Source organism: Ricinus communis, chromosome 8, assembly GCF_019578655.1.
Source record: "Ricinus communis isolate WT05 ecotype wild-type chromosome 8, ASM1957865v1, whole genome shotgun sequence".
NCBI lineage: Eukaryota > Viridiplantae > Streptophyta > Magnoliopsida > Malpighiales > Euphorbiaceae > Ricinus > Ricinus communis.
In genome coordinates this window covers 7,216,972-7,289,060 of record NC_063263.1, presented here as the reverse complement: position 1 = coordinate 7,289,060, position 72,089 = coordinate 7,216,972, and the positions used below count along the sequence as shown (strand labels likewise).

At 31.6% G+C, this 72,089-nt stretch overlaps 5 protein-coding genes across 19 annotated transcripts in view; 2 read left to right on the top strand and 3 right to left on the bottom strand.

The window, feature by feature from the left end:
- The window catches only part of LOC8284676 (nuclear transcription factor Y subunit A-3), a 4,498-nt gene extending 4,285 nt beyond the window's left edge, over positions 1 to 213 (bottom strand). For all 7 annotated transcript variants that reach the window (XM_015720648.3, XM_048378196.1, XM_025157753.2 and 4 more), the window contains exon 1: positions 1 to 213. This exon is cut by the window's left edge. The gene's annotated coding sequence lies outside the window, so the exon portion shown is untranslated.
- A 5,935-nt stretch (positions 214 to 6,148) lies between these two features.
- On the bottom strand, positions 6,149 to 15,036 carry LOC8284675 (polyadenylate-binding protein-interacting protein 3). The gene is made up of 15 exons (XM_015720630.2): positions 14,773 to 15,036; positions 13,258 to 13,420; positions 13,030 to 13,185; positions 12,755 to 12,882; positions 12,309 to 12,499; positions 11,562 to 11,739; positions 11,238 to 11,474; positions 9,744 to 9,871; positions 9,558 to 9,627; positions 9,402 to 9,435; positions 8,862 to 9,190; positions 8,511 to 8,657; positions 6,998 to 7,093; positions 6,848 to 6,910; positions 6,149 to 6,536 (listed from the first exon to the last, which is right to left on the bottom strand). The coding sequence occupies exons 2-15, from the start codon at positions 13,394 to 13,396 to the stop codon at positions 6,507 to 6,509; spliced, it is 1,926 nt and encodes a 641-aa protein (XP_015576116.1). The 5' UTR covers positions 13,397 to 13,420; positions 14,773 to 15,036; the 3' UTR covers positions 6,149 to 6,506.
- Positions 15,037 to 22,538: 7,502 nt separating this feature from the next.
- LOC8284674 (phospholipid:diacylglycerol acyltransferase 1) lies at positions 22,539 to 28,617 on the bottom strand. 6 transcript variants are annotated; one of them, XR_001535369.3, is made up of 7 exons: positions 27,648 to 28,223; positions 25,845 to 26,067; positions 25,452 to 25,735; positions 24,875 to 25,202; positions 24,342 to 24,601; positions 22,960 to 23,540; positions 22,539 to 22,794 (listed from the first exon to the last, which is right to left on the bottom strand). XR_001535369.3 is itself a non-coding variant. In XM_015720627.3 (7 exons), exons 2-7 carry the CDS (start codon positions 28,124 to 28,126, stop codon positions 23,057 to 23,059), a joined length of 2,058 nt encoding a protein of 685 aa, XP_015576113.1. In that variant the 5' UTR covers positions 28,127 to 28,128; positions 28,230 to 28,617; the 3' UTR covers positions 22,539 to 23,056. The 6 variants fall into 6 exon arrangements, 5 of the variants coding, with proteins under 5 accessions (XP_015576113.1, XP_015576115.1, XP_015576114.1 ...); XM_015720627.3 differs by adding an exon at positions 28,230 to 28,617 and having other exon boundaries at positions 22,539 to 23,540; positions 27,648 to 28,128; XM_015720629.3 differs by adding an exon at positions 28,286 to 28,617 and having other exon boundaries at positions 22,539 to 23,540; positions 27,648 to 28,128.
- Positions 28,618 to 43,534: 14,917 nt separating this feature from the next.
- On the top strand, positions 43,535 to 49,145 carry LOC8284672 (protein Brevis radix-like 2). 3 transcript variants are annotated; one of them, XM_048378727.1, is made up of 6 exons: positions 43,535 to 44,101; positions 44,282 to 44,383; positions 45,071 to 45,450; positions 47,583 to 47,718; positions 48,027 to 48,418; positions 48,925 to 49,145. In XM_048378727.1, the coding sequence occupies exons 2-6, from the start codon at positions 44,336 to 44,338 to the stop codon at positions 49,001 to 49,003; spliced, it is 1,035 nt and encodes a 344-aa protein (XP_048234684.1). In that variant the 5' UTR covers positions 43,535 to 44,101; positions 44,282 to 44,335; the 3' UTR covers positions 49,004 to 49,145. The 3 variants fall into 3 exon arrangements, with proteins under 3 accessions (XP_048234684.1, XP_002521348.2, XP_015576104.1); XM_002521302.4 differs by having other exon boundaries at positions 44,242 to 44,383; XM_015720618.3 differs by having other exon boundaries at positions 43,536 to 44,101; positions 44,229 to 44,383.
- A 7,430-nt stretch (positions 49,146 to 56,575) lies between these two features.
- On the top strand, positions 56,576 to 67,854 carry LOC8284671. 2 transcript variants are annotated; one of them, XM_015720639.3, is made up of 9 exons: positions 56,576 to 57,003; positions 58,655 to 58,698; positions 59,086 to 59,354; positions 60,448 to 61,043; positions 61,557 to 61,896; positions 65,638 to 65,899; positions 66,059 to 66,151; positions 66,422 to 66,874; positions 67,213 to 67,854. In XM_015720639.3, exons 1-9 carry the CDS (start codon positions 56,808 to 56,810, stop codon positions 67,555 to 67,557), a joined length of 2,598 nt encoding a protein of 865 aa, XP_015576125.1. In that variant the 5' UTR covers positions 56,576 to 56,807; the 3' UTR covers positions 67,558 to 67,854. The 2 variants fall into 2 exon arrangements, with proteins under 2 accessions (XP_015576125.1, XP_002521347.1); XM_002521301.4 differs by having other exon boundaries at positions 56,578 to 57,003; positions 60,451 to 61,043.
- Positions 67,855 to 72,089: the final 4,235 nt, after the last annotated feature.

Below are 72,089 nucleotides of genomic sequence, written 5' to 3'. Positions count from 1 at the left end.
CTTCTCTATGCAAGTATCTAATTTCTTTCGGTTATTGTCCTTTGGAGCAACACAAAAAGACTCGAACTTTTTAGCTAGCACCCATCTCCCAAAATCAATTTCTTTCTATTTGACCATCACCATTCACCACCCATAACCATCACCATTCACCACCATCACCACCACCTCTGTCCTTCTACTCCAATTATAATATTAAAAACCATGGTAATTTTGACAACTTATTTTATTAGTTTCTGTTGGATATAATTGAGAATTAAATAATTTCTTTTCCTTTGTCGTTTAGTATAATGCTTTCTTTTGTATGGAATTTTTGGCACTGAGAGAGAGAGGGAGAGTTTCTGTAAATTTTTTTAGGTTTGTATTCTCTTTATTACCCTCAGCCGCCCCCTTATTTACATTTATACTCTTCTTTGACACCTTCACGCGCTTTTTACTTTTGTGAATTTTGCTTTTTCTTTTAATAATTAATAATTAATAGTTATTTACTAAAAAATTAATAATGCATTATCCATTCTTTTGTCTTTAATAAATCTCATTTTCTTTTAGGGTTTTTTTTTTTTAAGTGGTGGTTGATTTTAATAGGTGTCAAACACCATGATTAGTTTTATGTAACTTTTTAGATAATTTTTTCTGAGATTGTAAATTAATTATGTTATATGCTAATCATTGAGTTTACTACATTAATAATTCTGATTTTTTAAATAATTAATTATAAAAAAATCGAATGTGGATATATAATAGCCAGTGATTACTATAAATCACATTTTTAATAAGAGATTATCTAGTATGTTTTTTTTTTTTATAATAGAACTTTACCTAACAATTATGTTATATGCTAATCATTATAAAGAAAAATTATAAATATCAAAGGAGAAAATAATATTGCAGGATTAGAATTTATCAGCTTTATTTTACTAGGCAAATTGGGTTCTATTTGTGAATAATGTTTTTAATGAACAATCATTGAATTGAATAATTTTTTATGGGTAAGCATCACTATGGATACCTACTTGAACCAGTCTATTTATGTCACATTTCTTGGGGAAAAATATGATTTATGATATCTAAGTGTTTTTTGTGGGTTTGTATATAGTAAGAGGTTGACTTTGATGAAGATTATTTTTCTTTTAATTTTGGTAATAACATATCTGAGGTTTCTTCAATTGGTGAAAAAAAGAAAAAGAAATTGACTTATGTACAAAGATTTAGATAATGGATAGAATAAAAGGCAAAAATTGGTAATTTTGATTTTTGAGTCTGCCATAAGTCAAGCAATGACCTGCTTGAAAACAGAGCCAAGTTTGCTTCCCCTGAACCTACAAGAATAAAAGCACCACTCTCTTTTTTTTTTCTACTTTTACCCTTCCACATGCCACTTATTACATTCGTGCCCCTAGTAATACTGGTTTAGTTTTGCCCATCTTTTGGTTATCCTTCTTTTCTTATTCTCTTTTGCAATTTAGACTTGAATTCTAGAAGATTCCGAGTGCTATCTGAAAATGAAAAGAATTGGTATTTTATTTTTACTTTTCACCATTTCTGTCTTCTTCTTGCGTACAAATTTACACCGATTAGATAAGCCTTATCAAAAGACCGATGTGGTGTTATTATTTTTATAATAATTTTTAATTGAATTAAATTATGAAAATAATCATGCTTCATTAATGTCCGCAGTCGATTAATAATTTATATATTAATTTTTGAGATATAAATTTTTTAAAATATATATATATTTATATTTGATATAAAAATTTTATTTTTCACACATGAGAATCAAATTATATTTAATTTTATAAATTTTCTGATTAATTTATTGACTAATAAGTTATATTTTTAATTAATTATTTATTTATAATTTTAAAAATAATATATTAATTATATTTTAATATTATATTAATTAATAAATAAAATTTTATTTTCAATTTTCTCCGTTCATTTTTAACTAAAAAGACAATCAAAAGTTCTATAAAAAGAAAAGGTTATAAAAATAAAGCTCAACATCTCCCCCAATTCTTATTTTTAGTTTTATTTTTAAACTAGAGAGGAACTTTATCAAATAAAATAGGTAAAGAAAGGATAAGAAATGTCCATTAGAAAGCCATAACTTAGCATTAACAATTAAATAATTAAAAAACAAAATATGGAACTAAATAAACAATCACTATAAGAAAAGAACTTGGGAGAGAGAGAGAGGCTCATTTTGGCATGAAAAAGTTGTGGTAAATTCAGGAGTCATCGTATTGTGTAGGCTCATTAAGTCAAGAACTTTAGAGGGTTAGTAGGTGTAATTACTTGTCTATTTATGCTTCAAGGAGAAGGAGAAAGAAGATTGGTAGGTAGTCAAATTTCAATTTTTTTATATTGAAACACCAAAAATGCCCCTTTTAATACATTTGTTTTTTTCTTTTCTTTTGTTCCAAAGGGTATGTTTGCGTCTGATATGGGCAAAGCATGATAATAACGTCACATCCTCAATTGTTCACTTTCTAGTATTGCCGGCTTAAAAAGCAATTTGCCCCTCCACTTTGGCATCCACGGCCAATTTACTCATGAATTTGCTACTTTTGGCCGATCTACCCATTTTTTTCTAGCTGAAATAACAATCTCAACAAATAGTGTGAAATTAGCTCTTAGATTAATACCCTTCTCAAGCTTGTCATCTTCCTATGTAGCACACAAAAGACACTTCATTATTTTCTTTTATTAAAGAGAATGATCCACCTAAGGACATGAAGTACTTTTGTAAAGAAGCAGTGCTAAGGAGAACTTCATGAATGTTAGAAAATCTTTAGAAGCAGCTACATCCAAAATATATAACAAAAAGCTACATTCAAATATTACTATATGCATCGAAAAGATGTTGAGCTAAACTAGATTTCTTATGTCTATGTTAAAACTTATGAACTTATATTAAAAAGAAAACTTAAAATCCTTGTGATTTAGCAAAAATAACCAAAATGTATACCAAATACTCCAGTTATAGTAAGCTATATGTCATGTACCAAAAAATTCTCAAACAAAAACTATATCAATCAAGTTACCCATGGCGGATTTGAGATGCCTGAGTTGCATTACTGCATTGAAATGACTAAATAACAGTTTTCTTCTTCATTTTGTTGCTTCTACTTTAATCCCACCAATCATTCGCACTTATTCAACAAAATTATATATATAAAATCCATGTTTACAATACAACTCTACTACCATTTCACCATCTATTATAATGTACAAATCTACCTTTTCACATTATATATTATATAAATCTACTATTTGACCGTAATTTTAGTAATTTTTTCATAATCATCATAGAAGTACATTAATATTTTTTCTATATTATCCTCAAGTCTCGACCAAAAAATCTTGGATTATACCTCTAATCTAATATAAAAACCATATTGATTGTCCTCCTATAGTGTAACTTGTCAATATTATAGATAAGAAATAATTTCCAAATCTTCATTTATATATCTTAATTTAGGATCTCTCACAAGCAGTCATAATGCAAAAACATAATTACAACACATATTTCATTCATGCTAGTTAAGAGATTGTTTTGTATTTTAATAACATAGCAATGCATTATTATGCAAACACATTATAAGCAACAATAACACAAACCTATAACCATCTACTAAAGTAATTCGAACAACTCAACTAAATGACAATAAAAGATATTCAAGAAAACCAAACAATTTCATAATAATAAAAAAGTGAAAAAACAACCTTTTTTGTCAATCCAATCTTATGATGTTTCCTATTTTCAGAGAGCCAATTGTATGCAAGCTAAAACTTTTATTATCATTACCAAATTGAACTAAACCCCAAATTTTAGGATCAATCATTCTCCATTGGACGATATTTATCTAATTTTTCTTTAGATGGAGTTGGAAATAAATCCTATTTAGATAAAATTGTTTAATATTCTACCTCTCTCCTCCTCCCTTTTAGCTCATGTTTTATTTTTCATTTAACAAACATAAAAAAGAAGTAGGTTTTTTAATCAGTATTATACTCTTTTAAAATTTGGTTTGCGTATCACAAACTTATCTCAACTAGAAAAATAGATGAATTGGCAAGTTCATAACTAAATCGCCAATTATCGAAAATCTAAATAAATTTGCCACTAACGCCAAGTTCAGGGGGCAAGTTGCGCTTTAAATGTTTAAATGGCAATTTAGGAAAATTTCCCTTTAAAGGATAACCCTTTTCTTTTTTAGAATTTAAAACCTATTTATTAACATTATGAACATAATATCAAAAAAAATTTACGAAGAATATGTCTGTCTTTCTATCTTCAACTTTCATTACTAGTGAGTTAATAATAGGAAAGAAAAAAGTAAGGAAAATGGGCTTTTAAGTGATAGTACATCAGTAAACTGGTTAATTAGTCCAGTTTATTGGATTTGGTGCAGTAAAAGACATCACTTTGATTGATTTTAAGGTAAAAAGAAACAACACACTACTTTGGCAATTGACATGGGCAAAACATGATAACAAGCATTATCCTGAATTACTAAAAGAAAAAAAGATACCCTTTTCTTTTTTTCTTTTTAACTTCCATTTGAAGAAAGAGAGAAAAGCTATTCTTATTCTTATTATTACTGTTTTTGGAATGAAGGAAACCTTGTCGGTGCCAATATTAACAAGCATTACCCTCTTACTTGTTTAATGATATTTATTAATATTATCTGTCAAGAAAGCGCATTAATTTCCTTTTACAAAGAAATGTTAAATAGAATAAAACTATGAAAGATACTTTACAAGTCACAGGTGGAAAATGATAAGAAGAGCATTTAGTAACTTGAAACACATTTTTACCATATATATATATATATATACAATACTTACATAAATAATGTCTCAAATAATATACATATAATTTCTTAAATCAACAAATTTTGATAATAATTCATAAAATCATCCAATTTTAAGATAAAAGGAACACACTATATTTTTTTTCATTTCAATTAAATTTAAACTAAGAGATGGATTGCATGTAAAGTATAAGGAATAGATATGGAAGAAGCAAGAAAAATTTTAAAAAAAGAAAAGAAGAAGGAAATAAAATGTATTATATTTTGATGTGCGTAAATCAATTAAATGTATTATATTTTTTAAATTAAAACAATTGATTGAAAAATATGTATATATATTAAAAAATCAAGAAGTTAAAACAACATTTATATAATTATATATTTTCTTCTATCTATTTTCTAAGAAAGGGGTAAAGAGCAGAAAACAAAATTTAAAAAACGGAATTCGATTAATTTAAGATTGAGCGATAGGAATTTCACATGTTATAGTGGGAGAAAACAAATATTAAAAAATAGGAAGCAGGATTAGAAGAAATAGCGTTAAATAAAGAAAAGAGGGTTAGAGCAATAGGCCCCTGCAACAATTGGACAGATAATGAAATGTCACGTCACTCTTAATGTTAATTTATTATTGGCTTGGTAGTTATAATAAATACAAAAGCCAAATCAAGAAGCATCGCCAGTATTATCCTTTTCTTTTCCTATTTGTTTTATAAAGAAAAAGGTGGTGATTTTAAAAGATGTCATATGTTAAATACCTCGTACATTAAATATCTAATCCATAATAAATAGAATATGGATGATGATAAGGTGGGATTGTGCATTATTTAAATGATATATATGAAACTTGAAGCCAGTTGCCCCCATAAAACATCAATAGAATATTACTGAGAATTGTTTTGTGTTTTTCCAAAGATAAGAACAAAATTGTTAGGTATGATTCCTAGAACAAACTGAGCTAAGCCATTAACCACTTCTTCCTTCTGTACTCTCAAAGAAAAGTGCATATTCATATTTGCTTTTATATTATTTTATATGTAACTAGAAACTCTAAATCTTTCTCAATCAGAGAAAAACAGTTAAAAATGATTCATCATGTGTAATTATCCGAGTCTAAACAGGACGATTGATATTTTCAGTTATAGAAATTAGGAAAGAAATAAAGTCCAAAATGACCGAATTAATAGAAGTTAACACCACCTTTATAATGATAGAAATCAAAAACATCAGAATCCTGAAACTACCAAACCAAAAAGATAAGGCTGTGAACCCAACACACAACTTTACAACCAATCCAGCAGCTCAAAAAAAAAAAAAAAAAGAAATCCGGACAATGAAGAAAAAAGTTAAATCAATCATAATTCTTAAAGCAGCACACAAACTTTTGCACCTTTAAATTTATCCCAAAACTATTTTTTTTTTTTTTTTTACCAAAATAAAACAGTTACTGTAAAGTACTAATTAAAGGAGAGTTGACAAATCCAGTGATGGTATAAATGAAAACATACAGGATTGTAAGAATTACATATCCCATAACTAGTCAATTTCCCCGAGCACAAATGGGGGGGGTCAAAGAACTATAGATCTTCATGGACTGCCAAGCTTGGATCCCCTTAAAATTGTTCCAAGCCGCCTCTCAGAAGTTTATTCCTTGCAAGCAGGGTGGAACTGGCCAGAAATGTAATCGACTGTCTAAAACTCTCGTCCTTTATATGGCATTTCCTGCATCAAATAAATAAAGATCAGTCCTGATTTTCAAATCCAACACACAGGATACCCAATCATGTTGCCTGGACATATCATCTTTCATTAAACTGAGGTAGGTACTTTCAGGTATTTGATTAAATAAAACACAAAGAAACAACGGCAGGAACAATCAGGTATTTCTAAGATGCTCAGCCACAAGTATATCACATTATTATGTGTTGATGAATTACTTGTCTTTGAAAAATTTAAAAATTTTATAAATACAACATTTCCTTGTCCCTTCAACAAAATGAAAGCAGTGATTTGGCTAGAATATAATCACTTACAGGTTGGTAGCCTGGCATGTACAAGACTTGCCTAGGGTGGCCAAGGAGCATCTGCTGTCCGTACTGCAATCAGATGCAAATACAAAATCAGATGATATAGCAGGAGATCTCTCGCATGGCAGCTCACACAAGTTTCAAGTAAGATTTTACCTGAGGCCCAGGATGGAAATATGCTTGTGGTGATGGTAAAGATGCAACCTGTGGATTATATATAACAGGCTGGTGACCAGTAAATGAGGGTCCAACCTGAAAAATCCTTAAAAGTTAGTGAGAGTCGTAAGAACCAAATTGGACACAAAGACAAGCCTGCAGTACCATAACTGAAAAGACATTCCCATGTACATGCAAAACAACCAGCAGATGATATATTATTGAAAATTACTAAATGGCCTAGAAAGAAATTGATTAGTAAACTGTATGAAGGCAGAAAAAAAAATAAAAGGAATCTCAATTATAATTAGAAGAGACCATATTGCTCAAATTTGTAGGGAACAGTTTGGAAGGGCTCACACCAGCCCTAAACCTGAGGTTGAATTGCAACTAGCATTCTTTAAAGGAAGAATGATTCGTTATTGATGTAAAGAGCTGGCATATGCAGGTCACTGTTACCAACAAGGCATATATACACAGCAATAAGACTGAAATAACAGCTTAAATTTTAAAGTACACAACATCATTAATAGCCGTCCCATTAAAAATAGAAAAATCATTGTTTGCACAAACTGAAAAATATTTACAGGACCGGAATTTGGTCTTAGCAGTGAAGAAACCATGCATGCACGAGATCTAGTATGTAAATAAAATTACTAAATTAGATTGCAAAGAAACAAAAAAGAAAAATGTACAGGAAAAGGAGATACTGAAATCTATTTACGTGGAAGTGGATATGTTGAGAAAAGAGAAATTGAGATTGGTTTTGGACAACCGAATTCATCCTAGTCCAGCAAATGAACAGTAAAGGTTGCCCATATTGGAGGCAGTAGGTGAGGAAGAAAGAGAGGTAAACCTAAGATGGAGCGAGGAAATGTAATGGATAAGAATTTAAAATATAGCGCCCAACTAGTCTGGGATTCACATGGCCTGATGAGATGAAGATTCAATATGATATGGTCGGGCAGGGCATTTGTGAACATAAATGTTGAATGACAAGCATTTTTAATCCCACAAGTATTAGAAAGGACACAGTTCAATAACACTTGTCCAATAAGGAGAGAGTAGTTCCAGTCCCATGACTTAACAGGATAACAGAATAGAGAGAAATAGTTCCAGGGTAGTCAACAACATAAAATTTCAGTCCAAGGCTAGAGCCCACACAAATTAAACTATTGCACACACCCAAACATTTTCTGCTAGAGCGGCAATTGAATAGCATTTCCTAAACCAGCTATTCCAACAAAAACTGCTTTTTTCAAGAAGCAAGTAAATTAAAGTGCTTTTTCCATAAGCTGTTTATAAAAATAATAAAAATCAACAATCAACCAAATCCAAAAAAATACCAGACCTGCTTTTCTAACACCCAACAGCAATCTAAACAGATCTCAGGCAGTAGCAAATGGAGATGATAAAGGATCACTATGAGTCTATCACTTTCAACTTGTGCATCTCAACTCTCAAGTAAAAACTATCCAGGAAACAAGGTACAAGGTTTTATTTTAATACTTACTCCAATGCCCATAGGCATGCCATGCATATGTGGAAGAGCAGGAACATTTGGTGGAAAATAGAAGGAACCATCAGAAACTGGAGATGGAGGCCTAACAGGTGTTTGAGAAGGGGTGAAACTCTTGGCATTTGGATTTAGTTTAAATTCCTGTAACCACATGGGAAAAGAGCACAGACAGTCAAAAAAGAACCCAGATATATCAGCCTTGTATGAAAAAGATGCAAATATAACAGTTTATTCAATTATAATTGCTGTGAGTGGGCATCGTGCATAAGATATGTTATCTCCTGAGCAGCAGACTAATGTTACCCTTGCACAAAGCAAGAACTTAAAACCTAGGATCAATCATACCTTAGCATAGGGGTTCAGTGTTGATTTCTCTGAAGTTAATGAACCCATTGACGAGCTTGGTGTTAAAGCAGGACCATTGGAAACTGAAGGAGCACCTACGCATTCAGAATTTGATGATGTAGAACTACCAGGGCGTCCACGAGAGTTTGCAGATTGGACTTCTCCAACTCCTTTGACAGAAGGAGCAGCTTCTAACAGTTCACCAGAAGAACCTGTCTTTTCATTGCTTTTTGAAGAAACATTCGATGAAGGAGCATAAGCAGTAGCATTTGGAGATAGTACACCTTTATCAGAGCCATCTTTCTTGCCATCCAATGAGGACTGAGAATCTAGAGGGAATAATTACACAGAATGTTAGATTGTTATTGCATCATGGCAAGCATTCAACTCTTCCACTGTTCTATTTAAGAAACTGCAACCTGGGTGCAGTCAAGGGAAAAAGTGTACAGATGTAAACCAGTTCATTTAGTACGTCATGCCCATAAATCTTGAAATTTACTGGACAGGTACATAGAAAATGCTGTAGAATGTTTCACTCACCCTCACATGTTGGCAATGGAGCATCTCCGGTTCTCTGAATTTAACGGCAACATGAATTGAAAAAGTATTAAGGTTAGAAACCACAATCTATAGTAATTCATGAAGCACATTCAAATTTATCCAGAATATGTTCATAGATAGCAGAGTACAACTTACAGTTTGCTCTTCTATGAATTCCTTGATGCAGTCACTTGCTCCATGTTCGCCATGAAGATTCTCGTGAGTCCTATAAAAATAGGAATTTCACAAGATTAACATTTTTAGTGTTCTTATACCATGCAAATGAATCATGATTAAGTACACATTTTCAGTTATGCAGGAAATCAGCAAAATCATATGAACCTGGTTTCAGTCTCCGAAGTGGAGAGACTTTTAGAAGGAAGTTCAGATCCCAGCTGTCTAGGATGCTCATAAGAACCTGAATGATACAAATCTACGCCAGCACTTGATTGAGAACACTCTGCCTCGTCCTGAGCACCAAGAAACATACAATTAGTATCCAGGCACCAAAATAACAGAAGATCACTCAAGAAAGACCAAATAAGCAACGTAAGAAACACATCATATTGTTTCTTTGTAAGCTTATACAAAAGCAGCAGCAGAGAAAAGGAAAATGGTAATCATTTTTCATTCAATAACATTGCCATCATAACATGTAGGAACCATAAAAAAAGATCTCAATAATTATCGAGTGCATAAGAAGTAAAAATATTATCAAAGTTGGATGTGGCTACAAATTATAAGGTATTAGAAATAGGGCGTCATTTGAACATAACTAGAAGCCCTTAAATTCTATGATCCTTTCAGATACACCCAAGGTTGTCTTCACAAAGCAAACACCTATTAGGTTAATAAAAAATAGAGAAGAAAGTATCATCAACTAGATTAGAGATGAAGAAACATAACTTCATTCTTCTAGAAAGTATAAATAGCATAACTTCCATGGATTTGGTTGTGCAGATAATAATCTTACACATAGCAGACTGCCAACAATTTTTACGTCTTCAGAACACTCTGGACCAACAAGGAGTAGTACAGGTATATTCACCTATGAAGATGTTTACATCACAAAGTATCCAACTTTTGTTACAACATGAACAACCTCTAAAAATGCAGTTCATTTCACATTGACAAATGGGCTTGGGTATAACTCATTCCCAAAAGCTAATTAAGATAAAAGACTGTCACTAGCTTCCAAAGAACACTAGTCGTATTTGAGCAATTATGCTTACCAAATAGCAGCAATCAATAGATAGACCAGGACTAACTAACTAACATTTAACACTATTAGAAAGTATGAAAGTAAGGGGACCTGGTGCTTATGCAGCAAGGGAAAGGAAAGGAAAGTGAAATCAGAATTCTCCTGTTTGGTTTTGCATGCAAATACAGTATAGGAAATAAATAATATATGTCCTCACTTTGTTTAATTATAAGATAAAGCCATAAAGGAAATGAAAAGGAAGTGCGAATATTCATTAACCAAAATAGTACACTTTCACATTCAATTTGTTTGAAAAGTAAGATACATGAACTATTTTTTTAAATTCTGTAGAACCACCAATTAATCTAAGGGATTTTGAAAGTTATAACAGAAAGTGCATGTATGGGAAAGAGAGAACAATCATCAAGAAACTTTCTCCACTGCTACACTTACCCTCCATTCACCCCCTCCAGGTTAAGTGATCAAAATACTAACCGTGCCCTATGACTTATCCCCCAAACAACTTGTATATTCTATGTACAGTAATATAACAGATATAAGAGAATAGAAAGCAACTTCCATTTCGAATTACAGTGGCACAAGAATCAACAGAATGAGAATTAAAGAGAGATTACCAAAGAAGAACTTGATAAAACACGAGCTCCATCATTACTTTTCCCATTGGTCAAATCACCAGATTTCTTAGTAAAAGAAGCCGGCGTATCTCCAAAGGTTTCAGCATTGCGGGAATCCAACAATATGTCCTCACTCTCCTCATATCCACTATCATCAAGCGCCATACCTCTATATACAGATGAGAATCTGGTCTCTTCATCAATATCAAAATTTTCATGAAAGTGATTGCCTCTTTCCTGTTCAGCAAATTGATACACAATTATAGTACTTCACAGAGGTTAATAAACCAAAGAAGAGGTCAAAGATGGCATAGATAACCGCACCTCTGCTAAATGAAGATCTTGTGTCTCCTCACCCTCGATTTCTCTCGCCATTCTCATAGCTTCCTTCTCTAACTCTCGCATCTGAGGACCCTTTTCCAGCTTTGTAGTGTAAAGTTCCTCATCAAAGGTGCTTTTTACTCCAAATAACAATTCATTTGTTTCAAATTGATCCCAGCCCCTGTCAAAAATTTGATCCATAATAGTATTACATCAGTAAAATACCACATAGGAAAATTGTATCAGATAAAGCAATACAAAAGAGATGCATATAAACTGATTTTAATTTCAAATTGGCAGGGGAGAGAAGGGCCGCTTCTAACTCCCACTAGCCCCCATTTGAAATGCTTGCTAATAAATATTAGCAGCTTTTCCTGGTACTTTAATCCCATTTCTATAAGCTCCTTTGCACTCGAAGCATAAGCATATGAACACATGTAAATTTGCATACGGGTTTTCACTATAAAGCATTAAAGCATTCAAATTAAACTAGCAAAAAGTTAATATGATTATTTCTACATATCTTGTTGATCCATTCAATATAGTTAATATGATTTTAGTTGACATAGATAGGGAAAGAACAGATGAACATTGTCATAAAACTAGCAAAAAAATATATTTGGTATAACTACATGCCGCTAAAGAGATAGCAATAGGGAAGAAGTTACTCAATCGTGATTAATCAAGTAGAGAAGTAACAGTAGAATAATCATCAAGAAACATACGAAAATTTAAATTAATTATAACCACCTATTCCAAGGACCATCAAATATATTCTCTAATTCAGGGCATTGCGGGTCATCTTCATCAGGGACCCAAGGAGCCAGCTCTCTCCCTGCTTCAACATGACGAGATTGAGATATGATGGAGTCTATCATAATCTCCTGATGCTTTTCATGTTGGAGGTCGTGGGTCATCCCATCCATGGTTATAGACACATCCTGGGAAGCATTAATCGAATAACCAGACTAAGTTGCCAGTAATCAAAAATCAAAATGTGAATATCTGAATCATCTAATACAACTAAAACTTGTTCATCACAACATCTAACTAAACTATCAACTGCATAACTCTTTTCTTTTTCTTCCCAACTCATATATTCCATTTAAAACCACATATCAATATGAAATTAGTTTAAACCAAAAAAGACAAGAAATGGAACTGAAGAATTGCAAAAATAGAAAATGCAACTGAACCTTTGCTATCACTTGTACAACTTCTTTTCCAGGTATGATAAAAGTCTTGGAAGGAGCCTTGCTGAGAGATTCTGTCTTTTGCCCTCGAAAGACATCCTTTGTCAAGCGGGCCATTTTCAGAATAATTGCTGAAAAGTAAAACAAAGTGGATGTTGAAAAGGAAACTGACTATATCCAGAATTACAAATCCTAATGGCTTTAAAGAGAATTTTCAGAACTAATTCTTCAAATATAAGTAACAACAAATTATTTACAAGAAAACAAAATCAACACACCAAACTCTTTTTCAACATTTGTCGTGTGGCATGTCCCAGAATATATAGATCCATTTTTCAGGTGGACTTCCACAGGGTGCCCAATAAGACATGTTGATAAATATACCAGCCTATCACGAGAAGGACTCTCGTAAACTCCAACTTTCCCACCAATCGCTGCAACAGTATTGATAAAGTTAGAAATGAACAATCCAGCATAACTTTCAAGAAATTAGGACAGGAACCCACCTGAACTACTCGATCTATTTGGGTTTGATTTTCCAGATTGCAGCTTATTGTCTAATCTAGCCCCTCCTTCCCTTTCAGCTCTTCGACGCCCAAACCCATTAGCATAAGATTTGGGCTGTGTAGGCTGTTGCAAACTCATCCTGATAGAAGCTGTACCTTCAAACTACAAGAGCAAGTCTGAAATTAGTTCAAACCGCTCGATAATACAATGATGGACAATATAAATGTTTATCCTGTAAAACAGATTTCTTTTGCATGAAAGAACAAATTTCAGTGACAAAGGAATTTTAATGACAATGGCAAAAGGGTATTACAGAATTAAATAACTATGAAAATTAGATCAGAGGTCTATGATACTAGCAGAAATATAAACTAGAAAAGGAATAGGCATATGAATGTTCCTTTCTTAGAGGAACTAACAAAGTCATTTTCAAGGAATGAGGTACAAAAATCAGGTACCTCTGAGAATATGATCTGAGAACAAGAAACCTACAGCATGGCCCTGGATGGAGTAGGGCACAGAAAATTATTCTCTAAGCCAGTCCCAAATAGATTTTCAAAACGCAAGAGAAGTAAAATATAGCTTCTATTTAGCATTCAATTATTTAAAAAGTATCGCCACTTTGGCTGGCATCCAAAAGATATTGCACTGGGGAAGCAGCAGCTAGAAAGAACTGGATAAGTAGTTGTTTACCGGAGATAGTTTAATATTACCTTACATTAGTTTTATGTTAAACATAATGGTACATAACTGATAACCAATTCTCCCAGCTAACTAAATGGGGCTTTTCTATAATATTATATAGATTGGAAAGGAAGGAGGAAGGTGGAAATGTTCAGTCTGGTTCTGGCTTCTAATTTATAGTACTTATAAGGAATATGATGTGCCAATACGTTTTACTGCAGCACATGGTTGATCATCATATCATTCTTTTATTTACACCTCCAGCTTAGTATAACGAATTAAAGCATCCAACAATAATAAGAATTCTAAGTTTGTAAACCTATCAGGAATCAGTTGCATCAAAGCCCAGCAGCCAAGTATAATAATGTACTATTCTTCTTCTCATGTATATGATTTTATCACTCTTCACTCCGTAACAATTCCTTCTGCATTGCTGTAAAGTTTATCCAAGTTGGGGTCTCTAACTGGTCCTTAATTTCTATATACTATTTGTTTCAACAAATGCACATTTACATGTATATAAACATTAAAGTAAAGCCTCGTTATAGTACAAGCAAATCATATACTTTCTACTTTATGGCTCTTACCATAAAATAACTGAAATCGTATGCAATTGAAAACACAAAATACATTGAATTTCAAGGCTAGAACTTATCAGTCTTACATTGTTAGCATTTAGGACCTTCAAATTAGAAACTTTAAAACCATCAATAAACTAGCTAACCCTAACATCGATTCTCTAACTTTTTCTTCTTTTTGTTTTCCGACAATCCAATAGGCCCAATTCACTAATCATAAAATAAAATAAAATAGAGAAAACTGATCCTTACCCTTAAATACAAGAAATTATGCAACAACTTGACTTGAAACCGCTTGAGCTTCAAAAAAAGAGAGGGAGTTAGGGTTACGTTTTCGTTTTAGGGCACGGAGATGATCACTGCAAGAATCGCGAGGGTACTAATAATACATGTACACTGTATATATAGAGAGAAAGAAGAGAGAGAGGATTCGATGTGATCGAGAGAGAGAGAGAGGTTCTGGTATTTTTGACAAATAATTTGGGAAAAATTGAGGGCTAGGGAATTGAAAAAAGACCAAGGATTTTATGAGGTGTGTACGAGTCTATTGTAAAACATTGCTGCTGCATGACCGTTTTTAACCGCTCTTTTAAGAAAAGAAAAATTTCTTTATAAGTAAATTTTGATTTTGATGATTACACATTCTTGCAGTGTTTAATTAACTTCATCAGTCTTTTGCTATTAAAAAAAAAAAAAAACAGAGTAATCTGAAATTTGTGTGATATGACTTCAAATGTGAATGTCAAAAGTAAAGACTTGAAATTTTGATTGTTTTAAATATCATTAGATACTACTAACGTTAACATTTTGATGGGTTGATATTGGATAAAATAATACATACAGTAGAAATTCGATAAATTAATAATCTCGACTAGATAATAATTTTTTCTGGTCCGACTTGAGCCAATGGGATAAAATAAAATAATAATATCACTAAATTTATAAAATAATAATTTTTAAAAAATTCATTAAAGCCCATTAAAAATATAAAATAATAATTCATTAAATACATATAAAAATTACATATACTGTGTAAATTTCATAAAATAAAACAATTTCTAGATAATTTCTATTTTTAAATTTTATTCTTTCCTAAAATATGTATCTATAATAAATTGTTGGGTAATTAGCCTAGCTGGTACTAATCCTTGGCACTGTATATCAATTTGATACCAAGACTTTAATTTGAATCGATTTGATGACAAACATACGTAAAAATATTTCAATTTAGTACCAACGGTCAAATTCCGACAGCCGATGCTGACGTGGCATACTGATTAGGAATTTTTCGAGTGTTTTGCCTGCTCAACGTGTGCCACGTCAATTAATGACGTTAAGCGGGCAAAATCCTCAATTCCTCTAATTTCTCCCAATTTCTCCTAATTAATCCCTAATTCTATTTCCCTCTCCCCTCTCCTCTCTTATTCCCCTCTCTTCTTCCCCGCTCCCCACTCTTCTTCCCCGTAACTCCTCCCCGCATAAAGATAAAGTGCATTCTGCAGATATTTTCTTTGTATAACAAAAATACCATTTTTTTCATATTTCTTCTCGGCTCTGCACCAAAGCAAAGACTAAACCATGAGCAATTGCAGCTTCTTGCATCTTGACCTTTTAACCTCCATAACCCAACCTCGTTTCCACTCTTTCAATGAAAAATTTGCCCCTGCAATAACTTTCTGATTCCCCTCTATATCCTCACCCAACAAACAATAAACAAATTTTATTTAAGCTCAATATTTGTTTTGATTCTCCACCTGCTAAGCTTCGTCAGAAGCCTTAACAAAGTGTGCCAGTTTAGCTTTGGTTAAAGTATTGGTAAGTTCTATTTTGTTCTTCCGTTCTATATGTTAGTTGCAAAGGATGTTCTTCTGTTGTTCATTTCTATCAATTTGTGTTCTCTTCTGTTCTGAATGTGTGATGAATCTTTGGTTTTGTGGTTGTAGAGTTGAAGTTGGTATGGTTTTGTTTTGCAGCTGAAGAAGGATGTATACTTTGTGGTTGAAGTTGTTTTGTGGTTGTATACTTTCATTAAACTAAAAGCCTCAACTAGAGACAACGACAGAGGAGTTAGTAAAAATCTGTCTTATGGGGTTAGCAAAAAGCTGTTTATGTATACCGACTGAATTGTTAGTGTTGGTGTTGTAGCACCTTTTGTTAGTGTTATAGCACCTTTTGTTAACTGTTTGTGTATAGGAGAGGTGTTGTTAGTGTTGGTAGTTTGTAATTTAAGCACCTCTTTCACAGTTGTAGCATCTATTTGTTATTGTAGAACCTGCTATTAAATCAATAAAAGAAATATTTATTTCTATTTATATATGTAAATAATTCTTAAATTACAAATGTTGAAGTGATGGTGTTGCCAAAAGTATTAAGTAGTGCACTTTAAGTAATTACAAAATAGTAACTTGTATTAAGTGTGGAACACAAGAACATGACAAAATAACTAATTGATTTTATGGTCCTGATCAAAAAACAGTGTTGACACTGAGCACAATAAACAAGCATGTGAAATTTGTCTTATGGACCACAAAAGCATCTTTAGTCCTAAAAACAAAAAAACAAAAGTTCATACATATAAACAAGTTCCTAATGTATTAAACAATCATAATGCCTAGCTAAGGCTTGTTGTTGTCTCCAAGACCAGCAGGCATCCAAGACTTCTTCTTGTTTGAGGTTGCAGCCTCAACATTTGCTTTCTCTTAGCCTTCTGATTTGTTGCTTGCACCTTATCTTTCCCCTTTCTCAAACTTTCATTTGGAGTAGGATTAGATCCATAAGCTTTCTTTGATGCTGTTGAAAGAGATGCAGACCTAGGAGGCAGAAATGACTTATTGCCCTTGTTCTTCATTGTCTTGCCCTTGCCCTTCTTCTTAACTGTGTTGATATTACTCGGCTGGGAGTCTTCATTCAGCCCACTTGATTGAGTTGGAATATCACTTAGCAACTCATTGATGCTTCTTGTATTTTGATGAGATCTTTGTGTTCCTGCAACAGTTTGGGACAAACTTGTCCAATGAAGATTGAAATCATCTAGATCTACTAGATGACCAGGTATGTCAAACTCAGTTTGGCTTGATAGTGAAGGAGTTACATTCTGCACCTGCATAAGTTAAAGTAAATGTACATTAGGTTATTACAAATACATTTAGTTAAGTAAATGAACTTATTACTTGTGCAGTCCCAATTGGATCATTTTTTAAGTATTGGGCATTGGGGAGTTGGTCAGTAGGGTCATTAGGGAGTCTATCATTATGGAGTTGATCAATCTCATCATGATGAACTTCTTGGTTGCAGCTACTGTCTATCTGGTTTGCTCTTCTTTGTACCTAGTAAAACATAAAAATAATAGTGTTCATTATGTTTTAAAGAAACTTAATATACAAAAGCTTGAATTGAAATTACTCTTACTTGTAATTTTCTCATCCTAGGCTGTTTTGATCTAGATTTTCCATGACCATGGTATCTCTTATTGTAGCCTTTAGCTCCACAAATGGTGCAAGTCATCACTGAGCCTTTTTTGCTTACTTTGCCCTTTTGTAGTAAAGCTGTCATCTCATCTTCTTCTAATCTCCTCTTTATAACAGATCTGCCTCTCTGTTTTGGTTGAACTGGAGCAGGAGGTAGCACAGATGGTGTTGTGGCTCTTGGCCAATATTCATAGCTAGTAGTAGGTTTAGCAAGTGGTTGTATGTTTTTAAATAAGTACTGACCTTGTAATAATAATCTAGATAATTCTTAGGATTATCATGCTTATACCAGATTGCACACACTGCATGGCAGCATGGTATGCCAGTTAAGTCAAACCTCCTACAAGTACATGTTCTGTCCTTAATGTCAACCACAAACTGCCCCCCAGGACCAACCACCTGAAACCTATCCCCCCCCCCCCCCGACCACTCGATTCAACATCCAAAGGTAATTCTTTAGACTTCTCTAACTTAGCTATAATCTTAGGACAATATTGACTGGCATTTCTTTTCATAGCATCTCTCTTTTTATGAATTCTTTTCATTAACTTTGTCCTAATGATCTCATTTATTATTATAACTCCCTTAATCCTTGACTCTAGAATGAAGCTATTAAAACATTCACAAAGATTGTTTAATAACATGTCACATTCAGAGGGTGTCCTAAAATGTGACCTAGACCAATTGAGGGGGGAGGGGGTATATTGTTCATGTAGTTATGTCCTCCTGTAGAAATTTCTGCAATTTTATCCATGATTTTCTGGAACATTTGCACATAACTAGCCCTAGCAGCCCCCCAAACTAACTCTTTTAGTCATAATGTATTAAAATTTTTCTTGAAATTATTGTGGACATGTTTAACACAAAAATCTGTGTTCTGCATTGGGAAACATCTCTTCAATTGTAGGAATTAAATCCTAATTAAGCATAAAAATAATAAACCACAATTAACAACTCCAACATATAATAGTTTACATAAATATTAAAAAAATATTAAAATAAAAGGATTAGAAGCTTGTACCTTTTCTCTGTCACTCACAAAGATCCAGTGGTGACTGTTGTTGAGTTCCAAGTCAGTTGCTAGTAGGTCTAGGAACCATTTCCAGTTATCCTTATTCTCCTTTTGAACAACTGCCCAAGCAACTGGATATATACAGTCATTGGCATCAATTGCCACAGCTGTTAGTAGCTGCCCACCATAAATCCCCTTCAACCAGCAACCATCAATTGATATTAAAGGTCTGCAATACTTGAATCTATCCTTTAGGGCAGCAAAACAGACATATAAACCCTTGAACACTTATTTTTCCAAATGTAGCACAATTGTGGACCCAAGATTACTCCTTAGCAACTCAAGTTTATAATCATGTAGTCTACCCAATTGCTCTCTTTCATCACCATCAATGAACTTTAGAGCAATGTTCCTAGCTCTCCAAGCCTTTAGCCTAGACATATCAACTGTCATATCCTCTTTAACAGTTTGAATAATACATTGAATTGCCCAACTTGGATCAGCCCTAAACCTTTCCACATACTTCATGGCAATATACTTAGCATTAACATGTCTGTTATAATGCTCTTTAGTGCAACTGTGATCAAACTTTGCAGACTTGATTTGCACAGTATTCTTATCATCTGTCTTCAAGTAAGCCCAAATAAAAAAATCCACATCTCTTTTTGCACTTTGCTTTACATTTTGTTTTTGGACCAAAAATTACTTGATTCCTGCTCCTTATTGAGTAGTTCTTCACTGCATCTTTAAACTGCCTAAAAGTACTAAACAACATGCCTATCTTCAAATTAGGGTTGGCCATATCTGTCTCCTCATTAAAAATCGGTCATTTTGTCTTCCTCGAATCAATATCACTGTCATCAGATGAAGAGCATAACCTAAGCTCATCACTTGGTGCATAAACAGTCTCATATGAACCCTCACCTCCAATTATTTCTTCATTAACCCTTGTTTTATCCCTTTCTAACTCCATATCAATAAATTTTTCAAATAAATCATCATCATCATCATCATGCAAGTCATAATCAAAATTAACAAATTCAGGGTCCTCCTCATCAACCTCACTTTCAAACTCCTCACTACCATCATCCCCATGACCATCATGTTCAATTTGTACCTCTTCTAAGCTAGTGCCATCACTACTTAGCATTCTCACTTCCTCAGATGATTCAATATTATTAGCATGCACAACATTCTCAGTTGGTTCTAAATTATCTTGTTGCATATTTACCTTATCCCTAGCATAAACATGAATCACTCTTGACTCATCAACACTTAAAGATATCTCAATATTATCACTGTCATTATCTAAATTTCTCAAACCATCTGTGTCACTTTTCTTTAGATGCTTCCAAAACATAGAAAATGATGCAAGTACTAGAACCAATTCTCTGGCCATTGCATCTATCTCTAATCTTGACATCATATCAGTAGAACAAAAATCTATGCTCCCAACATCTCTAATTTCTTTCCTACCCCTACCATCTACCTCAAAACAATGCCATTCTATATTGAAATACTCTGTATGAGGCACTGCATATGGTAAAATAGATAAAACAAATCAATGCCATTCTCTATATTACAGTCACTCAATACAATGAAAATCAATAAGGAAAAGGGTTTCAAAATACCAAACACCATAATAAAACACATAACAGAAGATCATCCTTTGCAAGTTACCAAAAATCAAGCACAACCATCAACATGCAACATACAGAGCACAAGAATAAAATGCAAGTTACCATTATTTTAAGTGAAGTTACCATTACATACAGAGCACAAGTTACAAAATGCAAGTTATATGACTTACAGTACACGGGCTACGTTTCACTTTCTTCCCTTCGCCTCCATTCAAGAGACATAGTGCGATGCGATCAATGTAAAACGCACTCTGCAATGTGAAAAAATCGACAATGAACTAAGAAAGAATGAGAGATTTTCGAATGCGAGAATGCTGTGACAGTGGGGGTAACAGGAGTTATGGGAAAGAAGAGAGGGGAGCGGGGAAGAAGAGAGGGGAATAGGAGAGGAGAGGGGAGAGAGAAATAGAAATAGGGATTAAAGAATTAGGGGTTAATTAGGGAAAATTGGGGGAAATTAGGAGAATTAGGGATTTTGCCGGCTCAGCGTCATTAATTGAAGTGGCACACGCTGAGCGGGCAAAACACCCGGAAAATTCCTACTCAGCATGCCACGTCAGCATCGGCTGTCGGAATTTGACCGTTGGTACTAAATTGAAATATTTTTACGTACGTTTGTTATCAAATCGATTCAAATTAAAGTCTTGGTACCAAATTGATATATAGTGCCAAGGATTGGTACCAGCTGAGCTAATTACCCGTCAATTGTTTCTTATTTGCAAGTGAAGTAAATTCAATTTCATCTTTAATCTTTTGCAAAGCATAGACCACATCTGATATATTTTTCTCATGTTGAAGCAAGTAATTTTTCAAAGTTTCCACCGCAAGAAAAGTCTTTTCGGAGAAACATGTGGTAAAACATTACTATCATATGGATCTTGATCGCCATTAGCTGGAACACCCATTACTCCTTTAATAATTTATAAATTCTTTAATTCTTTCATTAATTTTATATGAATTTAATAAAAAATAATGTATAAAATATTAACTACTCTCTAAAATAATAAATATTAATTTATCGATAAAATATTAATTTATTGATAAAATAATAACTTCTATAAGATAATAATTTTTCCTGGTCCCAAAATTATTATTTTATAGAGATTCTACTGTATATACTTATTTAACCATAGCATCAACTAAATGCAAAAATTTAAATAACTATTATCATGAGATATAATTAGAATGCAACTTATTTTTTTCGTTAATTTTAATTCTACGAAATAATCACATTTCGAGTGCGTCAATAATTAAATTTTGCTTTATATATAAATTTTGCTTTATATAAATTGACAAGTGTTATTTCCACGCATTTTCATCAAAGTAATTTCAGTCTATATTTAGCCAGATGGAGATGTGGCCCCTGGGGAGGAAGAATCAGAATGCATGCAAGTCTTTAATTTTTTTTTAAAATGATAACGTTTTATGTCTCTGTTTTGATGTCTTAAAAAAAAAAAAATAGATAGATTAGATACTTGATCACATGATAAAAGATAGTCAAGCATGTTGATTTTACCGAAACAGTCAGTTTATGAACATAAGAGGTTCTGAATTCTGAGTCCCATAATGGAAAATCCCTAATGGTTATGACATTGCCTATTTTAATCATCCAGTTGGGAATCATGTGAGATGCAGAAACAACTTTGTAAAATGAGTAATACTTTTAGAAATGTTGAAAGAAAGTAAATTCAGAATTACAAGAATCTGCAGACTAAAAGAAAGGACATTATAGAGAATTTCAGGATTATTCTTCAATTCCTTGATGCACCATGAAGCATGAAACAGTATCTACATATTGGAAACTACTCTATGATAAGCATCTCATCTTCTGATCAAAAGTAATACATGGTAATTTCAATTCATCAAAGCTAATAAATTTGATATTATACAGATATAAGAAGTACAGAAACATGAGACATATATTAAACGAATCTTAATAAGAGCAAAGGCAACAACTGTAATTCAGCTTTATATTAATGTATATGTGAATCTGCTGCAACACGGCCAGCTTTGCAGCTTCCTTCACAGTCACTCTCAGATAACAAATCAGAAAGCATAGATGCCTTGTTCCATAATTATAATGTTCAGAGCAAGCACAAGCAAACAGAAAAGCTGTTTTTGATGGAATTACTTGCATCCTCAGGTCCACACATCTCTGTAAACGAAGAAATGAGCAAGTTTCATTAAATTTTCCTCAACCACTGACTGCAGATTATAGGAATGAATGGGGTAAGATCTTTGCCTTTTTCACAAGCAAATAGCTGTAGTCCAAAAACTAATAGATAATATTATTACAGTGGCTAGGGTTGAGAAAGTATACATCTAGAACTATGCATTCAGAACTGGAGCCTGAACCTATAGCAATGGCCACAGTAACATGAATTCGCTTGAGTCAATAAATTTCCAGCACTTTGCAATTACAGTGGTAATTTGATCTTCTGAGACCACTTAAAGATATCTGAATACACTTGATCGCCTCCCAAATCTTCTCCTGTAGCCCCGGCTGCCACCCTCATAATATCCTCGATTAAAGCAAAATTACCCATTATATCAACATGGGCACCACTTTGGGTGCCTCGGCCCTCTAGCAAATTAGCTGGAGGAGAATGATCGTACTCTCTAATGTATGTTCGACTTCCTGAAGGATTAAATCTGGTTTTCCCACGCCAAGCTTTAGCACACATGAAGCCTGCACTTAAAACAGGAACAGTCTCATCCCCATCAACAGTATAGACTCCATCTTTCAGACAGCCATCTTCATCGCCATCATTAGCTGATGTATCAATCTGAAATGGAATGTAGCACTCAGCAGCAGGAGAAAACTCATAAACATAAGCTCTTTCTGTTGGTATGCCAACTCCATACATGGAAAATATTTCCATTTCTGGAGCATTAGGTAACCTGTAAACCAGCATACCATATCAAGCATAGTTAATATGAAGAAAACGTAGACTGCCATGATTTAGTGGCTTAATCAAATAATTCGCAGCATTTGAGGGGGGGTGGGGGAGGGGGGCGGAGAGGAAAGAGAGAGAGAGATAACTATGCACTAGGCCCAGAACTAATGAAAAGCAGTTGAAAAGAGGCATTAAAAGGTGCATTTCACAATAGAAGACGAGACGAAAAAAAAAAAATCTCTTTATATCAAACTACTTGAAAGATTCTTAAATAGAATAAGGACTATAGAAAATTGAAGATGACATCAATTATTATAATGGTATGTAGAAGAATTTGATTATGGAACAACTATTTCGACAAACAAGGGGAAAGAGTTTCCCATGTTTAAACTTTGACATATCAAGTTGCAGTTCTTCATTACAGAATTTTCCACTGTCAAAGTTGTTATATCAACTTACATAGGATAAAATGAGGCCCAAAAGCCATTTGATTCTTGAATTGCCAGGATCTATGTTACTGTAGCAGTAAAGGAGATTTAAATATATTATACATTAAACTACAATAGTTTTAGCTTTCTGTGAGAAATTTAGTCACCTATTTTACCAATTTAACCACCGAGATTGAGCTTTCTGACAAAAGTTTTAACTGCTTACTATTATTGACTTGGGGCTATTGATAAGTGAACCTACTGAATTGAGAGTTTATAAGAGATTCTGCTATGAAGCAAACATATTTAAAAGACTTTCGAACAAGAGAAATCAAATCACTATTCCAGACAATAACAATAGAATATGAGATTCTCACTTTGTCTCCAGGGGATTTGACCAGTATTTGTAGTGCTCATATTTTGGGTCCTCCAAATTGTCAGCAATTCCATAAGAAAAATGAGCACTACCACGCTCCATCATTTTTGGGGCGACAAACTGAAGCAGCTCTATAGTAGATCCAGCAGTGTAGACCTTATACTCTGCAACGGCTTTAATACCTCCGAATCCCATTTCATGGTATTCAGTCCACACATCAAGGCAGGTATTATTTGCCACACTACGACCTTTAACAGCATCCTGAATATTAAAATAGCAAGGGATGCATTATAGAAACAATTAGGACATTTGTGGCTTTCGAAAAAGCAAAATAAGAAAATATGTGAAAGCAATATGAAAAATCAACATACGTATTAAGAAAAAAATTAAGAGGATAAATTGCAAACCAAATTGTAAAAGTAACTGCAAGAACAAAAATGTAGATGTACTAAATCTGCATAAATTAATCTGGTGATGGAAGACAGATATGGCTAGACAAAAACTAAAAAGGATTGTTTCTCTCCAAAGACTTACCCTAAAGTCAATCCTTTCAATATCATATGAAGGTGCCTCTGCTATATTTTTCCCAAATGATATCATTCTTCCATATCTAACAATCTTTCTTTGAGAAATCTCACTTTCGGCCCCACCTTCGTTTACATTATCAGTTGCATTATTTCTCTGCCTTTTCTTTCTAGGAATGTAACCTTCTTCAGGTGACCAATCAAGATCGCCCCAGATAGTGTCCCCACCTCTTGGTATCATTGACATGGTCGAATCCCATGTGCGAGACATCCTCATCATGTGTTGCAATGTTTGTAGGCGGAACATATCATTATCTAAGAAACCTGGTGCTATGGCCCTGCAAGTTGTGAGCAAATTATACAAGCCAATGAATGCATAAGATATTAGCATCTTACCATCCTGAAAAGGAAGTTCCCACTGAGAGATTATCTCTAATTGACTATCAGCAGGTCAAAGATGCAAGCATGACCTAGGGGTAATATTACTCGGGATATTTTACACTATGCTAATCATTTATGTAAATCCTAGCAAGCCACATTCATTATGAAATAGCCGCCAGAAAACTGATTTTAACAAGATAAGATACCTGGCAACTGCAATATCTCTTGCTTCAGCCGAGAAAAGCCCAGCAACAGCTTTGGGAACACCTAAAAATGGACCACCAATGTTCATGACTGCCTTGATATGCTTAGCACACCAATCTGGTCCACCACCTCCTCCCATTGGAGCTGGTGCCTCAACCCACTTCATAAAATGCAGAAAGTACAAAACACCCATGGAATGTGGAACAATAACTGCCTTATTTCCACCATTGATAGAAACCATAAGTTCTATATTACTCTTCATCCGGCTTAATGTTTGGTCACGGACCTGTTTAATCAAGGTTAAAAATTAAATGATGAAAACAACAAGCACTTAAAAAGTTTCACAAGCATCTCTGATACCATCAAGAATCACGTCAAGGAAACAAAAAAAAAACCTCAGTGTTCTGAAATGAAAGTCTCCAATCGTATGAGGCCATGAACATTGTTTTCTCCTCATATCCAATGCGTGCCAAATTAGCAATCAGAACAGCCCACACAAAATAGCCTGGAGCAAAGTAATCAGCAGCCACAAGTCCAGAGACTGGCCTGACCCTTATACCAGGAGGATCCAATCCAGTTTCATTGTCTAGAGACATATGCTCTACCCAGCAGAGAGGCCTGCAAGATATCCAACAAAGCTATAAAAAGTCACTCAACCAAGCACCAAAAGCATACAAGGAAGTTCAAAATGTAATAACTGACAACCATAAAGCAGGTGATGATATCTGATTAAACCAGCAATTCCTAAGCCTATACGGAGGTAGTGCGTAGTAGTTTTTTTATGACTATAGCTAGTTTTAGAATCTTATTCTTTTGAATGAGAATTTACTTTGTTAACAGATCATGGATTTTACATAAACATCTAGTTGCAGGAATTTTTTTCATGAATTTTCTTTTCTAAAATTTTAAAAAAAAGGCAGATAAAGTATTTCATTTGTGGTTTGGATACATTGAATAAGCTAAGCTTACTTTACAGTTTAACAGTAGGAATGGAAGAGAAAAAATGGGAAGTTTCACTTGTTGACACATTAAAATGACAGGATCTTGTAATCTTGAATTCATAGATGTCAAAAAACTTGAACTCTTGATCCAGAATGCAATTTTCTTTCTGTGTTAGATTGGTGTAGTTTTGATGGCCATTTGATTAATACATCTGGTTAGATGATAAAAATGTGAAAGATGGACTTGTCAAGTCACAGAAAGAGTAATAACCATGAAAATGTGCCTTTTGCATCAGATTAAAGAAGCTCTAAAAAGATATTTGTAAATGACAATCAATAACCTGATTGCCTTTCTTCTCAAAATAGAAATAATCTGATTGCCTTCTTAATCCAGAGAGGCGACCACCAATTTGACACATAATTCATCCAGAACAGCTTGTTGTATATCAATGAAGTTACCCATGTGGTTAATATCAAACAAAAAGAAAACCAAAAGACTCAAATCTAGATTATCAAATATGCAAATAACTTTGTATAAACTAAGTATTATATATAATAGAGACATATTTTTGGGTGACAAGTGATTACATATATAGCAACAAACCAAATTTATTTTCTCATAAAATATAGCATATTTCCATAACACAAAGTCAATTAGTATATTACCATTAACACTAGTTAAAAAAGGGATGAAGAAAAGCTCAAGTTACCTAATCAAGATAGAAGCTGACACCACAACCGAAACTGTCATAGCACCTTAACAACATTCAGACTCAGTAAATATTCAACAGTAAATGCCTCCAATTATCCACTAAACAACAAAAACTGCTACTTTGGCAATTAATAGGACACATCCAAACTATCAAGATGAAAGGTGACACCACAACGTAAACTGCCATAGGACCTTAAAACATTTACAACAAAAAGAAATCAGCAGAAAGAAGCCTCCAAATCACCCACTAAAGAATAAATTTCCTACTCTGGGACTTCTACAAACTATCAAGATAAAAAGTGACACAGCATCCTAAACTGCCATAGGATCTTAAAACATTCAACAGGAAATGCGTCCAAATCGGCAATTGAGCAATAAAAGTTCCTACTTTGATAATTAAAAGGACTCTTATAAACTGCAACAATCCAACCAATTCATAATTCCATTTCATCAAAAAAATCCACAGCATAAAAATTAGTATTACTATATATATTAATTTTTTCTTTAAAGAAAAAGAAAAGAAACTCAAAATAACCTATATATACCTCTTATAAACTTCTCCAAAAGTTCCACCCCAGAGCCGTTTCCTAAACAGCCCATCAGCACACTGATGGCCTTCCCACAATTCAAGCCCCGCGGTAACAATCCCAGGTACAAAAACCACTGGATGCTTTGCTGTTAATCCCTCTTTTTTCAGCTTAACACCAGGTGGATCGGGTAAAGGACCCGTGATTGCCTCAGTTACGTATTGAGGCAAAGACGCAGGCACTGCATTGTAAAGAAATAGTAAAACCCACCACGTCACGCAGATGCAACCAACAAACCAACAACAGCTGTCTATGCATGACCATTTTTTTGCATTGATTTCACTGCTCTTCTTCTTTGGGTATTTCTTTTTGTTATTTTTATCTTCTTCTTGTTCCTGTTCTTGTTCATGTTCCTCTTCCTCGCTTGGCGTTTTTGAGTCTGATGCTGAATTTTTGTTGGGTTCAGAAGTGGGTTTTTTCCTCCGAATTACAGGCATTTCTGGGTTTAAAGAAAAATAAGATTTTTAAATTTGTTAAGCTTATTAACTAATTATTGATAGTCTTTGTACAGAAAGCAAATACAGAGGAAATAAAACAAACCCAATAAGCCAAATGTGACTTTACTAAACGATACAGAAAAGGAAAAAGGAAAATACAAAAACCACTGCTTTATATCCAAAACTTCGGACTGGCAGAAGAATTTATGTCATCCCCAACTTCCTCGCAAGCCACATCGGAAAGTTTGTGCTTTCTGTTTGAAACTTTTTCTTTGAAAAAACCCACGATCTCTTTTTCTCTCTTAATTTTGTTTGAGCTACTAATTTCTGAAAAGTAAATAATCCATTAAGATCAAACTAGAAGCGCTTTCAGAAAAAGGCAATTTTTTTTAAAGTAATCGAAACAAAATTCAAGAAATGCAAGAGAGAGGAGAAAAGAAAAGGTTAGGCATTTATGTAGTAATTTTCGTTTGGGTTATTTGGATTTTTGGTGGTCGGCATGTGCAATGGCTAATAATAATAATAATAGTAGTACAGAAAGCCTTAATCTATTGATAAATAAAATTATTTTAGGAGTAAGTATAATGATTTTTTCAAAACAAAAGTATTAATGATTTAAATATTATTAGCATCATCGTCAAAATAAATATTATAAACTTCAAGACTTTTGACTGTTTTTAATGTAATTAAATAACTCATAGGTGTTTTATGTGTTTCACATTTAAGTAATGAGAAACTTAATTGATATTTTATATTCTAAAATTATTCTATTTACTCATCCAATCAAATGACGTAGGAAATAGTCAAGAAAAATCCTGGCATGACAGTACTAATGATAATAATGTGATTAATTAATTAATTTAATTTTGAGTTTTCTGTTGTTATCATTAATTAATATTGTTTTAAATTTAAAAAAGAAATATGAGAGAAGGGTTACACCGATCGTATATGGTCCAAACACAAGAAATTATAGTAAGCGAAAGACAAAAAGCTGACCTTCTGTTTGGGCAGGCAGGGGAAGAGTTCTAAAGCAGACACGTGGTTTAAAATGATTGGGAGGACAGACTAGCATGGGTCCTTGAAAATGGGTGCAAATTAAAGACAGGTAGGTGGCGTGAGGTTATTGGGTGATGCTGTTGTCAGTAGACTTTAACGAGATGAGAGGGAGAGAGAGAGAGATATTGTTATCTTCATGAATGTATGGAGTAGAAGAGTGAGTCAGTTGCGTCATGTATGGCTGATTAAAAACTTTTATATATTATTACCGTAAGGGTAACAATATAAATTTTAGATGTATAATTATTGCTAAGAATATTTTTAATAATTAAATATGAAAAATAAAATATTGTATAATAAATTTTTTATTTTAGTTTTTTTTTAAATAATTATTATATATATCAATAAAATTAAATATATAAAATTTATAATGCATTTATTAAATATAAAATAAAATATAAAATTTATTTCCGTAGAGAGTCAAATTAACTATTTACATTATATTTTAAAAATAAATAAAAATTAAAATATTATTTTATAATATGTCTATTTAAAATAAAAAATCTGACATATATAAAAAATGTGATAAATAGCCAAATACTTCTCTAAACTTATAGCATGGGACCGAATAAGTTTAATTTTAACTATTTTATTAAATAGGCCTATAATTTATATTTAAAGGTCAAATGTCTATCATACTCATTATTATATTAGTTAAATAAAATAAAATTTAAATAATATTAATTTTTAAATTTAAATCTAAATTTTATATATTAAATCCTAATATATTTTATTAAAAACTAAAATTAACAAGTCTCTAATTTATTATCATTATTAATACGGCTGCCATCAATTTTATTAATTTTAATTAACATTTAAATTTATTTAACTTTTAAATATAAATTATGGGTAATTTATTAGAATAATTGAAATGAGATTTATTTAGTTTTGAATCTATAAAAATATATTTAAAATATTTTAAAATTTTTAAAATAATATTTTACCAACTCGTGCAAATTTGTTTTAAAAAAATGTAGATTATTATATGAAGGTTTTATATGTTGAAGCGAGATGTGGTCTCGTGGGAGTGCCAGTGCCATCTATGTCTTTGCCCGTACCAATCGTAACTACTGAAGCTAAGTTGGCTGCAACGTTTTTCAGGCACGTGGCGTAAGTGGATTTTTGGGGTTAGTCGCTAGTATTATAAGTTGGCTCCGCGGAGCCAGCAGCATGAGTCAACTGGATTTTCAAATAGGATTGGTGATAGTGCCCTGTCAACACATCTATATAATTTGCATATAACTTAGCTAAAATCTTATGCCTTTGGTTAATTATGGTCAAATTCTTAATTTTTAAATAAGATACTATCTATTTAGTAAACTAATTTCTTAAAAATATAATTTGTTATTATAGTATCTATTATTTATATCTATTTTGTATTCATTATTATAATTTATACGTATCGGCACATAATTTAAATAATTATATATTATCTTAAATCTTAGACGGATTAAACAATTTAATCCATTTGTACTTAATTTTTAACTTATCATGTATGTATTACAAAATGTATAATCTTAATTTATGAATATATATTTATTATTTCTAAATTATCTTTTTGACTATAAAGAAAAAGTAAGAAACAGAACAAAAAACTAATATCTTATTTTAAAAAAAATAAAAATTCAGTGCCTCATCTCAAGCTATTGTTTTATTATTATTGTGGATTAGGTATAGCATCATATATTAATTGTGGCTTCACTCATATTAGTTTGTTAGTGGTATTTTGACTGCATGAATTTTAATTTGTTCATTGCTATTGAATTTGAAAATGGTCTTAGAAATTTATTATAGAAAAAATTATGGTATTAGAAGCTATCTTTATATTCTACACAGAGAAATCTCATTCTATAACAAATATGTGTTTTCTATAAGAGCTAAAATTTTATTTTTTAGTGAGACCAAAATCAAATATCTAATGGAGGTAACAATAGAAGTATTGATCTACAAATTATAAGGAGGTTCTTAAATCTTTTACCAAATTGAGAGGGTTACTTGACTCCCCTCACCGCATGGTAGCTCTGCCACTACTAGTGTGTAACTGCTTTATATGCCAGAGATTTTTAACTTGAGTCTTTCCGTCCATAATTTATGAAATACTAACCGTTTATATGTATGTTATATGAGTATTATTTTTATTTCGATTATAAAATTAAGTTTATAAATATAATTTAATATTTAATATTAATTTATAATATTTTAAAAATAACAATAAATTTATAATTTTTAAATATTTTTTAAATTTTTTAAAATTTTATTAGTGCATTAATATTAAAATTATTTTAAAAATATTTATTAATTAGTTTTAATATTATAGAAATTAATACTATCAAAATAATTGATATTACTGTTTTTAAAAGTAAAAGAATTATTGTATAATTAAAAATATAAGTTAAGATATTATTTTTAGAATTAGAAGTGTTATCTAATTAGAAAACTAATTTATTAGTTAATATAATATTAAAATATTTAAGATATAATTAATATCATTATCTGATTAACAAACTATTGATTAATTAATACAATATGAAAATATAATTGATATGTTATTTTTTAGAATTAAAGTCAGTATTTAATTAGCAATGTAACTTATTAACCAATAATTTAATAAAAAATATAAAATTATATATAAACTTGAATCTCATGTGTCAAAAATAAGTACACATATCAAAATAAATTTTATATGAGTTAAAAATTAAGCACACATGTCAAAAAATTAAATTTTAGAAATTATAATATATATATATATATATATATATATTATTAATTATCAAAATTTTATTAGATTGAGTAATTACTAGAATATAATTATATTTTCCAACAAAAAAAGAATATAATTGTATTTCCCTATATAATTCACGTGCCATTGTACATCTAACAATGATGGAGCTGAAAATTAATATAAAAGAAGTTAAAACTCATTGATATAAAAACAGTATATAATGAATTTATATTCAATATGTAAATTTCTTGGACGGTTTTCAAAAATTGTTGAAAGTCAGGAGGAACCGTCATCCAAATTAATCTATATATATTAATTTATGAATTTTAAACTGTAACACCTGGAATTTTTATATATTTAATAATGATTTTTTATTTAAGTTAATTTTAGCTTTATTATTATTGGGTTTAATTTGAAATGATTTAATGAAAATTTAATATTAATCAAATAAATAAGTTATTTTATATACCCAATTAGTTTGAAATTTTAAGAAATTATTCAAGTAAACTATTTGAGAAATAATTATATTTTGGTTATTCAAATTTTCCCAAATACATATTTATATAAATAAAATTATATATTGGAAAATTATGATAGAAATTGTAAGGGATGTTTTTATAAAAGAATTTTGAGAAAATTGGTATTATAATTGATTAGTTGTATTAAATTTTAAGTTGGAAATTGATTATTTAATTTAATTGTGTGTTAGGACTAAATTGGAAATTTATTTTGGTATAAGGATTGAAAGTATAATGTTATTTTTATGAGGTTTTAATGGAAATTTGTGAGCTTGGTATTTTTGTAAATAAATATGTCGGTCAGAGGTATTTGTGTAATTGTGTATTTTCAGAAATTCTAATTTGGCCCAAATTAAATAGTTAAGGGCTTAATTGAAAGGCTAAAAAGAAGTTTGGGGGTCAAATTGGATTTCTGCGGGATGAAATTGTAAGTAATTAACAAAGTTGAGGGACCAAGTTGTAATAAGGAAAAGTTCGGGGGCCTAATATCGATATTGAAAGAAATGGAATCGGTGAGAGAGAAGGTAGAGAGAGAGAAATGCGTGAAGAAGGAGAGCGTCGGTAGGTGGCGGCCGGGCGTCGGCCGTCGGCCTTGCGGCAGCAGCGGTAGCGTGGTAGGCGGGAATCGCGAGGAGAGAAAGAGCGGCTTAGAGCATCGTTCGGCCGATCTTGGTGGCGATCGGCTCCCCTTGAAGAGCTTCCCTTTTGGGCGGTAGCGGCGTCGGTTTGGTGGTAGGAGGAGAGTTCCGTGAAGTGGAGGCGGCCAGCGTTTTGGGCTTTTCCGGCCGAACTCTGGCGGAGGATGGATGATCGGAGGATGTATCCCGACTCTCCTCATCTCAAGCTTCGCATTGGCACTGGTTTCGTGGCGATCATGCTTCGTTTGCGAATCGACAGTCGAGATCGTCCGAAAATTTCTCCGGATGATCGGGTGTCAGATCGAAAAATTGAAAGCGGGGATCGTCATCAGCGCGTCGTTGTGAGTCCAATGGTGTGTTTGGATCGTCGATCGGACTCCGGCGGCTGGAGGCGAGTCGAACGAGCGATCGAGCGTCTCGGTAATTATCTTTGGCCCGTTGATTTTGGAATTCTTGGTTTAATTGTGTCTATTGGATTATATTGAGTATTTGATGATTATTATGAGTCAAAAATAATTGTCTGTCAGTTTGCCTGCCTCGTATTTTGTGTTGTGTGGCGGAGTCGGGAAATAGTGAAGTTTGGGAACCCGACTCCCGTTGTTTTAATTGTTGGATATTTGGAGTGTTTTTGGCGGTCCCGGACTGTTTTACGGGGGGTAATGTTCGTGTTGTAGGGGAGGTTCTGCCGGATTTTCGGTAGAATTCTCCCGAGTCGAGATTCTTAGACAGTCAGTCCTAGGAGTCTAGACCTAGGATTAATGATCGATTGTTTCAGCGTTTTGATAAATTGTTTTCCATGACTAGATTGTCAGTTCGTTCGGCTCGCTCCTACCAAGGCACCGGAGCAGAGCTAGGAGGTCGCCAAACCTGTGAGTTAAAGTCATTTAATCTTTGCGCTATTGCTAGTCTGATTTTAATATGCTATTTAGAATTTGTGCTTAATATGATTATTAGTATCACAAAATAAATGATTTCACTTGATTATTAATATTTGAAATAATATAAATATTATTATTAGTATGTTATAATAAGATAAACGTTATTATTTTTCCCTCACAAATTGCACGTTGTTTTACCTTAGATCTTTAATCTTTATTTCGATATGTGTTGGTTGAGTTCATCAGATAATGATATTTATTAAATGGATGATTGTGTCTTGGGAAACGTGGCTTATAGAACATGCCGCCTGATGGGTTACATCAGGACCGCGTGCGCACGGGTAATGATCATGGACATGTAATAAGATATTTATGGGTTTGCCCTGGTCGAGCATGGCTCTCTAGGCTGATTTGAGTAAATTGCCGGAGGTAAGGTCCCTAGTCGAGCATTGCTCTCTGGGCGCCGGCTTATTTGGAATTCAAGTGTTCAGACTGGAGGTAAGGTACCTGGTCGAGCATTGCTCTCTGGGCGCCAGTCTTATTGGATTAAGAGAGCCAAAATGGCTGTTAGAATTTGGGGTTAGGGTTCTACTGAGCCACTCGTCCCGTAAAAGTAAAAATATATTTTTATTTATTCATTTATTTATTTATTATAGTATGATTATAATATGGATTGTATTTATGTGCATGGTTGGTATATTGATTCGAATGATTAATATTTTCTGTGAAGCAAGTAATAGGGTATGATTATAATGTGATTTGTATTTACGAGCATGGTTTGATATACTGATTTGAATAATCTATATTTTCTGAGAAGAATGAAATAGTCCCCAGATTATTTGATTTTAACTCACTCTCGAACGATCTCATTTTTATTTTGATTCGTATTTGTTAGTCCTCTCGCGACTCTTATTCAAAGAATCCGACTCCTTCATCATCGGGTGATGTATTTGATTTGGTATGTAAATTGGTAAATCTTAGATTCTCCGCAGTAGTAATAGTAAATGTATCAGTTGTAAATTTTTCTGAGCTTCGGGTCTCGCCTAGTTTTTTTTTCTGGTAGACCGAAGTAATTTTGTAAAGTGTAACTATTAAGATAAATTGAGGTTTTAATAATATTAATTTGGGATGAGATTTGTTTAAATCAGTGAGTGTCAGGCTTACTACGGGTTTCGGTGGCCTTAAGCCTACCCATTCCCTAGTGCCGGTCATGGGCCCACGGGTGGGGTCGTGACATAAACTTTTTTTAATATGTGTATTTAATTTTTGACCGAATAAATTTCTTATATTGATATATGTACTACTTTTAACATATAAGATTTAAATCCATGTGTAACTTTATATTTTTTTATTAATTTTTTAATTAATAAATTATATTTCTAATTAAATACGACTTTAATCCTAAGAGATAAAATATTAATTATATTTTAATATTATATTAACTAATAAATAATTTTCTAATCAGATAATGATATTAATTCTATCATAAGAAATAGTAGCACATTAATTATACTCTAATATTATATTAACTAATAAATAGTTTTCTAATCAGATAATAATATTAAATCTATCCTAAAAAATAGCATACTAATTATATCTTAATAATATTAAAATATATTTTAAATTATATTTCTAATATTATATTTAATAAAAATAAAAATACTGATTAGATATAGTGAATTTTTAATTTTAAAAATAGTGATATTAATTAGATTGATATATTAATTTATAATATTAAAATTAATTAATAAATATTTTTTATATCATTATATTAGTAAAATTTTAAAAATTTAAAAATAGTTAGTTTATTATTAATTTTTTAAATTCGACAGAGTAATATTAAATAATTTTATCAGATTATATCTATTAACTTGATTTTATAATTAAAATAATAATAACGGTCGTACAACACACGGATAAACAACTACTTATATCATTAGTCTTCAATGAAATAAAAAGTAAAATGCATAATAAAGTCACCAAATTGGTATCTAATTTCAAATTGATATAACAAAAATAATTTTATTGGTCTAAGAAAATATTAATTTCTAAGTTTGCTTTGACTTATCATTCTAATCATATTCAGTCATCGGATTCTAAACTATTATTTCAAATACCATTACTTGTTTAATAATAAAAATAAATAAATAAATAAATAAAAGGATTGCTTGTCGTCATTAACATTCCAAAATTATCTTTCTTAATTGCTTAAATCAAACATAAAAAGAAAGATAATAACGTGTGTTAAAAGTTTAGTTTCCACATAAACATTGTACACATACCATAAATCAAATCAAATAAAATAACAAAGACTATTAAACTGTTTGAATTAAAAATAAAATGATGTAATATATATGCCCTTTATGCCACGTGTATTCCATCACTACTTTAATATGATTAAAAAATCTTATTCGTTCCTTCCTGCGTGCGGAACTTATATTCTGATTGTTCAACTTCGTAGAGCCATCTAGAAACAAAGTGGGACTTGTTTGAATTCTTTTTTTTTTTTTTTTTTGTCATTTTTGTGTTTATGTAATATTGTCTTTTTATCAATTTGTTTGTTGAGATCCTAATTGGTCCAGTAAAATGTGAGTATGTTTTGGGCCCAATTTCTTGATATCCAAGAAGGTGAAGCCCTGATTAAATTATGAAGCCCAATATGTTCATGCAATGAAGCTTATGGTTATTGTGGAATCTGACATCTCCAAAATATGCTCAAGATAACACACCTCATTTATTATTGTATTATATATGTGATTTAGAATTTGTCTGCATAATTCTTATAATTTCAAAGAAAATGATACTATTTAAATGTGAAATCTTAGAAATCAAATCCCATTTCACCCCTCTCCATCTCAAAAAAAAAAAAAAAAAAAAAAGTAAATCATCTAAATTAATTATGGACAGCAAATCTGACATGCCCAACCAAGCTTTTAGCTTCGTCATGCAACTTAAATTATTTGGGTACTTACTCTGTTACCACTATCACTACAACTTATGCCATAAATACATTAAAAAAATCTACTAGATTTTGAACCTCCAAATGAAGATTTCAAGTTCGAAAGTCCAAATCTGCGTGATAAAAAGAAACCCTAAACTATAATTAATGTGCAATGTTTGTATGTAAAGGCAAAAAGTCCCCCCACATGAGTGCTCCAGTGGGACTAGCTAGCTACACATCTAACCTTCTCTTTAGTTTCTATAATGCTTCTCATAGGCTGCAAGCAAAAGCATATCTTTACACGAAGATGTGCATTTCTGATCAATTTTAAATTTAAGCAATCACTGATCCACAAAAAGATGAGCAATTTTGCTTTGAGAATGTTAAGCATGTTTATTATATTTCCTACACTCGTATCTATTTCTACTGCTGCTACTACTTGGTCTGCAAGGAGATAGGACAGAAAGTTGCAAAAGTATGATAGGTTTAGTTGGAAGAGACAACCTGTGGACATTATTACTTGTTGTAATATGTGTTATAAAGTAGCAATCTTTTCCTCTTTCCACCTTGGAAGAGATTAGTAATAGAAAAAAATAAAAAAAAATAATTGGCAGGTTAGTGTCATCTTGAAGACAAGCATGCATACCCATTTCAAAGCTTTTTCTTTTTTCCCTAACTAATGTGCCAATTTGGAAATGCTATTTGTGTGTATATTAATGCTGTCTTGCCATACATTTCATTTTCTAAAGCAATTAATGTCTCCATAAAGAAGCAATCTTAGAATCATAATCAACAGCCAAAGACAACCAAGCAACTTAATTAGGACCAATCTTTAAAGATTGAGAATGCCAATTTGTGTTTTCTTAAGTTTGTATATATATATATATATATATATATATTTTTAAAATTGACTTCCGTTTTTAAAATGATAAGCCATTTCCTAAGAAATGGCTTAGCTTTTCGTTTGATCAAAAAAATAAGTTTCTCAAACTTAGAATTCTAATTCCTTATAAGTTGGAATAGACGTGAAAGAAAATTAATACAATAAAACTTTTTCTATAATTATATTATGGACAAAGCTATTTTTATTAGTATAAAAAAATTAGAACTTAATAGGTATAATCATAAAAAGAATTATTTTGACTTAAATTATTATTTTTATTACAAGTAGGTTAAAGATAAAGTATGTATCATTTTAATATAACTAATCAATAGAATATATCAAATCTAAATATAGTAAATTTGATTCAAGAGTGTATAGATAAAATGGTAAATATCTCTTTTAGTTTAACCAATATCTCGAATTTAAATTTTAAATATGCAGCTGCATTAAAACTCTAAATAAAATATTTTGTCACCGTAAGGGTCTTATTCGACACGCTCTATATTAAGTTAATATGGTAATCATCCAAAAGAATAAATTATTAATATTAAATTTTATAATATTAAAAATTTATTTATGCATATTTTATAGTAACCACATATTTTTTTAATATATATATATAAATATTAATCATTATTATGTGAATAAATTTTTTAAAAGTATGTAAAATTAGAATAACTAAAACTATTTATAATTATATAGAGTATATCTTTAAAGAAATAAGCCTATAAATATATAAACTAAGGTGCCAAACATCCTTTAGCACGTGGGCGGGACAGGACGAGGAAAAGGACATAAAAGAGAGATGAAGGGGCTTCCAGTCGACGGGGATCTCGGAGGCCGAACGGCAACAGCAGCGGCTTTGTGGCCCACAAAGGAATGACCACATGGGCTTCCATCACTTCCATCACCGTGTATTCTGTCACTATATTCACTGAAAACCCCTCCCATCCAACCACCACTCGACACGTGTGCTCGGGCGAAACACAATTTTATAAATAAAAATTAGATGGTTGATTTATATTTTAATGATCAAATTGAAAAAAATGTATTATTTATCTATCAAATTAAAATAATAGTAGAAATGCAGAATAATAGTAAATAAATAATTATTTAATTTTTTTAAAATAAATTACGCACTCAAATTATAAAATTTAATCTATTCATAGAGAGACAAGCCTACAATAATACAATATTTGAGAGATTGAAAATCTAAAAAAGCCTGTTTTTTCCATTGATTTGAGCAAATTATAATAGAATAAATATGCTTCTGAATTGAATTGGCAAATCAAAATCTATTATATAATTTTATGTAGGGATTGGCATTTACTGGAGCAAATTGACAAATCAATAGTTTCCGGGTTTTATGGAGCCACAGTCACTAGTAATATAAAAGGCAAACAAAATACGTAGGAGATGCATACATGTGTGGGTCTTTATATAGCAAGAAGTCAAAGATGGGACCAATAAAAGATTAAATAAAAAAATAAATACATTAAACAAATAATTAAAAAATCAGTTCAGTGACCTTGTGGGTGGAGGGATGGTCCTACAAAAAGATTATAACGTCCTCTTCATGTGCCCTTAATAATCAAAATCTCCACTCCCTATCGTATTTTCTCATTATTCATGGAAGTTAATCCAGGATCGATTATTATTTTTTAGATCGGTAATGTTCTTTATATTAATTACTCTTAATAAATAAATATTGATTTTTTTCTTTTTGTGGAACTTTTTACATAAAAAAGAGTAATGTGCGTATTAAAGTTTTTTTTTATAGAAACGACGAGAGAATAAAAAAAATAAGTTATTAGTATATTTTTAATAAAATAATAATTTTAATTTTAATATTAATTAATCTTAATAAATAAATATTAGTATTTTTTCTTAGTTGTATATTTTTTTTATGAAAATAATGATGAAACTTTTTACATAAAAAGAGTAATGTGTGTATTAAAGTTCTTTTTTCTTTTATAGGAATGAATAATAGAATTAAAAGAATTGGAAAAGTTTTTAGGTAAATTTTATAAATTGAATTAAATGTTGATATATAAAATTATTTATTAAATATTATATTTTTATTTAGTGGTTTATTTATTACTAGTGTTATAAATGAATTGAGCTGAGTCGAACTTTGACAAGCTCGAATTCAGCTTGGCTTAATATAGCAAAGCTCAAATGTGGCTCGAGCATAAACTCAGTTTATTTCAATATTATTAAGTTCAGGAGTAATTCGAGTTCGGTTCATAAATAGCTTATTTATTATGCTAAACGAGAAAAATTTGAGTTCGATTTGTTAAATAGTCATATAATAGAGAAAACTCAAACTTTAGCTTGTTAAGTATTTTTAGTATTTATTATTATTGTAGTTATTATATATATATATATATATATATATATATATATAATATAAAAATATTATATTATATTATATATACATAAAAGTTCAAATTTAAAAATAAAATTAATTCAAATTTGAGCTTGAATTTAAATGAACTATAGAATAGCTAGTAAATAAATCTATTCATAAGTCAGATTGTGAGCTTTGTAAATGAACTGAGATTTAGCTCGAACTCATAAGTAGGCTTGTAAGCCAATAAATATCATATTCGTGAGCTAACGAACTAGACTCTGTCAAGCTCGAGTTTGGCTCAATAAATTTATCGAGCTCAAAATTAAGCTCGAGCTTGATTTTACCAACTTAATAAACAATTTTGAACGATCTTTTTATCGAGCCAAACTTTGGTAACTCATGGGTCGCGAGACGTTTGGTCCATTTACAAATCTATTTATTACTCTTAAATATCCATGATTAAAGACTCACCAAATTAAATACAATAACTAATAGATAATATTACATGTATTTATGTAATTAATTTTATATATGGATTATGTAGTAAATTAAATTTATCTAAATTTTTTTATAAAATTTAAAATTCAACAACCAGATTCGTTAAACAACATATTTAAAGTTGATATATGACTTAACATCACCGAATGAAATATAATTTCTGCAAAAATATAATTTACTTATTCATCAACATGATTCATAGTAGTTGAAATAACTTAATATATATATATATATACACGTTCCTAGATATTAATGAAATATTTATTTTTTCTAAAAAAATTACCACAAGGGTCTGAGGAGCCATGGCATTTTGCATTGCCTCTTGGCTGAAATTCTACATCCCATCTCTTAATTAATGGGAGAAATTATCTACCCATCGAGCGAGAAGAAGCAAAGGAAGGGACCTAGGTAAGGAATTAACTGTTGGTTGCACCTTTATTTCTTAATAATCCCGTTAGACTCGGTTGAAAATTTAAAATATTATTCAAGAGCGTATAAATGAGATGCTAACGATCTTTTTCGATTTAATTAAGGTATTAAGTTCGAACTTTGAATATATAACCGTGTTAAAACTCTTAAGAAAATATTTTACTACCATAAATATCTATTTTGACATACTCTAAATTAAATTTAGACTAGTCGTTTACCTATATATTGCATGACTGTTATTATTATTTCGATTAGAAAATCAAGTTGATTGATATAATTTAATAAAATTTATAATATCAAATATTTTAAAAATAATAGCAAACTAACTATTTTAAATATATTTTTTTAATTTTTTAAAAATTTTAAGATTTTATTAATGCAATAATATAAAAATATTTTAAAAATATTAATTAATTAATTATAGTATTATATGCATTAATACTATCAATAATATTGATATTACTAATTTTTAGGACTAAAAATATATTATATAACTAAAAATTAATTTATTATTAAATATAATATTAAAAATATAATTTTAGATTGACAAATATTCTATAGATTTTATAGATGATAACCAAATATTATGTAACGTATATATTTAATTTGGGTATTCTTCATTAATTAAGTTTATTAAAAGAAATTGACAATGAATAAAAGAATCTGTTGGGTGATACGGTGACAAGGAAAAGGCGAAGTCGCAAAGTAACATTTGAAATTAGGTATTTTTTCGTTTTTAATGTAAAACTCATTAGAATAATTATTATTTGGTTATAGTCAAATGCTTGAGTATATATATTTGTCTTATATTACAAAAATGAACTTTTAACAGTTAGTTTCTCTTTACAGAGTTTCAAAACAAGGTCGCATGAATAATCAATTATTAAGAAACGCATTATCATAATAATAATAATAATAATAATAATAATAATATTAATATTAACAAAAAAAATTGAGGCAGTTGAGATTCAAAATGTGGAGTAATGTGAATATTTCATATACTGTTAAATCACAAGCAAGCTTCTTTCTCTACCTTATTTTTTTTATTTTTATTATATTTTAGGGGCTTTCTTCTTCTTCTTCTTCTTTCTTAATTAATTAATTAATTAATTAATTAGTAGATGAAGGCAGATAAAATCATTCATAATTCACGTGACACTATCATATGTTCCACAACGACATCTTGCTAAATTATTATTAAACTCTACTTCTGCTGTCCTCTGCAAATGCATTCTTGTTGAATTTCATTGGAGAAAGTACCCAAAAAGAAAAGAAAAAAGAAAAATTAAATGGGGCCAATATCTCTTAATTTTAGCTTTTATTTAAGCCATATTTTTCTTAATAATTATTCTACGTATTTACAGCATTAATAAAAATACATAGTTTATTGATATGAAATTCATATACTGCGCTGATAAAAGTATATCATATTAATAAAAATCGATTTGTTATAATTTATTTTTTTAAATTTATCCTTAAGTTTTGGTAAGTAGACACATGAGAAAGAAGAATGTCCCTAGAAATGGATGCCCCCATTAGGACCACCTCTAATTGTTTCAAAGACTCAAATCTAACTTTAACCAATGTATAGAAGTTAGCAAGAAAAGGAAAATCACAGGGGAGCACCTTTTTCTTGGATGAGAAATCTCATGACTACTACTAAGCTGTATTTCAGTATCCAATTTAAGCTTGTTGATTATATTGCCATTGGATGTACTTAAAAGACCCTACTCAAACTCATTTATATAATATAACATGTGAGCTCTTGTGTTAGGGGTTTTGTTTTAATAAACTAATTTTAAGCATTGATGTATCACTTGAATCAAATATCAAAACATTGTTAAAGGTCACATTCGTTTACCTGGTTCATACAATGACTAAAATATAAAATCAATGTGAATTTGATAGCAATTCAGGATACATGATTTGCCACAAAAAGACCTTACATAAGTCTTCTCAGTAAAGAAACATTTCAAAGTCATTACTTATAGTAACTCAGAGATATGTTCGTGGTTCGAAGATTAGTCCAATCTAACTTTGATCTGTGTAAAAGTTTTATTGGATATGGACAGACTACAAGAACTATCACTCAACCATATTGATGAATAATTTTCAATAATCAACCTAATTTGATTAGATCTCCACATCTTAGTTTAATAGCTCATGATAATATATCAATTATCAATTAGTTAGGTTCAATATGTAATATTTAAATCAAATGGTAAAAGCGTTTATTTAAAATTTTTGAATTTGTATCATTTTTTTCTATATTAGGTGAGCTCGTCAATAAAAAAAAAATATCTTTCTTTTTTATTATAAAAAAAGGAAGTAAATGTTCAAACCCGAAACTTTTAAAGAAGTTTTTTGAGTTTTTTTACTGGGATCAAATTTTTGTTGCAGAGTAAAACAACAGATTAGGCTTCCCCTGGCCTAATTGCTTTTGTACCTCTAGCTTTATCTCTTTACAAGTCTTCAACTCTTTAGGGTGGCGCACATACGCTGCACCAACAACAAGAGACACACCCAAAAACCAAAAGACACAGAGAGAGTCCGCGCGCACACAAGCGCAAGTGACAAGTGACAACAAGCCCACCTAAATCTTGATTTAAAGCTTTAAACTTTTTTAATCTTTACTTCTTACTCTGCCACCTGCACCATCAAAGCTCTTCTTTAATGCTCACATTTATATAATTTTCTTTCCTTTTTCTTTCTTTCTTTCTTTCTTTCTATGGGTTTTTAAAGATTACTTATGGAAGAGAGAGAACAGAGTTTATTTCTTTCTTGCTTGTATATATTTCTTAGCTGTTACTCATTCTAACTGGCAGTGAAGTGTTATTCTTTAAAAGCCCATTTTCATTTTCATTCACAATTCCTCCATTAACGGTCATTTTTATCATCCTTCTCTCTCTCAGTTATAGCTATTAGCTATGTAATTATATACACATTACCCATTTCTTCTCAACCTCTTCCTCCCTCTATATATACACTGGGATCTCAGGTTGATACTACAAATTGAACTAAAAAAAGGAAGTGAATTAGTGTAAGCAGTTCCATCTAATGTAAGCATTTCACAGCCTGTATATACATATATACATATACAAGTTCTTGTTTCATTTATTTTTTTTAGTATGCAGTTTGTTTTGACTTGGTTATTTTTATGGTGATTCTGATCTGGGTTCTTGTTAGATTTTGTTGCTAGGAAGTTGAGGATGCTGACGTGTATAGCTTGTTCTAAGCAGCTTAACAATGGATCTCTGCACCAGAGAGAGAGGGAAGAAGATGATGATGATGCGATGGAGACACCCAGGACTAGGCAGACTATTAAGGCTATTACTGCTCAGGTATTGTACTTTCTTGTTTCTAACTTTTGAGTTTTCTACTCTCTGTTTGTTTACTGAGAAAATGTTGAAAAAGGACCAGGGAAACATAAAGCTTTTATCTTTTTGTTTTTTTGTGAAGGAACTGGAATTGACAAGTTCCAAGAAATAAAATGAAAGAGTTCAATACTATACTGTGTTTCTCATCTAATAAATTGGTTTAATTGTGTTAATTTTTTCTTGTTGGGGTGAAAATAAAATACTCATAACTGTTCTTTTGTTCTTTTCTTGCTGTCCTTTTTCTGTGGAACTACAGAGAGGGTAAGGCTGTGATTTCAAACTTCAAAGTTTAGATACAAAAATAATGTAAACAAATAACTCAACTAAGTTCCTCTTACAAAGCTGAGGGATTTGTTTCTGTTACAAAGACCAATTTTTGGAATAAGAACAGTTGAATAATAATTGAGTCAAAAGAGAGGCAGGCCTAATTTTACTGCATGGAGCATGGCTTTATTGTTTCCTATTTTGTTTTTGGGAACAAGAATTATTCTATGCTGCCAATTCATTATAATTCTTTTATTGTTTGGAAGCAAAACATACAAAATGGCTTTTCTAAATTCATCTTTTTATTCTTATTATTGTTGTTTTTTTTTGAAACATCCATTTTGTTAGTTACAATTCTTGCAAATTGATGATTATTCACTTCTTCAGATAAAGGACATGGCGATAAAGGCATCAGGGGCATATAGGAACTGCAAGCCATGTTCTGGATCGTCCAACAATAACCATAATGAGAATTATGCTGAATCTGATGCTATCTCAGACTCAGCAAGGTTTCACTGTTCATATCGTAGAACAGGGAGTTCCAATTCAACCCCAAGGTTGTGGGGAAAGGAGATGGAGGCTCGACTAAAAGGGCTATCATCAAGTGGTGAAGGAACACCTGCATCAGTTAGCGGGCGAGCAGAGTCTGTGGTGTTTATGGAGGAAGAGGAACCCAAAGAATGGGTTGCACAAGTAGAACCTGGTGTACTCATCACCTTTGTTTCTTTACCTCAGGGTGGGAATGATCTCAAACGGATTCGATTCAGGTAATAATACTAGTACCCTTGTTTGTTGCTGGTTATGTGATTGGGAAGGTTCTGAACTGTCTGAACGTGGTTGTTTGTTCTCTTGTCTGAAGTGTTAACTGGACTTTGGCCAGGTTGATATTCTCCTTAAAATTATCCTTTTTCTTTGAGATCAATCATTCATATTTGATTGGTATGTATTGGAAGTGGGCCATCATGAGACTGTCTAATGCAGTTTACACTATTTCTTATTCATTCTTTGATGTTGAAGGTTTTTATTTGTTTTATTAATCAAACTTCTTTGATGCCATGATGTTAATTGGAATTTAAACATTATGAGATTGCACTTTTTCATTTTGTTGGTGAGTTATTGCACTGCAGTTGCATGTGAATTGTTTCCTATAATAGATGTATTGTGCTTGGAATAGCCTTTACATATGGTGAGTAGGGTCATGCTTTAGGCCTTCAACCTAAATGTCTTCCAGCTCTGTTGCAATCGAAAAATACAGTAGTATTATATTGAAGATAATGATAAAATAAAATTGGAACCTTTTTCTTTGCTTCAGTGCTTGGTTTGGTAGATTGCATATTACTTTCTTATCTTCATATCATAATTTTTTTTATTAATTTAAGTGGTAAAGGAAAACATGAAACATGCATACAGCCTTTTCTATGGTAATAAAATGTAGGAAAAAAGTGAGGCATAAACACTGACCATGCCTACTGTGCATGTGCATATGGATACAGGCTATCCTCTACTTCCTGCATGCAATTTTCAAGTAAAAATTATAATAGCTGTTGAAACTAACTGCATGAGCACCGTTTGAACTGACTTAATTGTAAAGCATTTTTGTTTTATTCAGTGTTGACAAAACCAAAGGTGCGGAGAGCATCAGATTTTTAGCTTGCATTGTCCTTTATGGACCAAAAGACTGTTTGATCTATTCTACATTGTCTGCATTTTGAAGCACCCTTCTGACTCTTAAAAAGAAAGGAGAAAAGTTAAAAAATGGATATTTTGAAAATTATGGATGCTTCCATTTTTTGACATGTGGAATCTTTAGAGGAGACATCTTAATAACTAATTTGGTAGTTACTTGATGTCTTATAACTAAAAACCTAATGTAGTAAGTTGTTCACAGCTGTCAATATCTGAAGTTCCAGGACAATCCCAGAACAATTAACTGATTGGTCATCACTTTGTATAACTGATAAAAAATGAAATTGATGCAAATGCATGCACATGACTTTGTTTTATATGTTAGCACATAAAAGAATTCCTGTGTCTGATGTTTCTAATTTATACTTGATTTTTGAGTATTGCTTTATTGAGCCATATTTAACTTCAAAGCGTGTAAAGCTGGAGAAAAGTTAGACCAAAGAAACACCACCTTAGTTATAGATTCTCATTCAAATGTGGATTGGTTTCAATTATTCAATCAAATAAGAAACAGTGCTGATATGAGATCTCTGCTGCTTGGATGTTTTGAAGGGTGAACAAATTGGCACTAGATGTAAAAACTGTTAACAGTAAGGAGTGTGTTCTCCTGGTCGTTTTCCCTCCTTTGAGAGCTAGTTTTCTTGGTCCAGGATATCCAGGCATTAGTGTTCTGCCACATTCTATCTTGTTTAGTTCAGATAGGAGAGGGGAGATGGACTTAAATCTAGGTGTTGGCCTAAATTGAGAGATTTATCATGTCTCTACAACTAGGCTAACTTTGTGGGTGGTGTTCTAGGACTTGTGGGTTTATTAAGGTGTCACCTACCCTCTACTGCTTACTATTTCTTGTTTTGTTGATAATTCTTCTATACTTATTGTCAACTAGAGTTGCGCTACCATGCATGTTATTAACTTAACAGCTAACTTGTTTTATTATTGACAATATATCAAGCAACAGTTTATGAATGTGATGCTGTGGCTCATATATCATGTTCGTGGATTCTGAATAATGTTTTTATGGGCTGCCGCTGTGAAGATAAAGTGACTTTACTCAAGAAAACAGTTAGTTGAGCCACCATAAATATCAAGTTTAAATTTTTTGAAGTTATAGTCAAAATTGCATGGCTGACTATTCTGACATTCTGCCATTGCCGATTTTATGTAAATGTATGTAAATTTCAGAGTATATTCATTGTTTTTATATTTTCATCAGCCGTGAAATGTTTAACAAATGGCAAGCTCAAAGGTGGTGGGCAGAGAACTACGACAAGGTCATGGAACTATACAATGTTCAACGGTTCAATCACCAAGCAGTCCCCCTTCCAACTCCACCACGCTCTGAAGATGAGGTAAGTTTGCTCCCACATTGAAAATTGAATTGTAATCCAGTTTGCACTATAATGATGTCATGAATTTGATGTTGCCTGCTGATGCCTCTTGACATGCTTTGGACATATAATTTTTTTTTCATACACATGAATTTCATTGCAATGCATTGAAGATAATTCTCAGAATTTATTTCTCCTTTTCTTAAACTTTGGTGTTTTAGGATTTCACACTAAATATTTTTGCTGCCTCCATATAATAAATTAGTCATTGAAGTGTATGTCATAACTAATTTGAAGATTAACTATACTTCTGCTTCTTCCTTTTCCAGAGCTCAAAGCCTGAATCTGCCAAGGATAGCCCTGCGACTCCACCACTTGGCAAAGAACGCCCCCGCAATTTGTATCGCCCAACAGGAATGGGTTATTCTTCATCAGATTCGCTTGATCACCATCCTATGCAATCCCGTCAATATTATGACTCAGTGGGTCTTGCATCAACCCCAAAGCTCTCAAGCATTAGCGGAGCCAAAACTGAAGCATCGTCGGTAGGGGGTTCTGCTAGGACTAGTTCGTCAAGAGACGCAGATCACTCAGGAGAGCTTTCTGTGAGTAATGCAAGTGACATGGAGACTGAATGGGTTGAACAGGATGAACCTGGAGTTTACATCACCATTAGAGCACTTCCAGGTGGCACTAGAGAGCTTAGACGCGTCAGGTTCAGGTTAGTGGGATTCCATAATTGAGAAGGGAATGGGATTTAACTTGTGATGGTTATGATTTGCTTCGCTGATTTTGGCTTTTACCTTCAACTTCAATAAGATGGTACTTAGACATGCTACTATACGAGGTTATTGTTTAGGAAATAGGACTGGTAAGTGCATGACAATATAAGCCGGCCTTACACAACAACAACATAGGTGACTGTTGAGTAAATGACGCTTGCTAACGAGTTCTGAGAAGATTCTATTATTATAACATGGTCATGCCAGTTTAAGTCTTTTGTCATCTCCAACATTTTTTCTGGGTTTAATTGCCTACAGAAGACAGTTTTTATGGACACATGCAGAAGGCAGATTGATTTAGAAACATAAGCCACCATATTTGGTATTAACTGTAATAATGTTTTCCCTGCTTGATAACATACTATCAGCAGGACCTTGGTATAACTATCATATGCAAGTTGATTGTCCTGCTAACAATTTTTTTAACCCTTAATGCTTTTTGCAGCCGTGAAAGGTTCGGAGAAATGCATGCAAGGCTGTGGTGGGACGAGAATAGAGCAAGGATACAAGAACAGTACTTGTGATAAGAAAACTGACTTGGGATGGTGCTTAGAAATTGTCTTGTTTTTTTAACCATTTTAGTTTAAAATTTAAACATCCCTTGTCTTGACTGCACCTCACTTTGCTTAGATATATACATATAATATTTCTTTCTTTCCTTTTTAATTTAGTGAATTATGTGCAATTGTTTCTTGACTGCACCTCCACCTACAATGCTTATAAAAATCTTCTTACTTTCTTTTTGCTTTCAATTTTAGTGAATTTTTTCCACTTTTTTCCAATTAGATGTTCACAAAACTGGTCTCATTATGATGCTGACTAATTTTAGGGTTAAATCCTATCGCCTCATTAGGTTTGGTCAATTTTTATAAGTTCAGTTTTTCTTTTTAAATAGTTAGTTACTATACGTTTCACATTTGTTTTGTTAACTATTATCCCCTTCGTCCATCTTTTATTGCTAATCAAATTAGTTAAAATATTTTAGTTGAATAAAAAAAATCAATTTAGTCTCTAAATTTATTATTATCTATACTAATTATAAAATTATAGCAAATTTTTCAAGTGAGAAATTTGTTTGACTCGAGTAACAATTTTTTTTTTAATCTCAACAATAAGCTACAATAAATCGTCATTAATTCAAAGAAATTGGCAAAGAAGTGCAAGAAAATAAGCTCTAATCCTATAATAAGAAAATATTAATTGGAGAGTTATATATTTATATGTATGACCAGCTATTTAATTTGATTTTAAACTAATTTTTACTTACATTAAGTGTATCGTAATGAATAAAAGAGTGACGTGTATTTATAAATATTTTAAATTTTGATGCTGAATGATTAATATATTAAATTATTTAAAATTAATAAATATAATTAATTATTTATTAATTTAATATATAAATAAAAATATATATCCAATGCTAGCGTATTTGTTATTGTTTTACCTAATCCACTGCTTGAACTCTGACTATCACCAACATCATTATTGTTTTGCACATTCCATGGTAGCCATCCAATTTGCAGCAATAGCTCCATAATGGTTCGGTCTAACAATTGCATTTTATAGGCTGGATTACTATACTTTATGATGATTTTAATATGAGTCATGACAAAATATTATAATACAAGTTAGGATTACGGTTCAAATCGAGAGATTAGTACTACAGAATGAGTAAATATAAAATCACTGAAATTTATAGCAAGTCTAAATTTGTGCATTTATTGCATCATCAATTATACAAATATCATAAATATAAAAAATGGTTTAGCTTTTTCTTTTTCCAAAATGAATGAAGATCATTCACTATTAAAGCTTCCAGTTAGAGAGGAGATGCACCGATTTTGATTTATAACAAAGAGTAATAATCAAAGAAAGCACAAAAGATCCACCAAAAGCAATAACAACAGTCTTCATGAGAACTCGTAGACGGATCCATTATAATTCCAATTTTCCTTCAAGATAATTTTCAATAGAGTTAAACCACTGAGGTGGCCTATCTAGGGGTGGCATAATACTATAATCCTAGAGATAACGAGGACATGATCAGATTGTTTGGCCTCTCTAAGGAGCTTCACTGTAGAATTAATTCTCTTTCGTGACCTCTCTAAGGAGCTTTACAGAGGTGGTTGAAACACCATAACTCTAAGGATTTCAATAAGATTGACTAGATTTTTTTGGCTCTGCATCAGGATCAAAACTTTTCAATGGAGACCTTGTAGAGTCATCCTCCCGTCAACAAACCAAAACTACTTCACTAAAACATAAAATGATAAAGGGAGAATGAGATCTATGGCTGGATCTGAACAATCAAATCCAACTAAGACATTGAAAAGGAAAATAATCAGAATTCAACAACAAAATGGAGTAAGGAATTGACATAATATAAATCCTTTTGATGATTATTTATATAGGAGAAAAGATGAACGAATATTAAGAAAAATAGAAAATAAGAAAAGAGAGAGCTATTTTCATCCTAACATACTCCTATTTTGGATATATATTAATTGTAACTGGAAGTCTATCTATTCCACGTTAATTTAAAATGTACAGTTAAATAGATCTAAATAATTACTATAAGTATATGAGTACAAAATTTTACATCAGAGCTCTCCTGAAAAATTTAGATATAATCCAACCAAAATAGAAGTCAGATAAGTCCTAATGTTACTTGCTTGAAAAAATAACTTTTATTTTGTGCAATTGTGAAATTTTACAATTATATATCCTATATATGAAGTCATGAATCTATCATGGGAAGATAATAGTATAACTTGATCAGGGAAAGATATTAAAATAAATATGATCAAGAAGTACAAACAAGGATTCTCAATTAAATAGTAAGAACTTAAATTTATATTCTTTAATTGCGTTGATAGAACTTTTTCAATATACAACTTGGTAGTCTATGAACCTCACTCAACAACTATGTGAAACCACAAATCCAATCTTTAGTCTTTATTTGAGTCTGATTGCAAGAACATCACTTAAAAAATTTTACTATTAATTTTTGAGATCTACTGGATTCCATGAATACTTTTATAAAAAAATAGATATCATTGTTAACTACCCAGAGGGAATCAAAATAATAAACTTAAAAAAGATTCAAATATTCTATGAACTCTATAAAGAGAATCAAATACTCTATAAACAAAATTCAAAAATTCTTAATAAATAAAAAATAAGAAATAGAATTAAAAGATTTGTATTTATTGAATCAAACTAAATAATATGAAAAAAAAGAATAAATGATCACCATCGATCTAAAAGATGATTGGCAATAGGCTAAGATTAAGAACTTGGATGAAGAACAATAAAAAAATAAAGAGAGAAAAAAATAGTTAGGGTTTTACAAATCAATATTATAAATCTCATAATTATAATCATTTTACTTTTAATTGTTAATTTATTATACATATTATAAATTTTATTACAATTTATATAATAGAGTATATCCATAAACTAATCGTTTTGAATATGTTAACAAGTGAACCATTATTTTAGAAAATTCAACTACTTCCATAAATATAATGCTATCTACCACTTTCAAATGACAAAAATGATTTAGTCAAAAGGAAAATTTTGAGTCTTGACTTTATGTTCATCTATAATTACAATTATCATTAATATCTCTATTAAAAAGTTTTAGATGTGTAATTATTAGTCAATATTTCGGTCCTTTCACGTGCGATTTATTATTAAGTGTTAGACGTTGATTACCTCAAATAAATATAGTTAATGCAATAAATGTAAGATGCACGACGGTTTGACTTCCAATCTAGATAATTGTGCAAATAATAATGAACCTAAATTATTTTAAATTCTTAGCTAAGTTGATACAATTTTGTCAAATCACTATATAGAGCTAATTAATAAACTAAATGATAAGATAATAATGAGCTAAGGATATAAAATTGAGCTATAAACATGTGATTAATGAGTTGAGAATGTGAAAATAGGCTTAAGAAATAAAGTTAAGAGTGAAACAACTGTAAGTTAAAAGCGATGATGTAATTATGTGAATTATGCAATAAATGAATATTGAAACAGTAATTAAAAAGCTTGAGAAATTTAATTATATAAAGTAAATGACTTGTAGGATGTAAATAACACTGAGGAACACTTGAAAACTTGATTGTACTGTAAATTAACAACTACAAATTGCTTAACTAAACTAAGGATTATTATTCTAATCTAAGAATTGCTTGACTAATCTAAGAATAAAGATAAAAATAAAGTTTATAGACTCTAGGTCTGTTTTATATGTTTGATTGGTTGGAAATCGGCTTTAGAGTCGAATGGCAAGCTGCTGACTATCTATGGCTGATTGGCCGGTTCAAGAAGTCAAGAATCGACTGGCAAGCTGCTGATTATCTATTCATATATCCTTTAGTCTGTCTTACTCTCCAAATGGTGCTCTTATATTTATAAGCATCCATGGCTTGTAGAATAAGTATGATATATTCTACATCATTGGCTTGATCCTTAATTAGCTCCGCACCTTGAGAGCACATACTATTGCTTTTCATATTTGCATATGCTGATAAGGATGTAACTTTCTTACTCATTTCCTTACTCTTCTCAACTTTCTGTCCACATTTCATTCCACTTCCTTCTTCTACTCAACTGCCTTCTGCACATAATATATGTATTTTCTCTTTCTTTGGATATACATCACTTTCACACCACTTTTTTCTTAGTTGATATATGTATTTCTTCTTTTCCATTTTACAAGAATAATCTTTGGAGTTTCAAAAGTCTCTAAAACTGACTTTCACCTTTTTGTTTCTTCATTTTTCACATGCTAATAATCCATAATAATTACTAAACCAAAAAATGGCTAGTGGCCTGATGATTTATCAATAGGTTAGGAATTCATAAATGGGCTAAAATACATGGACTTTAGGATAAAAATTAAATAAATTCTTTTTATGAGCATGAGTAAATTTACTATGCTTGGATTAATACTAAATTCGAGTACAATATTCTATCATACAAAACTATTTTGAAGGTTATCAACTTTCTGTGTTTCTGAAAAAAGTACTTCAGTAGTTAGTGAGTTTAAGAGATAGTTTTGGCCTTTTTTTTGTTTTTTTTTGTTTTCTTTATTTTCTTTTTTAGTTTGTAATTGTTATAGTTAATAATGACTATCAATAAGTTTTAATGCTCCCTTGGTGGAGAAGATGAGCTGCTCCCCTGTTGGAGCTTTTAAGGTTATATCTATACTTTGTCCTTCTTCTTACAAGATAAATTCATTAATTTGTTATTATTTTGTGTTTCTTAGCCACCTTTCTTTAATACCAAACTGTACATTTTATTGGTGGCTTAAAGTTTATTTAGTCCCTTTTTCATTTTTGGTTATATCTTTCAAAGGCTTAATTCAAAATCTTGGTAGGTTGAGGGTGCTTATCTCCATGAAAGATTAGATGATGGAGATTTGTCTACTCCTCCCTTTCTATTAGCTATTTTAGTTTCTAGTGTTTCCACTATGATTTTGGGTTGAGGTTTATCAAATAAGTATAAATGGCCTTACAAATTAAGTTGAATCTCTATAGGCTTAACAATGAGACAAGAGATTTAGCCATTGTAGTGATGGCACTGCAGCAATGGTAGCGGCGACGGCTTTGGTTGTTCTTCTTATGAGTTTGTCAAGTATTTTAGACTCTTTTGAGCTTACTTTTACAAATGCCCTGCCACTAATAGTTATTACTGCTTACTAAAATGCATTCTCTTAATTCATATGCATATAGCCCATAAAAAAGAAGAAGAAACAAACAGAGCCCATTTGACCCACCAAGACACCATTACAGAGAGCTAAATCTAAATTTTGCAATCAATCCATCAAGCATACTACTGATTTGCCATTTGATGCCTGGTGCTCATATTATTATAGCCATAACAACTTGTTTTATCCCATTATGATGAACAAATTATGAGCTTTAGAGTCTTCATCTCTTAAGCAACTTTTATGCCAACAAATCTCAAATCCCAATATGGTCCTTCATTCATTCTCAATTTAAGTAATATTTTAATTGATGAAAGAGATAAAGATAATATATATATATAAACTCTTTTTTACACATTTTAATACTCTATTTATATTTAGAGTTCCATTAATTAAATTATTACTGTAAATTTTAATTTAATGATCGTGAAATGATTTATAGAGTTATTTAATATTGGTTTCAAGTTCTTTTATTATTGTTGGAGAATTTAATCTTTTGGATAAATCCAAGTAATATTATTAAAAAATTATTATCTTTTCCTAATAATTTTAAGGAAAAAGTCCAGATAGGCCCTTCAACTATGACCTGTAGGCCATTTAAGACCTTATTATCTCTTGGTTCCCATTTGAAAAGCAGCTCATTCAACCCCTTTTAACGTTGAAATCTAACAAACGTTTTGTTTTGCTTACATGGATATGGGTATTACATATAAATATATAAATATTAATCCTAATTTGACACATCATACAATCAAAATCTCTTCATCTTTTGCTTTTTTACAATGAAAAAAAAGCCTTTTTCTCTTTTTTCTTTATTTTATTTTATTACTTTTAGTACTTTTAAAATTAATTTCTTAAATTTATATTTTTTACATTCTTTTATTTTTAAATGAAACTATTTTATTTTATTTAATATAAATAAATCTAATATATTAAATTAAAACTTAAACAAAATTTTAAAATAAAAAATGCTTGATTCTTACCTTGATTACCTTTTCAAAGTGCTATTTTTTTTTGGGGTTCTGTCCGTTGGATTTCAGTAATTCCAACATTACCAGTGTCCACCACTGTTAATTAATCCTTTACAATTAGACTGAAATTGAAATTAAATTCTTTACGAACCCTAAAATCAATAAACAAAGAAAAAAGAAATTCTCACTAAAACAAAAAAAACTAGCACTTCAATTTCAGGAAGCGGTGGTGGCTGGTGGTGAGCTTAAAATGGTGGGCGGCGACGACAGTGATGGAACCTTTCAAACATGGCGTCGTTGTTGATGGAAACAACCAACAACTCTACCATTAACACCTCATCATTAATCTTCTTCACACTCAGAAACTCCAAGCATTGACATTTTCTTCTCTTATTCAGCCTCTTCCCTTTCTCTCCCCACCACCGTTTCTACTTTGCAAAACCCATTTGTGTATTGCAGTTGACGCGACAAGAAGAATGCTAAAGGGCACCGATCTCTTTATGCTAAATGTAGGCTTTGTTTGTCTCAAGGAAAATATATCTAAAGGGAAGCAATTAAATCACTCTTTTTGCAACGCAAGGCTATAAAACAAGAAGAAAATAAAAGGCCCACCGAGGATTTCAATTTGATCTTCTCCATCTAACAGAGATATCTTTAAAGATAGTGAAGTGTCAAGATTGACATTGATGAGTTATTTAGTTAAAATCTTTGTTCTTTTCTTTATTTGTATATTTTTACCCTTTTCCAATTACAGTTTTGTTTACTTTATTTGTCTTCTTAAAATTGAATTAAATTCTTATGGAGATGATAATGTGTTAGTGATTTATAAAAGGGTTCTAAAAATTTGCAGCAAGAAAAAAGAAAAAATAGTTGGAGAATTTTTATAAGCAAGCCAATTTACAAAAGAAACTGGTGATGGGTAGTGATGACAACGATGCATTGGGGGTGCGTAGCGATGACAGTGATGGCGCTGGTGGTGAAATTGTGGTGGGCGATTTGTGGGAGTGCTGGTGTTAGCAGTAAGAATGAGAAGAAAAAATAAAGGTAGCCTAGTCAGCTCCATATAAGCTTCTATTTAAGCAAGAAAGTGGCCAAGTCAGCTCCAATATCAACAAATCAAGTGGGCCCCTTCATCCATATCAATATAATAAACGTATGTTAAGGATTAGTCTAACAGAAGGGGTTGAATGAATTGTTTTTAAAACAAAAAGTTCCTATTGAGAACAAAAAGAACAATAAGGGCTTAAATGGCCACAGGGGCCCTAGTTGAGGGGCTTTTCTGAACCTTTTCCCATAATTTTGTGAAAAATAATCCAAGGAAAGGATGGATAAGAAAGGAATAAAAGTGAAGAAGAAGGGCAAATCAGTAAACGTACATAGCCCCAAATTGCAGTCAATTGAATGGTAAAAACGTTTTCAAAACCCTCGCTAGAGCAAACCCCTTTCTTCGCCCAAAGCCGTTCTCTATTCTCGTTTCTCTTCTATTTTCTGTTTCTATAAATGCAAACCCTAAAATTTACCTGATACCCGTTTGTAAGATCATTACATATTACAAAACCCACTTCTTTGTTCTCTATCTGTTATTGAAGAAAAAGGATCTTTTTTTTTTTTTTTGCTGGAGTTTGTTTCTGAGACATGGTCGCTCCTGTTAGTACTAGTACTACTGCTACTGGGACTAATACGACGACGCATACCCTATCTGCTACAGTGAGAAAAACCATACAATCAATTAAAGAAATTGTGGGTAATTTCTCTGATGCTGATATCTATATGGCCCTTAAAGAGACTAATATGGATCCTAATGAAACTGCACAAAAATTGCTTAATCAAGGTTAGTTTTCTTTTACTTTAAAAAAAAAAAATTATTTTAAATATATTTATATTCTTTTGTCTTTTCTGAGTTCTTTTGCATTATCTATAGTTAGTATCATTTTGCCCCCTTTTTTCCCCTTGAGTTTTAAAACAAGATACTTATATGTTTCCTTTGTGTTTGTTTTGTAGTAAATTGTATTTGGTTCTTTTGGAGATGTTCTTGAAATTTTTTTTAATGGGTGTTTTAAGGGTTTTGGTTTTAGGCTTACATTTTATGTTCAATCAATTTGCTTGAATGGCGGCTGTTTGTCATTTAAATCTAATGCTTATGCCATTTATGTTGCGTTTGGAGATATTTGTACCCGTGTTATGTGCTGATATTGAAAAGAAAAGTTTGAATATGCTGTTGATATCCCTGAAGATGTTATCTTTAAGCCTTAACAAACAAGCTATTGCCAATTAAGTGTATTAGCATCTGCATTGCCTTGAACGTTCTGTTGCATCTAGAGCAATAGGCAGTTTCTGCTCTATCCTTATTCTGACTATGGAAGGTGAAAATGGTTGGGAGTGTTTCAGTTAATTTATTAATTTTTTAGATTTTTTCTTGGATTATGGTGAATCATTTCTGGTCTTTCTTTGTTAATTAAGTTTTGTATGTCTATATTTGCATTCTCAAATCAAGCTTGAATATGTTTTAGTTTTGTTGCATTCTTAGGAATGAGTTCTCTTTTTCTGTTATTTTATTTTCCAAATTAGCATAATTGCATAATGATATTATAATAATGTTTGGAGGCATTTGAGAAACTTTCTTAGAGCATAGGACTTAAGTGGGCCATTGTGTAATGTCATAATGCTGTCCTGGACCGCCTATATTGGTGGTTATATTGGTCTGCAGCTCTGCTTATCATATATCTTATAATTTTTGTGGTTTTTTTAGTAATTTGATGTTCTTGAGCCTCAATAGTAGTTCTGGGGTTTGTCTGTCAGGTACATTGCGATAGTGTAGCAATTTTTGAAATCGCATTTGCATCTCCTTTAATGGAAGAGCTGATCAGTAGCTGATTTATGCATTATTTCTGCCTCCCTCTGAGGGGCGGAACTAGGAAGGGGATCATTAAAATTTCACCTATAGAATTTTAGGTAGATAATATATATTACTTATTTTTATTTATATCCTCTTAATTATAATATTTAAAACCTCTTAAATTTTTAATTTAGTCACCAGATTCTTAACAATTTTTTTATTTGTATCCTTTTCTACATTTTATTTTAGCTCCATATACTTTCGAAAAAAATTTGACCCCCCACTGGTCGAGTTCTAGTTCTGCTCCTTCTTACTGCTTAATGTGGTGTATCATCTATGTGGCATGGACTTTGGTTATGGTTTTTGCTGCTGAAGTTTGATGTGCTGACTTTGTGGCTTTCTGCTGAATTGTTGGAACCTTTTGAAGGTGTACACACTTAAGGGTGGTTGTTCGAGTATGGGGAGCTTTGTTGTCCTTTGATAATTAAAGCCTCAGTTTTTAAATATTAAAACTGTTCTCTACATGGATAATTCCTTTGCACTGTGATTTAAATCCCCTGCGGCCCTCCCTTGTTTATCAGATGGTAGTTTTTGGTCTGTTACAAGTATAATTCTCATATCAAGCTTATTTTTTTGGTTTCATCAGATCCATTTCATGAGGTGAAGAGAAAAAGGGACAAGAAGAAAGAGGTATAATCTCATTTTATTTTGATTTCTTTTATCATTGGGCTCCTCCGTCCCTCTTTCCTTCTCCACTTTCTGTTTCTCTGATTGTTTAGCAATGTAGCCCTTGGATAATTATGTTACTATTCTTGTATTTCAGTTGTATTCTTTCTAAGTATTTGCTCTTGTTTTCTTTTACTTTTAAGTGAAAAGTTGGATCAAGTGTCTGATCATCCTCGTAAGGAATGTGTATACATTCCTGGTTTTAAGTTGTCCATTGGTGTCTAGCAGTTTAAGGTTATTATTTCCTATTGAAGTTCCATTCCTTCTGTTAAGGTTGCTGTGCCAATTTTTTGGAAAGCACTTGCAATTATCTAACATTCTGCTCATGAATTTATATGCTTATGGCCTCAGAGTATGGCTTACAGGGGTTCTTTGGATTCAAGGAAAAATCCTGAGAATATGGGTCAAGGAACAAAATTTCGTACATTTTCTGATCGTAATACTCGACAAGGAGGCTATATTCGTGCTGCTGTTCCTGGAAATGCAGGGATCAATAGAGAGTTCCGTGTTGTGAGAGACAACAGAGTCAATCTAAATACAACTAGAGAGCCAAAGCCTGCCATGCAGCAAGGTTCGATATCCAGTGATGAGCTAGGCATTTCAACTGTTACTGAAAAGGGGTACAATTATTTGGTTCTCTATGCTATTTCCCCCTTCTATATTTTTTCTCTTCACTTTTTTCTTTTGGTGGCTGCACAAACATATTGGTTCATTTTTTTAACATTAGCTCTTAGGTCTCCTGACTGGAGAGGTAAACTATAATGAGGATATCCTATTGGTTAGTAACAATGACCCCTTTGATTGAGAGGCTGCATGCAGTTGTAGGGAGGATATGTGATATGAAAGGAGCACATAAACTGAGTCTAATGTATCAGCTCTTGCAAATAAAGTTTCTTTGACGTGGTATGATAATCAGTTGTTCTGTACTTGTACTGAGTACCTAGTTTGATTGTATTTTTTCGGAAAAAGGTATTGTTACTTGAAAACCTCGTCTGTCATCAGAGTATTGTGGGCTTCATAATCATATTATTCCTGTTAACCCAAACCATTTGATCTTTACATTTATGTGGATACCATCCTATCATGCAAGAAGTCTGTGGTTAAGATTATTTAAATTGGATTACCTAAAAGTTTGGAGACTGTCTTGAGTAGCTTTCTCATGTTCTGATGATGATTTCAGACCACAGCGAGCTTGCTTTGCATTACTGAAAGTTGCAATAGTCCTTATGGTTAATGTTCTTTTCCTCCTCAAACACTCATCTTAATGCTGCCGACACAGTGTTCTGGCTACACTTTAACTTTGGCCGTACTCATGTTGGTTATGCTATTACTACTGATTAGAAGTATGCACTGAAGCTTCACAACTGTCAACATACTGGTTTTAGTGAAGTCCATCTTTGAGAAATGGGATGTGGTGAGATTCCATCTCTCATTGCATAACCCACATAGGTGACCTACTCATTCAAAATCTATCTAAAAAGTTGATATTCTGTCTTGGATAGACCTTGGGTAACTTCTATTCTGAAGATGAACATAAAGAAATAGTGAAACAAAGAAAACAAGGGAACTCTGGTTTTTGGTATTTTTGATTATATACTCAAGTAATGGATTGGTTTGCTTTCCTTGATATTTAATTGTTTTCTCTAGTTTGCAATGCAAAATTTTACTAACTGTATAATTAGACCATTAAACATAATTGTTGTTTTCTTTCAGCAGATCATCAGGAAGTTCAGGCAATGTAAAGCATTCTGGTGTACGAAGTTCATCTCAAGCTTCTAATGGGCCTCCTGATTCACAATCTAGACACACCAGAGATGCCACCTCAAACTTCACTGACAGGAAAGCAATGACTGAGGAAAAGCGGGCTGTAGTTCCTAGTGCAGCTTCACGGATACAAGTAATGAAACCCAGCTCTCAACATCATTCTGCAACACTGGCATCAAGCAATTCTGTTGTCGGGGTATATTCTTCTTCAATGGATCCTGTTCATGTGCCATCTCCTGAATCTAGATCATCTGCTGCTGTTGGAGCTATTAAGCGTGAGGTTGGGGTAGTGGGCGGTCGCAGACAATCTTCTGAAAATGCGGTAAAAAATTCGTCTGCATCTAGTAGTTCCTTCTCAAATTCGGTTTTGGGAAGGGATGGTTCATTGCCGGAATCATTTCAACCTTTTCCTACAATTTCCAAGAACGATCAAGTTAATGAACCTGTTGCAACTGAATCTGCTATGCCCAGTATCTCTGTCGGCAGGTCATTCTTAGGCAATCAATATAGCAGGACACATCAAACAGCTGTGGGTCATCAGAAAGGTAATGCTTCTAGCATCGTTTTGCTGTTAGCCTTTTTGTTGTATTTCATGCTAAGGTGGAATTCTTTCTGAAAGAGCATATTACCTGTGATGATGAATTGCTTAACCACTTTGCTGTTGTATGCTTTTAAAGTTGCTCTTTTTTGGTTGATGTCACTGTATCTTCTTGCTAGTTGGCATCTTGTTCTGGTACATGATAATATCTTCTATTCTGTTTGCACTGTTTAGTTGCACTTTTGAAGTTATAATGCGGAATAATACAAATGTTTAAAGGTTAAAGCATCCATCTTTTGCTGCTAATTGTGGGAAACTAAAAATCAAATCTCGGTGATTGGACTAGCTGATAGATATAAAAAAATCTGCAGCATCAATAGATATTTTCTCCTTTTTCAAACTTCCAGGATAGTGTTAATGTCAACTAAAAAATAAAAGGCAAAGGCTGGGGAAGGGGGGGGAGAGAGAGTGATAGGGAGGTGGGAGAAGAGGCATAACTGACGATGATCTTCTTGTGCAGCTACTCAACATAATAAGGAGTGGAAACCAAAATCAAGCCAAAAGGCTAGTGTTGGTAGCCCTGGGGTGATTGGAACACCTACAAAATCTAGTTCGCCTCCTGCTGGTAATTCTAAGGACTTGGAATCAGATGCAACTGATATGCAGGAGAAGCTTTTGAGAGTGAACATCTACGAAAATCAGAATGTGATCATAGCCCAACATATTCGAGTCCCTGAAACTGATAGGTGCAGGCTGACCTTTGGCAGTTTTGGGGTGGAGTTTGATTCTTCCAGGAATATGCCATCTGGATTTCAAGCAGCTGGAGTTACAAAAGATTCCAAAGCTGAATCTGCTGCAAGGTTTGTGTTTTAATTATGTGTAAAATTATAGGCTAATTTTGGGACATTTGAATTGAGGATAATTGAGAACTATAGGATATAATTATTTGCTGCAGCAAATGAAAGGCCGGAGAAGAAAAAGGATAAAGACAAGTGAACTCCTAAGCGACAAAGAATAGGCGTTTTCATAATCATAATCATATATACAGTAAAACATTTCTATAGTGATATTCTATATAGGAATAACCTCTACACAGTAATAAAAAATTACGGTCCTTATTTGGACAAGTTATAAATATGAATAAACTTTCTATTGTAATAAGTTATAAATCCGGTCTTAGAAAAATATTTTCTATATAGTAATATTTAAATATAATTTAAAAAAATATATAATATGTTATGTTTTGTCTTACTATAGTATTATTTTATCTCATCAATCTTATTCATATAATATGACAAGATATTAACGTATCTTATTTCTAGTTTATATCGTTTCATCTATAAGACTAAGTATTAAGTCCAAAGAAAAATTTTAGTATTCAAACTTCTATTAAGTTATAATCTCCTTATATTCATAAATTTTATTTAATCCTAAATGTATGACTATAGAGAGGTTTTACTTTATATCACATATAAAAGTGCGAAAGGGAAGGAGATAGATAGATTCACTAATAGGGTCTTACTAATTCTTTAGTTAATTGTTTAATTGGTCATTTATTAATTTAATCTTAATGTTCAGCATCTTGAACTAGCCATCCCTTAGAAGGTATTGTTAAAAGATCATCAATTCCTAATGAAATTAGTATTAATAATTAATTTAATAGAATTGAAGATGACAAGATTGGCTAGTTCTTTTCTTTTTTTAAATGGAAAATTGGCCATTTGTTTATCAAATATAAAACCAAAATTTTACTGTACAACATAGTTACACCATTTGACCATATATATGTGTGTAAATGCTGAGATATAAATTTCTTTTGATGTGTACTTATTTTTGACTTATAGGAAAAATTCTTTCACCTGTGTACTTATTTTTGACACATAAGAAATTCTTTTTTGACATGTACACTTATTTTCTATGCATAGGCATTATGTAGGTTTGTAGATTTTATGTTTATTGTATGATTATTTTATTAATTAATGAGTTACTTTCCTCTTTAAACAATGATTCTAATCTTAGAAACTAACTTTTTAATTATATTTTTAATATTATATTTAACTAATATTTAGTTTTCTAATCCTAAAAAGTAGTACTTATTACATTTTAAAATTAATTATATATAATTAATAAATCAAGACAACTTTTTTGACATGTGTGTTTATTGTTGACAAATAAACAATTTTTGACCTGTGTATTTATTGTTGATAAATAAGTATTATGTGTTATTAGTTGTATAATTCTTTTGTTTATTGTATAACCAATATATTAATTAATAAGTTATTTTCCTAACTGAACAATGTTTTAAATCCTAGGAGATAACAATTTAATTATATTGTTAATATTATATTGACTAATAAGTTAGTTTCTAATTATACAACGATTTTTAATCCTAAAAGTAACATATCAATTATATTTGTGTTATTAGTTTTATATTTAATTAATAAATCACTTAAGAAATATTTTAAAATAATTTTACATTTATTTTATTAATAAAATTTTAAAATATTTGAAATTTTATTAAGCAGGCACTTAAAAATATTTTAAATTATTGTTATTTTAAAAAATGTGACAAATAATTATTAAAAATTATCAAGTGCTGAGACATAGAAGTCTAGACACATAGGAAAAGAGTTTTGACAAATGTACTTATTTTTGTCACATGTGTTATGCTGATGTGTAATTTTTTTTTGAATTATAAATTTTTTGTTCGAGTTATTATATCAATACATTAATTGGTTTATTCTTTTCTAATTAAATAATAAATTTAATTGTAAAAGATAGCATGTTAACTAATAAATTACTTTTCTATTTAAAGCATGATTTTTAATTTTAAAAATAATTAATTGAATTCTTAATATTAGTTTATTTTAATGTAATTTATATATTAATTAATAAATTAACAACGTTTTCTTATCTTTTATTAATCATACCTTTTGTTGAATTGTTATTATACGTATTCAATTTAGTATTAATAAAATTTTATACTTATAAATTTCTTTAAATAAAAAATTTAATTTAATATTTACAAATTGCAAACATTTATCTGCAAAATAATAGCAAGAGCAGCAAAATGTGTGAGCAGATTACTAGTTATTATCTAATTATTATCAATTTGTTAAAAAGAATTAGAATTTAGTATTTTATATACTGTTGAAGAGTTTAAAGATATAAAAGATAGATTTTCTAAATTTTCTATAATAATTTATTAGTTGAGTCAATTAGTGAAATACGGTATTAATCTATTTTACTAAAATATCTTAGTTAATCCGTTTTCCCTCCTCAAATCAAAAGTTCAACTAGGTAGAGAAACATTCTATTTACTCAAAAGAATTCAGCCTGTGATTATCTGTTTATTAGTGTAATAAATTATAAACTTATAACACATTAAAATAACATTTAATAATTAATTTAGGTTTTCATATATATTTTATATACTAATTTTTGCAATTTTTAATTTAATAATTTACTTCACATGACCTAGAAATTATTATGGAATAAAATAACAAAAAAAATCTGTTTTAAATTGCTTGAACATATTAGACTTATGCCATGATGACATTTTTAAAGTTCATAAAAAACAAGAGAAGGAAGAATAAAGAACAAAAAATCACGATTAAATCTACTTTCGGATAGTTCCATGAGAAATGCATGTAACATAGAATAATGATGATTTTCTAACTTCATTGGTAGGAATTCTTTCAATTTGTGTTATGAATTGATATGAGATGGACTAAATATACAAGACAAGTTAGAAATGGAAACTCCTTTTCTCCATGTTTATATTTATGGTGAATTAGCACTAAATGAACTATTTCTATTACGTATTGCAAAATGCATGATAGGGTCATCCTATAGTGCCTAATATCGCATAAAATATTAAAATACAGTAACATATTTGCGAGATGAATGTTAATTTAGGATAGAATATAAAGAGACTCAAGATTAATGAGGCATATTTACCAAACATATAATGACATGCTTGGAGAAATAAAATTTCAATATTGATTATTGTGATTAAAAATGAATCAACTTATTAATCATAATTTTGTTAATTTTAGTTTAACTATAATTTTATTTTCAATTATGAGAACATTGATTTCAATTATTTAAAAATTCACAAATTAACTTAACTAATACATTTCTGAATTTAATGAATTTTATACAGATACAATCAAATAGAGACCATGAATGTATGAATTAGTTTTCAAAGTTAAAATTTTGATGGATTTATTATAATATAAAGAATTTGCAATTTTTTAACATTAAATTAAAAGTATGTGCTGTTCTTATTTAGTTGTTGGTTTATCTTATAAGTTATATTGTAAATAAATAACAAGTTCAATTATTAATATCCACATGCATTGCACCTGAGTGAAGAACTAGTAGGATAAAGTAAGTGGCAGCATTCAACTGTGAGTTTGAGAACAAAAGAATGAGGTTTAAAAATTGCTCAAATGCCAATTGACATAAACCCTGTGAATTATGGATATGCATATATCTATGCATATATGCTACCTCAATTGAACATCAGCACTAAGGGAATGAGAATGTGAAGTTATTGCTCTTATTACTTTCTCTAAAAGTGAAAATATTAATCGCAGTTTGTCAGCATCTGCACCAGAGTCTTCAAGTGATGATGCTTCTGGCAACAAGCAGGTGGAGTTACTAGATGAACAGGTTAGAAATTCTGGATCTGATTCTCCAGCATCAGGTGCAGTGTCTGAGCATCAATCACCTGATAAGTCTTCAAGTCCTCCGAATTTGGACAATTATGCTGATATTGGTTTAGTTCGAGACAGTAGTCCATTTACTTCTTCAGAGTCACAACATCAGCAAGATCCTCCTGAATTACCAAGTTTTTCGGTGAGTTCATTCCTCAGGTGTAATATATTTGCCATTTTTCCTTCCCATTTTTCTGTAGCTCTTGTAGCCAGTGAATCAAATCTACTAGATGAAACATCTCCCTTATTTTGTGTACCTGTTCATACATAACTGAGTTATTGTTTATTGGTGTGCAAGCAGGCATATGATCCCCAGACTGTATATGACATGTCATATTTCAGACCTCAAATTGATGAAACTGTACGAGGGCAGGGTCTTCAGTCGGCACAGGAGGTAAAAATTTTAAGCCATTTTATTTTCTCCATGTGTGTGTTGCTCTCGTGTTCTGACTCTATAGAGTGCGGTCCTTATAATGTCTGTTGCTGTGAATGCATTAAGAATAGTGGCCAGATTATCTCTACTTCTGTTGTAATCACAATCATATTTGTTCTTACTCTGCAGATTCACGTGAAAAATAAATCTTTTAAGACCTGTTCCTTGATGTTAGTCACATGCCATTCTTTATGCCATTATGGGTTTTATTGATTAAGTTTCATTCCACAGGCCTTAATCTCACACAGAGTCGACAGTATGCCAGCTTCGTCAATACCCATGGTACAGCAGCAGCAGCAGCCACCTATCGCCCAGATGTACCCACAAGTTCATGTTTCACATTATACCAATCTTATGCCATACCGTCAGTTCCTTTCTCCAGTGTATGTTCCGCAGATGGCTATGCCTGGCTATTCAAGCAACCCTGCTTATCCGCATCCGTCAAATGGAAGCAGTTACTTGCTGATGCCTGGAGGTAGTTCCCATCTCAGTGCAAATGGCCTCAAGTATGGAATCCAGCAGTTTAAGCCTGTTCCTGGCAGCAGTCCCACTGGGTTTGGAAATTTCACTAGTCCAACCGGGTATGCCATCAATGCTCCTGGTGTTGTTGGAAGTGCAACTGGCCTTGAAGATTCATCTCGGATGAAGTACAAAGATGGGAACCTGTATGTTCCTAATCCACAGGTACACCTTTTGATAAGTTGATGGTTTCCTAGTTTCTGCTGGACCTCTATCATATGTGTGTCTGATAAACTTTATTGCTATCATCACACGTTTCCCAGTTAGTTGACATGATCAATGCTTGTTTGTATTAATTGATTACTCTAGAATTGGGTGTCACATGGTGTACATGACATGATCAATGCATATTTATGTACATGATATGGCCCCTCTGTACCTTTTGTGCCTTTCTTGGCTATCAACTGAAGGAAGATATATTAATTGGGCCAAGGTCTGTGATGGCGTCTTTCGCTGATTGCATTTATGATTGGGAAGATTAAATTTGACGTTGCATTATGCAGGCTGAGACATCTGAAATTTGGGTTCAGAATCCAAGAGAGCTTCCAGGCCTGCAATCTGCCCCCTATTACAATATGCCTGGGCAATCGCCTCATGCTGCTTACTTGCCGTCCCATACTGGTCATGCTTCCTTCAATGCAGCTGCAGCACAATCTTCACATATGCAGTTTTCGGGCTTGTACCCTCCCCCTCCTCCAACACCAGCTGCAATGGCAAATCCACACCATTTAGGACCCGTCATGGGTGGTAATGTAGGAGTTGGGGTTGCTCCAGCCGCACCTGGGGCACAGGTTGGTGCTTATCAGCAGCCTCAACTGGGTCATCTCAACTGGACAACAAACTTCTGAAAAGTAAATGTCAATCTAACACCTATTGCTCGGAAGGGATTGAAGTAGTTATAGAAAGTTCAATTTTCTTTATGAAATGAGTAACCCTGATCTTTTCTATTGAATGCATATCCAATGTTCAATTTTCAATATCTTTATTAGTTGCACTGAGCACCATCCCAGGAGGCTTACTATGTGCAAATCTTTGCAATTGGCACTGGATATATTTTCTTTTGAAAGGCTTCTGGTGGTAGAGGCCGGGTATGCAAAAGCACCCTTGTTAATTTCACCTTGAATGCATATAGCTTTTTGAGATCATATTCTGGGTCTTATCCACCAAATTCCATCTCTCTTGTAAGCTTCATTATCACCTCTGCTTTATTCTTCTCTTTAGATTTGATATATAATAATAAGAGTTGAAGCGGGCTTCTTTTGGTGGTTGGTGTTTCTTTTATCAGAGAGTGAAAAAGGGAAAGGAGTCATTGTTGTTTGTGTGCTTTGTTCTCTTTTGGAGATCTGATCAACGTGCTTGTGTGTGTGCTTTCTTCCTTGGGATCACCACTTGCATTTGCTTTTTCATGTTTCATGTTTCATGTTCCATGCTCTTTGCCCTAAAGCAGCATTCACAGTGCCTTTTGTTTTATCTGCTTGGAAACTTTCCTTCTTTCTCCATCTCTGATGTTATTCTTTTTAATTTAAGATTTAAATGCGAAAGGTGCTCCCAACTCATCCCTCTTCTCATCTTTTGAACCTTTCATATATAATATGATAATCATTATGAGAGAAATGATAAACAATTCTCTCCCTCTGTCTCTCTCTCTAAAAAGGAAAATGATCTGACTCGTTTTGATATTTTTTCTTACCTTCAATATTGAATAAATTTTCTTTTTGTTTTTGGCAGATTCATCTTCATGTCCCTGAACTTTTTTCTGTTTACTTTGAGGTCTTTTAATATATTTGTATCACATTAGGGTTTATTAACTCCCGTTAACATTGTGCATTTCTTCCTAATTTGAAGTAGATGTTGTAATCGAATATGGCTTCTTTTTTTAATTTTTATTTTTTATTTTCCATAAGGGTATTCAAGCACATTTTTACAATCTCCTGACTAAATAGACGGTGCTGTTAATATATTTTTTTCAATTATTATCCTTTACAATTTTAAAAAGTAAAAAATTTAATCCAAATATATTTCAGTTAGTTGATGTAAAGGAAATATAGAATTTGAAGTGCGACTTTGGATGAAGGTTCATGTGTAAAACTAAGAATTAGAAGTGATTCTGTTAAATGTTGGAGGTCTAGCAACAAAAATGCTTTTAAAAAAATAATAATAATTTCAAGAGCAAGTTGTATGACATGGGCTCTTTGAGAAAAACAGTTTATAAAATATTTTTATAAAAAATTAATATTATTAAATTAAAAAAAATTTAAATACATCAATCTCAAATACACTATTTCAGAGAGGTAGAAGTCTCAGTTTCACAATTACCAAATCCACAGTTAGACAGTAGGTTTAAAATAAAAACATTGGAAGATTTTTGTAAGTGCATACCTTAAAAGAGACTATGATGTCTATTAACTATAAAAGAGCGGTCTCACTCACACTCACAGTAGAAAAATTTGCACGTGCATGGTCTGACAGATTGCCTGTTCATTACATGCTAGCCTACTACCGGTTGTGCTGTGGTCCTCTCCTCTCTTCTTATTGTCTCCTATTTTTTAATTAAATAGAAAAAGCTAATAAGATAATAATTAACACTCGTGCAAGATTTCAATTTGTGGGTTGTGATTGTGTCATCTTCTTTATTTATTTATTTATCTTTTTCCCTTGGCCTAATCTTTGATGGGGCAAGCCGAGTAATGAGCTCCAACTTGGTTCTTGAAAGTCCAACTATTTATAAGTACCAGAAAGAAAAGAAGATGCATGGATGGATTGTTAATATGAAAAGAAAAAAGAAGAAGGGGATATAATAAAAGGTGAGAAAAAGAGCTTTGTACATCACCAATTCACAACCATTTTTCAAGACTTAAATCTAAGTATTGATGACAGAAATTTCTTTGCATGATGATCCTATGCGGTGGGAAATGAAAATTTTTCTGAAGAGCTGTGAGTTGTCCACCACGAGGCCACCATCGCCATCACCATCTCTTTACTAGTTTAGCAATATCATAAATACATCAAAGATGGCCCAAAGCAATTTAGGGTCTCGATTGAAGCTAGGGTTGGGTGACCCACTATTGACATGGAGATAGCAGAAAAAAATGATGGAAGCATGGTCCTTGATGACCATGATTTCCTAGCAGAGGATGGAGCATCAAAGGGTAGGCATGCACCATTTATTTCAAATTGATGATATATTTATTTATTTTCTTTAAAATCCTTTGTGGAAGCCATCAATAAGCATTTGGAAATAGGCCTGTTTTCTTGTGACCCATAGATTCATGAGCAATCAAATCAAGCAATACCATTTTGGTTTCATGACCAATAATTTCATGTCGTACAACAATTTGTTCCCCTGCAAATATAGCTTGATTATATCTTTTCATGCCCTATTTATTGGTTCTTTTAATTTTTCTAATTTCCCTTCTTTTGATTTTATTTGTTTCGCCCGTTGACTTTATTATATGTATCTTTTTTAACTCTCTAATCGGTTAAAATTCACAAAATTTATAAAATTTATTTCTAAATTTAAAAGTTACGTAATTTGAATGAAATAGAAATTAATTTAGAATTCTATATAATCAAATTTATAGCTAAATTAAATTATAACAAAATAGGTAAAATTTTCAAATGAATTAATTTCACATTAGTGAATCAATATATTTCATAATATTAAAATATCTCTTTTAACTTTATCATTTTTATTTTATTTTTTTTCTTATGTCTTTTTTCAAATAAAATGATACTCTTAATAGATTTTAACCAAACATAGTATAAAATATAATTAATTTCTCTACCTTTACTAATATAATAAATAAAAATGCTAAGAATATAAATTTAAGTATTTAAATTTTTACTCTTATTGACAGTTGACAATCAAGAGTATTTAAAATTTATCGTATTACTATTTTAAACTTGTTGCATTTACTTTTTTCATTTACAATATTTTCATACTACGTTTTCATTTATAATATTTTCATACTATGTTATCGCTAGTTTTTTTAAAATGATTGCATATGATAATTTCTATATCAATTAACGAAATGTATTTTTATAATTACTCGTTGAATTAATAATTAAAAATAAAGAAATAGACTAAATTTTCAGACAAATAAAAAAAGGAAAAAATAATTATCAATGAGAAAAATACTATTTGACACATAATGATCGCAAGATTTTATGTCTCTATGTCTAATGAAGAAAATGATGTAAAATATGTTAAATAATATTTAATTTTAGTATATAAAACAGCCATAAACTGAAAAACTAGGCAAATGTTTTCCCCGCAACGATACAAGGGAAAAAAAGAAAAAGAAACACTTTTTGATTGTCTTAGTATTAGTAGCACTCATGATGGAGGCATACTCTAGTGAAATTAATATGCAAACGGATGATTCTACTAATGTGGTAGCAAACAATGGATTGCAAAATGTGTCAAATCCAATTTGTGGGATTGGTAGTCTGCATCCACCAAAGGGTATCTTTTTGATTCCTTCTTCTGTGGGATGATGGTAGTGGAGAAATGGGAAAGTAACTTTATCTTGGTTAGGGCTTGTCAAAATTTACCAACTTAGATGGGTCTTTGGGTCCCCAAAAAATTTTGCTATTCCATGATCTGAATGGAATGTCCTCTTCCATACTACCTCTATACCATGCATGACCCCCTCCCCATGACCTGAAATGAAAGGAATCTCCTTAAACTCTTTACACTTCTAATTCTTGTAGTAGACTCCCACCTAAGGTAGCCCATTTGTTCTCCTTTTTCATCTTTGCTGTCTTTCTCATAAAAGCACCATTAAGTACAGTTCTTTGGTTTCATTATACAAAGCTTATTGGTGTGTCAAGAGAGTATTAGTAGTTATTCCTTAAAAAAGAGATTTTCTTTGTCTGTTAATCAATGCGTTACGTACAGAGCATTATAAAATTTTCGATTTTTTAAAAAAAATTCTATTCTAATTATAATGAAATTTAAGTCAAATCATCTTATATTAAATTCTCACGTCATAGAATAGAGTATTATGTCGCTATAACGAATAATAATGAAGAAATTTTCGTGTTTGTGAAGGAAGATAAAAAAGGAAGAAAGAAAGAGAGAAAGAGGAGGAAGAAGAATTAATTAAGGAGATCAACATTGGCTTGCATACACACACACACGCACGCATGTTTACTTTATTTGAAGCTTCTTCTTGATGATCAGTGCAAAAACTTTGCTTAAACAAATCACACTTTTCCACTTTCTAGCACACAAAATTCCCTTGTACTAATCCTTTGTTGTACTATTAATCAAATCACATCATCATACTTAACCTCACAAACTTTTTCTTTCCCATATAACCAAATTTAATTGGCCCTTCCTTTTGTATAATCAATTAATGGAATCACATACTTATAG

What these genes read in the sequence shown, in the direction of transcription:
- LOC8284675 (XM_015720630.2), bottom strand. Translation starts at nt 13,396, where the DNA reads ATGAGTTTGCAACAGCCTACACAGCCCAAATCTTATGCTAATGGGTTT. An exon ending in TTTTATCAAGTTCTTCTTTG is followed by an intron (nt 9,872 to 11,237) that starts GTAATCTCTCTT and finishes CTTGGTGCTCAG; the next exon opens with GACGAGGCAGAGTGTTCTCA. An exon ending in ACATGCCAGGCTACCAACCT is followed by an intron (nt 6,537 to 6,847) that starts GTAAGTGATTAT and finishes TATTTGATGCAG; the next exon opens with GAAATGCCATATAAAGGACG.
- LOC8284674 (XM_015720627.3), bottom strand. Translation starts at nt 28,126, where the DNA reads ATGCCTGTAATTCGGAGGAAAAAACCCACTTCTGAACCCAACAAAAAT. An exon ending in TTTGGAGAAGTTTATAAGAG is followed by an intron (nt 26,068 to 27,647) that starts GTATATATAGGT and finishes GATATCTTGCAG; the next exon opens with GCCTCTCTGCTGGGTAGAGC. An exon ending in TCAAATCCCCTGGAGACAAA is followed by an intron (nt 23,541 to 24,341) that starts GTGAGAATCTCA and finishes GCTGGTTTACAG; the next exon opens with GTTACCTAATGCTCCAGAAA.
- LOC8284672 (XM_002521302.4), top strand. An exon ending in CTCAAACGGATTCGATTCAG is followed by an intron (nt 45,451 to 47,582) that starts GTAATAATACTA and finishes TATTTTCATCAG; the next exon opens with CCGTGAAATGTTTAACAAAT. An exon ending in CTTAGACGCGTCAGGTTCAG is followed by an intron (nt 48,419 to 48,924) that starts GTTAGTGGGATT and finishes TGCTTTTTGCAG; the next exon opens with CCGTGAAAGGTTCGGAGAAA.
- LOC8284671 (XM_015720639.3), top strand. Translation starts at nt 56,808, where the DNA reads ATGGTCGCTCCTGTTAGTACTAGTACTACTGCTACTGGGACTAATACG. An exon ending in AAAGGGACAAGAAGAAAGAG is followed by an intron (nt 58,699 to 59,085) that starts GTATAATCTCAT and finishes TTATGGCCTCAG; the next exon opens with AGTATGGCTTACAGGGGTTC. An exon ending in TGTATGTTCCTAATCCACAG is followed by an intron (nt 66,875 to 67,212) that starts GTACACCTTTTG and finishes TGCATTATGCAG; the next exon opens with GCTGAGACATCTGAAATTTG.